This window comes from Nipponia nippon, unplaced genomic scaffold (assembly GCF_047370975.1).
Source record: "Nipponia nippon isolate SJK-2023a ecotype South Korea unplaced genomic scaffold, ASM4737097v1 scaffold_4, whole genome shotgun sequence".
NCBI classification, from domain to species: Eukaryota; Metazoa; Chordata; class Aves; order Pelecaniformes; family Threskiornithidae; genus Nipponia; species Nipponia nippon.
In genome coordinates, this window is record NW_028262358.1 from 84,717,491 (window position 1) to 84,789,579 (window position 72,089).

The following is a 72,089-nucleotide window of genomic DNA, read 5'->3' on the forward strand; positions in this document are numbered from 1 at the left end:
TGGCAGAATATTAACTGACACAGCAGTTTGACAAGGTTTTTGTTATCTTTCATTAACTGGTCTCTGTTTACACTTATCATCATTTTTGCATATTTATTGAGCTCATTTGAATAGGGCCAAGGTATTTTAATGCTGTTACTGCTGGTAGCAAAACAATAGAATTATGTAAAGGGACTGGAGCACCTCATATATGAGGAAAGGCTGAGAGAGCTGGGACTGTTTAGCCTGGAGAAGAGAAGGCTCAGGGGGATCTTGTTAATGTATAGAAACAGCTAAAGAGAAGGTGCAAAGAGGATGGAGCCATGCTCTTTTCATTGGCTCCTGGTGACAGGACAAGAAGCAAAGGGCACAAACTGAAACACAGGTTCCCTTTGAACATCAGAAAAAAACTGGTTTACTGTGAGGTTGATGGAGCACTGGCAATGGCTGCCCAGAGAGGCTGTAGAGCCTCAATACTTAGAGATATTACAAAAAGTCTAGACACGGTCCTGGGCAACTGGGTCAGATGGCCCTGCTTGAGCAGGAGGATTGGACCAGGTGATCTCCAGAGATCCCTTCCAACCTCAACCATTCTGTCTTTCTGTGAGTCTGTGAAGGAAAATATATAAGAGAACAAAGAAACAAAGGTATTTTTAGAATTTAAGGTTTTTTGTGCTATTGTTAAATGTTTGTGAACCTGATATGGAAGGTTTTGTGTCAAATGAGCAGTCAAGATCAAGGAGCATATTGACTTCTCATTTGACACAAAACCTTCCATGTCAGGTTCACAAACATTTATGCTTCAGAGCAATTTTGTGAATAATTTTAAATTACAGGTCTGTGTATGTAAAATACAATGAAATATCCACGTGGAAAAGGAATTAGCCTGCTCAACACAAATAAATTATGTGAGACCTCAAAAAAAGAAGAGTAGAAAATCAGTCTATGGAGTATTACATGCTTTTATTTCTCTAGGATCCACAGATCTCAAGGAATGAGCTCCAAAACTATATTCTATCATATGCTGTTTCATTAAATTTATTTTTTATATTACAGTTATAGGTATTGTTAGAATTCCCTAATAGCTCATTATGCAATGGTTATCATCTGTTTGTTTCTTCCTCTGCAGTAGTTTCCTCTTTTAGCAGAGTTTTAGGTGCTTGGATTGCTTTTCATTTTTTTAATTCCCCTCTCCCCCCATTTCACCTAGACACATCTAGGATATAATATCAGAAGAATATTGGTCAAAGAAACATACCTTGCATGTGCAACAAATGATGAGATCTGCAATGGCTCCTTGGTTATTTAGGAAGCTTGTTCTGCTATATAAAACCAACATATAGGAAAGTTTTGTTTGCCAAAGAGCTGCCCCCTTTGCCTTAGTTGCTGCATCAATAAAGCAGATTTGTACATCATGGCTTTTCTTTTTGTATTCCAGTCGGAGCTGTAGATATTTTAAATCCTGAACTGCAATGTGGGTTAGGGAGTTGAATAGAGAGCAAAGATATATCTGTCTCCTGTCACGCTGCTGAAAAGACAAGCTATAGTATTCTTTACTAGTGGCTGCCCAGCTCAGAGGTAGCAAAGGGGAGAATAAATAACAATTTCGTCTTTCGAGCCTGTTAGGATGGGACAGAGTTTCCAAGGAACCAGAGAGGTGAGCTGTTGTTATGTCGCAGATGGAATGAGGGAGACACAAAAATATACCTTATTGATATAAACCAGTGAGTTAACAAGGTTCAATGGTAAATGCAACAGTGGTTTAACAAGATTTGATTGCAAGGTACAGTTGATTTTTTTACTGCACAGAGGACAGTGTTAGACAAAACTGTCAGGGATACCCTCCGGTTGAGTCATGAGGTTCAGAAAGGACCCCCTTGCTTTCTAAATTCCTTCCTCAGAGAGGAGTTTAGGTGTGGTTGATCCAACCCTAGTCCCACACTTGGTCAACGGTTTATGTCTAGAGGATTATATATGTGCAATCAATCCTTTATATCACTGTCGAGAATACGATTTTTTACATGGCTTTGGTTTAGCAGCAATTTAGGATTTGTTAGTATTTTTGAAATAGATCACAAAATTAGGTTGTAAAATTCTATACAGCACTTAGCAACTTAGTTAAAGATTTGAGAATGGCAAGGGTCACCCGAAACTTACAGCAGGGTTGTACACACAGATGGCATTTAAATCAAATCACACACACACACACAGACCGACAAACAGTTCTGAATCAAATTGCACATACACACACAGAGGTTAATCTGTGATTAAAATTTCCCTTTTCGTGAGTTTCATGATTGCTTGCCTTTATGTGGCAGCATTCATCAACTGATGGTTGGTGAACCTTGTGAAATCAGGCCTTTGAGTCCTCGTGAAATCATCAATGGATGATCTTTCAGTCCTTGCGAAATCTACCCTGAGAGGCATCTCAGCTCAAGGGGAGATACTGGGTCACAAAGCCTGCTGCGGTCCCGGAGAGCTTGAAAGGTCTCACTTTTGGATTGCTATTTATAGGATCTCGAGATGATTGGCTTTGGTCAGTATTTTCCGTTCTGGCCACAATTTCTTCGGAGTCATTCTGGTATACAATTCAGGCAGCAGATGACCCAGGTGTGGCTAGAGAGTGCCTGATGCCCAAGTCACTGCACTTGTGACCAAGATAACAGTACAGTAGGGCTTATCCTGAGATCTCGGGCGGGCTGCACCACCACATTATCAGCAGCTACTGCTGCAGGTCTGGTGTTTAGACTTAACTCTTTTACAGAGATCTGAGCTTATGGTCTGATATAAGATAATATAGAAAATAGCATGTGAATAAACATTAAAAATAGAATAATGTGTATATGAGTAACCAAAAGCATATGTTATTGTAATTATAGGAAGTCAAGTAGGAAGACAGATCAAAGATAAGATTCAGAAAAAAGAAAGAAGCCAAGTTAGCCACAAGATGTTAGAAATCCAGATGAATTGCAAACAAGCTTTTACATTTCTAACGACACTCCACTGTGTTCTTCATGGTGTTGTGATCTTACTGTGCTTGGGATTGTCATGCTGGTGCATGTGTAGTTGTATGAACTGCAGCTGGGTCACGTGCCACCTACAACCTGCATGCAAATAAAATCTACAGCAAGCATTTAACTCTTCAGCAGTCTACGTTAAACAAACTGATCATCTGACTACCTCCATCCAGGTAAATGTCGTGAGAGCCTGCATCAGTATTACATTTGACATTGGTAGAAGGCTTGCTGACACTCAGAGTAAGAATCTACAGTTCAATGAATGCATCAGCACACAGATCTGCAATATCACTGATTCATACCATTACTAGCAGCACAGGGCACAGTGTATAATACTGCTATGTAAGCTGTGTATCAGTTCTGAAAACTGCAGAAGAGCCGAAGAAATCCTTGCTTCCTTCATGTCCATGGTCTAGTTACACTTTGTACTTAACCAAAAAAGCTTTTTATTTCTTGATGCATCTGAGCATCAAATACCTTCCTACACATTTTTTTTTAAATGGTTGAAAAAAAAGATCCAGAAAAGCATTCTAGCTTTTCATATATAGAGTAGCGAGTTCCAAAGTATAGCAAGACAGAGGTCGAATGCACTGTGACCAGTGTGAAGTGGTTACAGGTGGAACGCAATAACACTACTGACTGTCACGCTTTTGTTTTTTGGCTCTGACATTTTATGGCTGTGAAAAAGGAAGACAGATGGGAGAAAGCAAGCTCCCTCCCCCCTCAAAAAACCAAACCGTTTTTTAAGAGCTTTCTCCTGAGACCATGTAGTTACATGTTCTTTTAAAATTTCATTTGGTGAGGATTTTTGTACTCTTAATCAAGTGGCAGTGGTATGTAGTATGTCACCCACCTTTGACCTGCAGATCAAAGATATCATGAAGCCTGTCTTTAATATTTGCATTTACAACCTCCTGCTTTTTTGCATAGTCTGAATAGATCTACATTTAAAAAGACTCTAGATATGTGTGTTCCAAGCAGATCAGCCATAATCTAAATTTTTTAGGGAGCTTCAGAAACAACTTCTTAGAATGTGCAGAATCTGTTCTTTCCCTGTCTTTCACCTTGCCTTCTGCATATACGCAACTTTTTGTGCTCATCTTGGATACTTTTGGGCCTGTTAGGTTTGCCTGTGCAGAACTGGAAAACAGTTAAATTTAACCTGTCATTGAGTAAAATTTATCTGCTTCTTAATGCTTTTATCCTTTGGACCTATAACAATTAACAGTGCAGTATAAAACAAGTAGATCCATATATGTGTCTGAAATTAAGAGTAAAGCAAAGTTACTTTTACTCTAAATTGTATGTTCTTTCATTCTTGGGGGGTTTTAATAATTTTTGGTTGTTTTTTTTTTAAGTTTTCTTTGTCATAGTTATATCAGGTAGACACTAGGACTGCTGAGCTACCTTGAAAATACAGTTAAGCTTTCTGAAAAGGAAAATTACTATGTGATGTACCTGGTGTATTTATTATACGCTAGTCCAATGATTGATTATATTGTGGAGTGGGAATTGCTCTCAACCCTCTCCCCTTTGAGATTCTGCCACAAACTTATAATTAGAGCACCTGCATCCTCACACCGGCATTCAGCGATACCATCACTGTTTTTAATCTTCCTGTAATTTTGGGAACGTGCTGCATTCTCTCCAAGGTGCCAGAAGGACATGTTGCACCCATTAACCTTTCCACACAATGAGTGTTAGTTGCATCCAGCAGTCTGACAGAGGCCCAGTCAGCTACTGGATAGGACCAAGCAACAAAGTGGAAGTGTTTTTTACAGCATATGCTATCAGCTAACAACCTGAAAGTCATCTTCTGCATAGAGTGAAGTTAGAGCGAACAAATTAAAGCTCATGTAGTAAATAAATCATCACGATAATGTCTGCTTGTGTTTGCTAAAGGAATATGGGAAGCTGGGAGAGTAAAACATGAGGATTTTAAGGTCTGTCTCAGTGACAAACTATATGAAGTAGACAGATATAAGGAAAATATCTTGTAGTGGTGAATTTTTCATTAGAAGTCAATAGACTCCATGAAGCTGTCAAATGTTAACTAGCTTACCTTCTGCTCTTTGCAAAAAGGTTAATGGATACAGCACATTTGCTAGTGTGACACTGAAAAACAAAGCATGACAAATGGCATACTCTTGTATTTGTTTTGCACCCTTTTTTATTTTATTTTTTTTTTAGGCCTACTGTATGCAAAAGTAGCTAGAGTGTGAATAGATGTTAGGGATGCTTGAAAAGCCTTACCCAAGTGAAAAATAGGACATATAGCCATCATGAAGGCCCAGGAGACAGATTTTCCCAAGACTAGGTGTGGATGTAGTGCTGAAGGCTCTTGTCCACTGCCCATTCAGCCCTTCTGAAATTGTGCAGATCATGTTTCTCTTTTGCCTTGTTTATTTACACTGAGGTCTTGCAGGTCAGAGACTGTCTCCAGCAGTTTCATGCAGCAAGTAGCACAGTGAAGCTTTGATTTTTGTTGAGGCTTCTAGGCATAATACAAATAATTAATAATAATTGCATGAGTGTTGTGAGAAAAGCATGTGTGCATGATTAGCATATATTATTTTGATGTAGGTGAGGAGAGAACATGAAAGACTTGAGCAACCATCCTTTTCCTTAATCACATCAATTCCATGCAGTATGTTAATTCTTTACCTGAAGTGTTGGGCTCAAATTCTGCTACCACACACTTAACTCATTATGGGAACATTTTTCTAAACTTCTAACATAAAATTCAGGACAAGCTTTGTCAGAAATAAGTAGGACTAAGCTTTTAATTTGTGGCTTCCAAAATCTTTATCTTGTGGCACTCTTTATCGCTACCATAAATTGTTCCATGAATGTCACTGGACCTAGGACTTCTAAGTGAGTAAATTTAAGGACTGGATATGAGCTGGTGTCTTTTACCAGCTGCATAATCTCACTCAAGAATTGGATGAATTGTTCCTATAACACATACCCAATAAACAAGCAGCAAGATTGCAATCAGTCAAAGAAAAAAACCCCAAGTGTCCAAGGAAACTGAACCTGTTAATACAACTACTAAAAACCTCCAAAAAATTTTGTGAAAAATCACCAATGATTGGTGGGTGGGGTAACTTAGGCATTTCTCACTTGCCCAAGTCCCTGCAGAAGCACTATTTAATTACAGAACTTCTCTCTCATCTGTTGTCTGTTTGGGGAGTGACGCACTCCACTCAAACTAAAATCTTTGGGTTTTTTGTAAGAATACATTGGGAAAAAATTAATGACCTGTGATCTTCAGGAGATCAGACTAGATGGTCTTTTGTGGCCTGAAACTCTATCAAATTATGAATAAGGTCACGCATCTTTTGCACCTTTTAATCCTGCGATTTAAGATGTATATGATCAATACTTTCAGGCAGAAAACTCTCAGGTCAGACTCTCAAGTCATAAACAGAAAAATTCACACAAAAAAGTGAGACTCATAGCCATGCAAAATCTGTTTTGAGTTGGTTTTTTCGCCCCTTTTCAAAGCACAAGAACCTTCATCAGGCACTAGGTGGCTGTTTGCACAAACTTTAGAAATCTTTACAGTCAGGCTTGATTTTAAAAAAATAACCCCTGAGGCTATGAAAACTTCAAAAATGTCTTAGAGACAGTATCTAGCAATACAATGTTCTATTAATTTAGTTGTAAGTTTTCATAATATTTTTTAATAGAAGTTGTTTGTTAGAAAGATTTAGAAATTGTGGTTAATAGGAACCGGAATTTGATGAAATACTTTTACTAAGTACTGCTCTGTGTCCTCTTCAGGAAACTTAATTTACTAACATGCTAACAGTTTCTATCTTGATTTCTGGGGGAAAAAAAGGACATTTTATATGTTCAACTTGTGAAATATAGTGTAGGGTTTAAAGAAAAGCAATACCAAAAGAAACTCAATGCTTTCAAGAGTCTAAATGCAGCTATGAATCCACCTGCATCTGGGGAGGATTTTAATAAGCTTTGGCAATGCAATTGTACCTTGGAATTTCTTATTTTCTTAATTCAAGAAAGAGGAGTTTCTGAGAGTTTGCTATATTGCTGAATCCATTCCATGAAGAATCCAGTGATTATAGATAAAAACAATCAAACAAAACCAGCTGAGAACACCGGAAAAAAACAGTAAGACCATATACTTTTAATGGAATTTTCTGATAGTCTTCCTCTAGGAAGAAAATGGGGAGGAGATTCCTACGCTGGCAAGAAATAAAGCTAAAAGTGGAAACCCAAGAACTGCAGAGGAAGAGAAATTGTGATGGAAAGCCTGAAAGTGCTACACTGCTTGGCTATCCCTAGCAAAAACAGGATTGAATTACTAGTACAGGAATGACCGTTGTAATGGGTTAATATAATACTAGTATGGAACTGAATTCCAGAGAATCTTTAAAATCTACCAATTTCAGACTGTCATTGATACTTTTCACGTTAAAGAAATGTACTCCAACAAGCAACTTTCAACAAGCCTGCATGTGACTACACGCTAAACTTCAGAGTCCTGGACCAGCATGGAGCTCAGCCACCATGGGACAACTGCAATAGTAATTTTTTTTTTTGCTAAGATGACAGAAATGGAAAGCCTGAGCAACTGTCATAAAAGGCACGTGCAAAATAGAGGTTACAGATACTTATTTGTTTGTTTGTCTTTACCTAATGGCTTTAGACAGACTTAAGCAGTGTTTTTCACTTGCTAAACATAGCCAGCACAGGTTTTTCAGATCCCTTGGCATCTGTTTTATTTGCCTGCACCCAAAGCTTGCTAACATACTGCGAGAATCTACTTATAACTTTACATTTGTTAAGCAGTGTGCCCATAATGCTAGTTTATAATGTGGAAGTCGGAAATTATTCTGCAGTATAGTTACGCATCCTGGGATAAGAAATGAAGGGCATTGCAGCTTTTAGAGCAAAGATACCTGCCACCTTCTCCTACTCTCTAAATTAAAGAAGTTCCTATAGACATCTATTGTTTTAACACTTTAAATTCACCCATACAGAAACTTTTTGGCATTTCTGAGACTCTTCTTCCTTCTTGGTTCAGCCTTCTTCCTTTTGAGTGTCTTTTCTCTCCCCACTGTAGCCCTGTTTTCTGAGATATGCAGTTATATTTGCCTCTCTTTGCACCCTACATCCTTCCTACTTTAACCTGGACAATTCAATGACCGCCCAAGCGATACAAAAGACATTTAATAATCTCTTAGGACTTCAGTAAAAAATGTAGCAAATGATCTCTTTAAGTATCTGTACTCCAGGATTTCTTGTGTCTGCAGTGAGACTAACAGAGACTAGTTAACAGAGATTAGTTAGCAGAGATTGTTACTGAGGAAACAGTAAGCTGTCTTTTTCTCACGTGATGTAGTTTCTGTGCATTAGATGCTTGTGTGCTCTTGAACACTTCTCATTATAAGGGCAGCAAATAAAAGATCAGTGGAAAGAAATTTTTGCAGAAACAGGCATTATCCCAGGAGATAGTTTGAGGCGTAGAGTAATATAGAGATAAAATGGAAAGGCTGTGACCTTCATTCTTCATCTCCTTACAACTTGATAGCTTATTCTTCAATTAAATCCTTCTGGCTAAAAGGGTAACAATATCAACAACAGAAAGAACACTGAAAGAGATGATTATTTTTAAGGCAACCGATAGAACAGGTCTCAGAGTTAAATTTAGGACAACAGCTTTTTCCTTCAAAAGTAAAATTTTTTTTATTTGATTTACTCTCAAAAGCTTTCAACATGTACCGGCTCACGAAACCAGTTCATTAAGCAGTTAAAAGCATATTAGAAATAGTGTGACTTAAAGACTGGGACCACAAAGAGATACAACCTATAGCTATTGGCTATTCCTGTCTGTAGCTTGCTCCTGTCCTGTGTTTTTTAATACACATCAAATGTAGTTTCAGAAATGAATAGTTGAGTGCTTAAAATGAAGTAAATGTTACATTAGGAGAAAGACAAGAACAAAGAGGAAACATGGGAATCCACATAGAAAACTGTGCGTCTGTTTCAGATAATAGAGATTTCTTTGTGTCTAGTTTCCCTCAGTAACATTCTACAGTTGGGATATTTTATTATCTTTTTTTTTTTTGTTCCTCTCCTTCTAAGGCAAGACTCAACCTGAAAATTACACAGGAGAGATTTCACGTGAATACTCCCATCCTGAGCAATGTACACAGCCAAGACAAGCTGCAAGCCTGCCTTAGAGTAGAACATAATTTGACATGGACACAGCATGATAAAAACTCTTTTACTATTTTACTCCAAGAGCTTAAAACTGTCCATCATTTGAGTTAATTAGGTAAGGCTATTGGGATATTTGAGCATCATTCAAACCTATATCATTGTTCTACGTCTCTGCCCACTGAGTTTTTCACTTGTGCACTTTTGGCCTTATTCATAAAAGCAGTATTGACTTGAAATTGAAGAATGGCTTTTTACTGCTTTTATTGTTTTGTTTGGTTTGGTTTTGGTTTGATTTTTTTTTTATTTAAGTCAGGAACAAAAGCTTTTCTACCTTTATGCAACTGATGGATATAATCATCTTTGTTCTGTTTCTTGTTTTCTTTTTTCCATTGTGAAAAAGAGACCTATGTTTCCTTTCTGAAGTTAGAATTTCTAAGTTCATGTGTAAATAATTTAAAATATTTTAATTTTCATCTAGTTAAAATGCTCAAGACACTTTGTTAACAATGAAAAAATCTTGTTATTTTATCCGATTAGTAAAACAGCTAATTGTGATTGCATTTAAAACAGGAAAAACATAAAAGAATTTTTTGCTCCTGTTCAAATCACTCATGTTTTCACAAGAACCCTCTCTCCCCACCTAACATCATAATTATCTACTTGTTCATTTATAATAAAATAATAAGTGATAAAAAGTTTTATTTTAAAGTGCTAACCAAAGATTTTGCTTCTCTGCCCCCAAAGGGATTGTAGCCTTATGATCTCCATTTTAAATGGAATTTCTGCCCAGTCGCCATTTGCGTGCCATTTCCTATACATGTCTGCACTCCTACTTCTCCAGCGCTGATGGGCGCTCACATAATATAAAAATTAAAAATAAGAATGAGGAAATTAAGTTCTGCCAAAGCCTGCGTACATGGGAAATGGTGTTCCTCAAAGGTTTACACAGGGAAAAAATATGGACTGGTTTTCATGGAGACCATATCACTGCCTAATTTCAAATCCCTGCACTGGAATGTGGTGTCTTTTAAATAAAAGTCTCCAGATTTTTTCATGGGGAGAAACAAATATCTCTTTTCCCTTCCTCCTTCATGTCCCAGGAAACATCTGGCCCATTTTTTTTGTTGAAATGTTCTGAAGAATGCCCACCCTGAGGTACAGCTCACCAGGAAAACTATTACCCCAGCTCTTAAAGTTAATTGAAGTAATAGGTTATTGAAAACAGAATAGCCTAGAGGAGTACAAATTCCACAATGAGGAGAGCAACATGTCATTAATAATGGAATATCATCTGTATTTGAATCTCTTGAAAAAATCAGAAGAGTATTCTTCATTAAGAAGATTTTGGTACTTAGAAGAAAAGGAAGATTAGTACCACAAAAAGTTTTTTACTACATGTCTTAAAGTTGATTTCAGTCAATTTAATGTGCTTAAGACTTGATCTGCAATTAATGATACTCATGACACCAACTCCCTTTGATGAACTCTGTCCTTGCTGTTATGGTAGCATGGCCTTTCTCATCTGAAGAAGTAGACAAGGAAGTACAGAGTATGGAAGAAGCTTTGTCTTAATTATAAATGAACACTCCACTAGATTATTTCAAGTAAATCTTTCCTTTATTCTTCTCCATCTCTCTTCTTTCTTTTTAATTGATATTTTTATTTCTCACTATTGCCTGGAAACTTTGCTATCAGTATGAGTAGTTTCAGATAACTCTTTTTCTGTTGGCTGGTTAATATATTCATTTCTAACATGACTGTAGATCTAACAACAGTAGTTGTTCCTTTCTAACAAAAAAAAGAGAAAAAAAATCAGCTTTTTCCACCTAATTCAACACACCAAGTGGAAAACAATTTGTTCACATAATATAACTGATCTATTAAAAAACCAAATGTACTCAGATAAAACATATCCATTTTCCTGCCTGTAGACATTGATGTTTCATTGACATGGAAACTCTTGTTTACAACAGTCTGATGACATTGTTTACCGGTGTTGCATAATGTTATTGACAAGAATAGTGTTGTTCATATAAGCAGAATCACTGTGTGCAAAATAGTCTCATATTTACATGTACTTGCTCATGCAGTATAAGCCTACTTACTGCAGGCTACAGTATTTGATCCATAGCTATCAGCATTCAGCTGGCAATTTGGTTTAGAAAATATAGCTTGAAAATAGCTTCATTTCACATATATTACTTTCTGACTGCTGCTGTGATTGCTCAGCCAGAGTCCAGCTGTGGAAATGTTAAAACTATTCATCAGGCATGAATATTCATCAGAGTGGTACTCTTATTTTCCTACACATCACTGGGATGGCAGACACAACTGCTAGGTGAGAGGTGTGAATAAACCCTCCAACTCTCTTAAAAAGTAAAATCCCCCGTGCACACTCTCAGGCACATCAGGAAGCCCAGTGAGTTATGCCTGGGCATTGAAAGGTAATACCTTCTGCATGCTCCTAATGCAGCTGTTTTCAATGTGTTATTTGTCATATCAGTGGATCAGTCTGAAAGAAAATGGCAATCCCAAATAATTACAAAATCACAACTCAAGCTTCCCAACTCCTGAGCTCAGTTTAGAATTATGAAGGTTTTTTTAAAGGAATTATTTATACTTGCTTTTATAGACTCAAGTCTTTAGGGACTAAATGACAAATTAAAACACGCTGGTTTTAAATAGAGGGTGAGACTGACGAGTAATCACAGGATCTGGAGCTTCAAAAAAAGCCAATAAAACACAAAGACTTGTAAAAATGAAGCTAAAATGGTGAAACTGCTTTGCTATAAATGTTCATTGGGTTCAGCAAGAATGGGTTTTGGGTCCAATGACAAAGAAAAGCATATTACCTCAAAAGCCAATTGTGTAACCCTTACTAATTTCATGCCACATATTCTGTTGAGTTCAAAAGATGACATAGGATGAAAACTGTGTATCTTGCATCCTGAATAAAAAAATGCAGGGTGAGGCTTACTGCTTCCAGCAGTGCAGTTCCTGACTGCATCACGCATGACGTTCCTCAAGGCTGAGTCCTGACGCCAGACCCACAGACAGCATAAGCCAATACAAATGTATTGATTTTGGTGGAGCTACAGTATTTGACATCAACTAAAGATAAGGTTCCTTAACTTCCTATTGTCTCTAAAGCATCTGCCCAAGCTTCGCCCTGATACATATTCATATGATAATGGAGTTAATATAAAAATTATTAGACTACAATAGAAATATTTCAAAGGTTATCTGGCAATATTCAACAAGAATAAAATCCACTCTGGCAGAAGTGCTGTGCACAGCCTATATGTCATTCATGTCCTAGGTATTTCTTCTATAGAAGCTTTGTGTAAGACTTTTATTTAGGACAGAATTCAACTCCTATTGAATATTTGTCTGAGGAGAAAAACAAACAAGCAAGCAAGCAAGCAGACAAACAAACCAGGCCTAAAGCATTTTCCTAGTGTTACCTGGAATAAATGTAACAAAAAGTACTGCTTTAACAACAATATGCTTAATGTAGTTCTTTATCACTTACAGTTTTTGATTCAGATATGCAAATATGATACTGGAGGAAAAAATAATGTACCTCATTCTATTAACATGAATTTGCAAATGACACCAAGTTGGGCGGGAGTGTTGGTCTGCTGGAGTGTAGAAAGGCCCTACAGAGGGATCTGGACAGGCTGGATGGATCGGACAAGGCCAATTCTATGAGGTTCAACAAGGCTAAGTGCCGGGTCCTGCACTTCAGTCACAACAATCCCAGGCAATGCTACAGGCTTGGGGAAGAGTGGCTGGAAAGCTGCCTGGCAGAAAAGGACCTGGGGATGTTGGTTGACAGCTGCCTGAAAATAAGCCAGCAGTGTGCCCAGGTGGTCAAGAGGGCCAATAGCATCCTGGCTTGTATCAGGAATAGTGTGGCCAGCAGCACTAGGGAAGTGATCATCCCCTTATACTCGGCACTGGTGAGGCCGCACCTTGAGTACTGTATTCAGTTTTGGGCCCCTCACTACCAAAAAGACATTAAGGTGCTGGAGTGCATCCAAAGAAGGGCAATGAAGCTGGTGAAGGGTCTAGAGAACAAGAGGAGGAGCAGCTGAGGGAACCAAGGTTGTTTAGCCTGGAGAAAAGGAGGCTTAAGGGAGACCTTATCACTCTCTACAACTACCTGAAAGGAGGTTGTAGTGAGGTGGAGGTCAGTCTCTTCTCCCAAGTAACAAGTGACAGGACAAGAGGAAATAGCCTCAAGTTGTGCCAGGGCAGATTTAGGTTGGATATTAGGAAAAACTTCTTCACTGAAAGGGTTGTCAAGCATTGGAACAGGCTGCCCAGGGAGGTGGTTGAGTCTCCATCCCTGGAGGTATTTAAAGGATGTGTAGATGGGGTGCTTAGGGACATGGTTTAGTGGCGGACTTGGCAGTGTTAGGTTTACGGTCTTTTCCAACCTAAATGATTCTATGGTTCTATGATTAAAAATTCTATGGTTCTATGTTTAAAAATAAAATACCAGTTTCAGTCAAACAAACTTACTCTTTTTCAAAAGAATACCAAATAGAGGCCAAAAAGTACCATGCTTTGCTTGGTCTTTGCCTGACAGGATAGCTTTGCTTTTTCTGTAACTCCTCAGCTACCATTACAGATATTTCTTTTCTGGCATTATTGTACTTTTTTAAAACATCCCAGAAAGCTCAATGCCACTTCAAATAGTTCACGATATTATCCTCAATAATTAATATGTACTCTGTTAAATTTTACTGTCCTACTTAAAAAAGGAGAGTGCTACCCCTCCTGAAATTATCAGGGTAAAACTCCTACATGCGTCGACAAGAAATTTTTACTTTCTGCACATTAGTCAATGTGTTTGTCACTAATCTGTTTTCCATTTCCATGGCCCAGGAACTAGCAACCAGAACTACGAGAATAATCCTTTTTCAAACTATTATTTTATTCTAGCCAGTGTGGCAAACAAAAGAAGGGGAAAAATAGATCAATCTGTTCCTCAGTTTTCTTTCCTCACTTAAAATGATCGAAAAACCATATCTCTCTCAATTAACACAAAAAACTTGACTTGGGCATCTATTTAAAAGAAAAATCAAGAAGTATCATCTGACTACTTAAGTATTGTGACGTAATTTTTCACAGTCATTCCCAATGAAGCTGTATCATTCTGTATAAATGATTAAACTGCCATGGGAACCCAGAGGTCCATTTCTCAATTAAATTTACTAACCAATCATTGCCTGTCTTTTCTTCAATGACTATTTAAATATTTAGAGTTAGGTAGATACCACAGCAAGGATGGTTGGGGGAGGCCCCTGTTTCAGCATATCCAGAGAGGCACATCTGGCATGGACCTGCATTTCTTTTCATGAGAATGATGTGTTTCAGATGCCAGGAGGCTACAAGATAAGACGCAGGGTAACACTAGCTTTTAGCTTGAGCTTCCATCACCTAGCTGGTGCACAATGAAGAAGTAATTAAACCGTGATTTACCTCAGCTGTTTTGGACATGTGTATGTATGCATATATATGTAAGCACATGTGTATGTATGTAAATATAAACACACATGGTCAAGTCAAGTGGGATGAATTTCAGGTCATGTGGGATGAATCCCACCCGCATGCCCACAAGGTAGCTGTAGGCAAGGCTTGGAACATATGAGATCAAGGTGCCATTTAGGAAGATTGAGAGGATAGTCATCAGTATATTTAAGAGATGTCGCTTAGACAGCCACAGCTTATATTCCTCCTGGTAAATCTATTCCAGTCTGGAAGAAAAAAAGAAAACGGTGTAGGCTTCAACTTGAATCTGTCGCATCATAACAGATGATTTTAATTGCCAGAGTATAGTGACTTCCAAAATATTTTTTCTGTCAGTTCTTTTGTTCTACCATGTACCAAGTACCTGGTAATAAAAGAGTATGTTAGTGATCCTCTAGTTTGCTAGGGCACATTATGAAATTGGGACCCATGTACTCAGATGCTCTCAGCAGAGGAAGGACATGAACCTGACATAATTTTTTCTAACCTGTGAGCTATGGGCTAAGCTACACGCAGTACTATTGGTTTCTTGAGAACTGAGCCCTACCTTAAAGTGGTTCAAACAGATGAAGAATTTGGAGATGATTGAAACTGTATCTGGCTAATGTGGGTAAGAAGATATCAGATAACAATATATATCAAACAAGATAAAAACTGGACACTAAAATAATATCGCTGTAGTTTAGGAAGCACCGGTAAGATTTTTGAAACTATAGAAGCCCCATTTCCAAAAGAATTTTACTTACAGAGGAACATTAATCCTACTGAAAGCCAAAGGGACTTAGGCTAGATTGATTTCAGTGGGAGTTAGTCACTTTGAAAATCTCATTAGGGTACCTGTCTACATCTTTACACTCCCAACTTAAATGCTTTTAACATTTTGCTGCTAAGTCCCTTTTCAAAATGAAGGCTTAGGCTCTGAAACTACATAGACTTAGATTGTTAAAGATATTTATTATCTTCCAGTGATTTCAGTGGAAATGAGGTACCTAGACGGCTTTCAAAATTCTAACTACTATCAAAGATAAACTTGAAAAGTAGTGTTAGGTAACAAAAAGGATTTGAAACATCTGAGATTATATAGCATGTTTCCCTGACCATTATTTTTACCACTTTGCAATAAAAGCAGTATTCTGTTCAAAATTAAGCCATTCTGTCTTGTGTTTGTGTACCAAACAGACATACTGTGCTAATGCAGGAAGGACAGAAAGAAATGTTCTAATCAGGAGAAATGCACAGAGACTCAGAGTAGTGGGCTTTGCCATTTCATCTGACACGTATAATGGCTCAGAAGCACATTGCAAATCCAACAAGCAATGACTATAATGGCTCAGAATCAGCATGCAGTGCCACTGCATGACACGCTGAGCAGCTCAGAGCAATAGGCTGCACCATCGCATTCCAGGGGTTCACACAGATATAGACATTTCTCTCCAGTTTTATTTAGGGTAGAAGAACAAAAAAGAGGAGGGGAGGAAAGAAGAATGGATCAGGGTTCAATGTTCAAACATAATTCCAGGTCAGGGTGAACATTTTACATGTGACCTGATCACTCAAGAGCTGCATTAATTTATGGAGAGTTTGGGATTGCTTGTTTATGCTGTTTCTGGGAGGATTTATTTTTAATGTAGGATTTTAGCAAAATGCTTTGTGGTCTCCTCAGTTTCTTTTTGAAAATAATAGCTAGACTGAATGGAGCACTTTAGAAGATATTTCATTTCTTGGCTTTTAAAATCAATATTTTTCACACTGTCATGAATATTTTTTGTAGAACCCTTGGCAGCTATTTTTGTTCCTTGTAATTGTGGCTATAGGTGAAGATGGAGTACCTTTCTCTCATTATTAAGAGCTTAGTAGCCCCGAGCTAAAGGCTGCAATTCTTCATGTCACCACTGTGGTGGCAAATAAGATTTTCCATTTAGTTTCTAGTAACCTCATTTGTCAAGGAGACTGTATTTCAAGTTTATATAGATTTAAGGCAAACAAAACTGGGCAGTTAAATGCTTCTTTTGTCATAAATTGAATTAATCCATTAGCAAATAATTAAACTAATGGAACATTAACATTGCTGATATGCTGGCCTATTTCAGACTTTATGTAAAGAAGGTTTATGAAGTTCATATAAAAGCTAAATCATCTTTTCATTAATGACAGTTTCAGCATGCTGCCAGCACACTCTCATACACTAACATAAGTTTCATCCAAAATTATATATATTTATATCCCCTTTCTTTATACTTTATGTTTTTAATTGTGTGTGTATGCATGTGTTTGCATGCACGCAACAATCAGGAGTATGGATCATATGAAATCTGGCACAGATGCTTAAAAAAACTTTAACAGAAGAGTTCTGTTAAAAAGAGAGATCTGTTCTCAAGGTTTTCTCATGTTTGGTTTTGTTTGTTGTTTTTTTTTTTCTTTTTTCTCCCCACCCTGCCCCCACCCTTCATTTTCCCTATTTTTTCCCAGTGGTGGTTGAGATAGAAAAGGTCATGTTAGCAGATAAGAAATGCTAACTCCCTCTCAATCTTCATATGACATGCCTTCTGCACTTGGTGACTAAACTTCACCTCAATGGATAGTGCATGCTAAGGGGCTCTGGCTGAAGCTTCTAATCAATGCAAGTGTAGAAATCTGACTGAGGCACTTTTGTACACACTATCTTAGCCAATACCATTTTTCAGCTGTTTTAGATTATCCCAACTGAAACCCATAACTGCTGGTCTTAGCTGCAGGTTTGTGATTTGATGCAATTTAAAATTCAGTGAAAGCATGAAATTGCAAATGACTCGCAAAATGAAATTAACATAGCCTGCATATCATCCAGTCTACTCTGCTTTCTTCCCCCTTCTCTCACATCTATTTCTGTTCCTTTAGGGTTCTTGAGAAGCATTTGAAAATTTGGGGTAGGAAAGTACTTCTCACATCACGATGCAAACATTTAGGGATTCCCAGAAGCTACTGTGGGGATTAGGATTTCTGAACATCCAAAACTTTGATTAAGGCATGCTAGAAAGGGACATGAGATTACACAAATATCTTTATTCTACTATGCTCCTGCTGAGTGCAAACAGTGAAAAAAGCTCCAAATTTTTATAGTGGAGTTTATGGGTCTGAATAAAACTGAGTCATTTCCCACCATGGAAAAAGCTACAGTAAGAATCATTTCTTATGTCATGTCAGAGTGAGGAAGTCCATGACCTTTGATGTTCTTCTGAACACTTTCTGGCTGTGTTTTATAGACAAATTTTCAGCAATTTCAAATTTATTCTTCCTTTTCCCGATCAAATTACTTTCAGTCTTTCAAAATGCTCATTGATTCAAATTCAGGAGAAAAAGGAAACTTAATGAAACTTGTTAGATCATGTATATCTTGTTAATGCCTCATTGTCTTGATGAAAGCAAAAAAAGAAAATAAAACTCTAAGAGCTAATGTTTGCATTTTATGCACATTTTTAAAAAAATATCTATTGCTTAAGTTTTATATGATAGACTGATTATTTTTACACTTTCATTTTTGTTTTGTTCAGGAACTGAAATATTAATGACTAGACTTTTGAAAAACCACTTTGTGACTTACTTAGCATTTATAAAATTATTAGATTTATATATTATAGAAAGGTATTTGATTTTGGTCATTATTATTAAAAATAGTATTTTCTTGGCAAGAGTAGTCTGAAAAATGAGTCTTAGATGAAGAAAGTATTTTGTTTTCAGGGTTTGATTGAATTCTAATTCAAAAAATGTATCTATCCTTATGCTGTTTCTGTAAGTTTGTTTGATCTGACAGAGGTAACGTTTCTTTTCCCATTGTATAATAAATAAAATAACGAGAACAAATCAAATTTTTCACATCCCTTTAGCAATCCATTTTTTAAACATTTTTAAAACCTGAACAAGTTCCCTAGCTATTTTCTTGTAGCAAAAGTTGCTGCTATTTTATAGTAGCAGTAAAATATGCCTTTTACCACTATTCCATTTATAACTTTCTATCAGATTATTTACAAACTCAAATACTTTAAAGCCAAGGATAATCTCTTAAGGGCATCAAAAATCTTACCTAAACTCATTTTGTTATTACAAAAATGTATGGAGGAATGTGTTCCAATCACAACAAAATAAAATGAGCATTGATTTATCAATAGATGTTTCTTATTTATACGTATTATAGTTATTATTTTGATTCGATTACTAAGGTTACATTCCTACAAAGATATTCACAGTGGCCATCTGTACTTCATGTGAAATTCCACAGATTTAATTGGGTTTGTGTGTGCTGAAGAACTGTTATTACTATTTTTATCAATAGTAGAAATAGACTGACTGTGCTTTAGAAAGTACCTTTTTATAGACAAAAAGAACACGTACTCCATTTCCATAACTTTTAACCAAAGAAGGAATTAATCTGGTCATATTCATACTCCTTTTCTTTTCATGACTTAAAAATCTCCCTGAGAATCAAAAGTTTTCAGGCTTGTTCCCTGCTACCTGACCGAATACCAGATTTTTCCCATTGCTCACTGGGCACATCTTCCTTTCCTGAGCCCTGTGATGCCTAGGTACAGAGGAGACCATGCAGCTGATAGGGAGGCAGACCTCATCACCCCCAGGGCTTTGCACAGTAGAGTGCTGATACCTGGTACCTCTTATGCTGCCCACAAAACTTCATTCACTGCGTATAAGGAATGCATCATTTTTACTACTGGACATGGATAAAAGACTGTTTACCTGAAAGCATAAATATCAAAGAGGAAGCAAATTTACAGTAGATAAGATAACCAAATACGTTCCTAAGCTTGTATTTAGCTATAAGAATATTCTGTACCAGCTTTAGTGTCTTGGTTTGTTTCTACGTCTCTTTTCTTCAGATTAAAAACTTGACTCTCCTCTTATCATGATGCAGTTTCATTGTTGAAAAGGCTGGCTCCACATCTGACAATGCTACCAATGCTTTCTTGTCTCCAGGCATCACCCTGCTGCTCCATCAGTTTTGCTGGTGCAAGCATTTGTACAGCCATACTGTAAACAAGATCAGAAGTGCTGCCTAGCAGTCTTCATTGGCAGTCAAATGAGATATTTTCTGACAGAAATGCAGATCTTGCCTGCTGACAAGTAAGGAGAGGGATCCTTATACAATATATGTTTTTTGAAGCACATTCATTGTTTCAACAAAATCCTTCAGCACAGTCATATGCTTATAAATGTTCACATTCTTAGTAAAAAATTTAAGCATCGGCTAAGTATTGTCCCATTTATTTCAGTTGACATGACAGGTGATACACCTGAAATTAGATGAGTGTTGAAGTTCACTTAAATTATGTTTCATTTTCTGGAGTTTCCATATGATGCAACATCAACATGAAATATATATTTTGATTAGAGAATTTAACTGTGACTCTGAGTATTCCACTCTCTGAATCTGATCCAGAATACTAAACCACCGTTAGCTACAAATCTTTTGAACATTCAGCTGTTCACAAAAGACAGAGGAAAATTATATCGTTAAAGTCTTTTTTAAAATCATTTTGTCACCACAGTGTTCTGCATATTCTAATAGGCTAGTTTTTGTGAGCTATATTAGAGTTACAACAGCTCTGGGAGCTTTCTGATTAATTCTCAATGGTCAGTTCCATTAAGCAAAGATTGGTTTGCTTGACTGGAAATGAACCAACAAAGGGTTCAATGTGTTTTATACAGATTCTTGGTTAGAAATACGTTATTATTATAATGTGTCATTTGTATTTCCACTATTTTGAAAGAGTAGATCAGTTATCTAGTCTGCATATTGAATAATTCAAAGAAGTGTTCTCTATTAAATATTTAACCTATTCGAAATTATACAGTCCTGATATATATATCAGTTAAATACATACATTTATGGAAGCCCACTTTTATTAAACCAAATTAAATATTGAATCAAATTTAATAATTAAAGTAAATTACTTAGTGAATCAATTTAACACAACTTCAGTTTATGCCACCACACTTGAATAACAGAGGAATAAATATTGAATGGGTTAAAAGTAACCATACTTATCTGCTGCTAGAAATATTTCTTCTAAACTCAAGAATTAAGAGGTGTGAGCATGTGAATATGCACAGATATATACTTCTTTCTTCTGTTGATCTTCTTAAACTAGAAAAGAGAAAATGTCTGCCACTATATAGGCCACTACAGGCAAAAAAGACAGAAAAAAGAAAATGTAGTGTACATACACTTGGGTTTTAGAAACCTATCCATGAATCATCTAAACTTAATTTAGTACCAAAGGACTTGTTAGAGGTGTCCTTTTCCAAGCTCCTCTTCCCTTTCTTATTTCCAGCGTGAGCTATGCTCCGTTTTACATAAAGCAAAACAATATCGATGATATCCATCTATTATTTCTTTCGATTTGGTTAAAGGCAGCGGAGAAAATCTTACATATTTACTATCACAGATGCTAGGAGTCCATGTGCACCTGGACATTGTTTAGCAAAAATAGACTCATAAGCTGTGATGTGCTGAATGCTATTTCAGCTAGACCCAGAAAAAGTATTCATTTGAACTTAGTACCCAAAAGCCTAGTAGTTTTGTGTATGACACTACCTTCATAACAAACTATGTTGATGTATCACTCCATTGGTGAATGGAGTCAAATCCAGTTGGCAGCCAGTCACAAGTCGTGTTCCCCAGGGCTCAGCGTTGGGGCCGGTCCTGTTCAATATCTTCATTGATGATCTGGATGACGGGATTGAGTAACTTTGTGCTATTAGAAATGCCCTCACCATATCTACCAAAATTATTCATCTAAAACACCAAATGTATATGTGAATTTCAGAAATTTTCTCTAAAATGTAAACATTAAACAATTCCAGATCTTTCCATCTTTCCTTGTAAGTCACCCTGTTGAGACTGCTGGTCGTTCTCATAGTCTCTGGATCTTTTTCCAATACGCAAATGTCTTCTGTGAGCTGGTGAGGTTTCAACAACTCCAACAGATTCAGAACAAGCTACCTCACATATCTCATGGATTATACTTTTACTTAAGTGTCAGAGTTTACGTTCACCTTTTTCACCTCTGGTTCAGGTCTGGCTGTCTGCCCTCTCTTCCAGTTCTTCCCCATGCAGGATCATTTAGTTCATTACTCTTGCCTAGGTAGAAGAACTTGCACCTGCCTTCGGTGGAGCAAAACCTGTGTGTCACAGTCACTCTGAGTTTGAAAGCTGTTCCCCAATCTGCTTATAGCCAGACGGAACCTGGTGTTCTCTGTAGATGTCATTAGCAAGCTCTTGATTTCATTTTCCAGACTGTTAGTGGAACTACTGTATTATTCAGGACCTACTGGACCTAAACAGGTGCATTTGCTACATCCTTCTGTTCTAGGAGTCATTGATAAACACACCCTTAGTACAGGTTTCTGCTCCGTCTTCTGTTTCTGTTATCTAAACCATGTTTTCACAGTCAGCTTGTGAGATGTCTTGTAAAGCAGTGTCAAAAGCCTTACTGAAGTCAAAATATATAAATTTACTGCTTCTCCTCTATCTACAAGGCCTGTTACCCTCTCCTACAAGGAAAGTAGAGAGGCTTAACATGATTTATTCTTGAAAAGATTTTGTCGGCTGCTTGCTATGTTTTCATCTAGGCTCTTCTTTTTTTTTTAATTATTATTTGTTTTCCTGTTTACTAAAGAATTAAAATTAAGCTGCCTCAGTCTTTAAAAAAAGCCTTTCCTTTTCTCTGTTTTTAAGGTAAGACTGTGTTTCTCCTTTGCCTTTCTTCCAGAACCTTGTCCATTGCCCATGAACTCTCGGAGAGAATTTCATTCATACTAAAAAGTTTGAAAACTTGTTACTTTTCGCTTGCTCCCCACAACATTACTTGGTTTCAGATGTTGTTATAAGTGTGTAGAATTCTCCTCTCACCTTTTTTTTTTTCTTTCTTCTTTTTTCTCTTTGGTGTCAACAGTTTATTTATTCCCTGCAAATTAAGTTCTGGCTATAGTACTGTAAACAAAACTTGGGGCATACATCTGAGCCACTACTCGCTACATCAGACTTGCTCCCAGTTCCATGGGACAAGAAGAGTGGCAAAGCTAGGATGCATACTTTGAAAAGTACTCCTATACAGTCTACAGAGAAATATCTTAATGCTCCAGAAACGGAAAAAAAAAAAAATTCATAATTTTTCCTCTTCATAATAGGGAAGTATAATTTATTTAGCCAGGTAAAAACATTCTAGTAAATTTTTTCTCATGGTAGCATACTCAAACTTGAAATTTAGATAGGTGTATTTTTAGGGTCATGGATATGCTTTTTGCCACCCATCTGAAAATGCCCCCTATTTACAAAGTGATATCTTAACATTCTTATATGCTCAGTAGAGATTTCTTCAATTTTTGGTTTTCCATTGATCTTTTTCAAAGATTTCCTCTTCAGTGGAACATGCACAGCACTTTGAGGACCAGTCTGTGAATCCCCATAGGTGACTGTTCATGTTCTATTGCACCTCCTACAAATGGTGGTCTGACTTGATAATTCATTAATATCACAGAGATGTTAGGAAAGCCCCTTCTTATCCTAGTCTTCAAAGAGAAAGCAGGGTTTTTCTTGCAGTTTTGTTGAAAATTTGAGTTGAGGCTGGGTACCAAAACAATTTTTTAGCAATCCATTTTAATTCCTATACCTTTTCTATAGATATGTGTCTGTACAGTGGTTCCTTACTCTCTCTCCTGTTTAGTCATACCTAAAGAAAGAATCTTGCACATATTCCTCTTGGATAATATCACATTTTCAGAAGTTTCATATATCATATTGTAGGCATCTTTAGGATGAAAAGAACCACACCCAATAGAAATGGTTTTTTTTTCATTGTGTCTCTTCAGCAACAATAAAAGTCAAGAGGGCCAATGGCATCCTGGCTTGTATCAGGAATAGTGTGGCCAGCAGCACTAGGGAAGTGATAGCGCCCCTGTACTCGGCACTGGTGAGGCCGCACCTCGAGTACTGTGTTCAGTTTTTGGGCCCCTCACTACAAGAAGGACATCGAGGTGCTGGAGCATGTCCAAAGAAGGGCACCAAAGTTGGTGAAGGGTCTAGAGCACAAGTCTTATGAGGAGCGGCTGAGGGAGCTGGGGATGTTTAGTCTGGAGAAGAGGAGGCTGAGGGGAGACCTTATTGCTCTCTACAACTGCCTGAAAAGAGGTTGTAGTGAGGTAGGGGTCAGTCTCTTCTCCCTAGTAACAGGCAATAGGATGAGAGGAAATGGCCTCAAGCTGCGCCAGGGGAAGTTTAGGTTGGATATTAGGAAAAACTTCTTCACCGAAAGGGTGGTCAAGCATTGGAACAGTCTGCCCAGGGAAGTGGTTGAATCTCCATCCCTGCAGGTATTTAAAAGACGGGTAGACATGGTGCTTGAGGACATTGTTTAGTGGTGGACTTGGCAGTGCTAGGTTAACGGCTGGACTCGACGATCTTAAGGGTCTTTTCCAACCTTAATGATTCTATGATTCTATGAAACTAACTCCACCTTCTTTATGAAATAACTCTTTCTAGTCCTTTTTTAAATTGTAGTTTGACAAGGAATTGACCTTTTATTATTTACCTGTAGTGACAATTATGTGCATATGACAAGTCTCACTCACTTCACAGATATACAGGATCAGTCAAAACCAGAGGTGAACAGCCACACAGGATTGATCCAGATCACTAGTATTTGGACTTTGATAGGTAAAGACAAACTGGCTTGTTATAAGTCATTATTTAGCCACCCTTGTAAAATACCTCACTAACTAAATATATTCTGCATAAAAATGACAAGGAATAAACAGCATCACAGGGAAGAAAGATGGATAAAATTGAGCTAAAATTGAACTATCTGAGCAACAGGAGCATCAAAAAAAATAGCTTTTGTATAATACCTCTGGAACAAATAGGTAGGAGGGAACATAACGAAGGGAATAGAACTTTCTTGCTTCAATTAGCAACTGCTAAAACAAAGTAATATATGGAAATCAATGCAGAAAGAAAAAATTTGTTTTGACATCACTAAGTTTAATGATCAAACAGAATGAAATTCTCCAAAGGCAGGAAGTTCTTACAAATATTTTAATGATCCAGATTCTTGTGAAATCTATGCACAGGGAAGTTCTATGTGTAGTATATTTCCTGAAGCTGACATTTTGCACCTTTTCTGCAGCAAGAGAATCAGAGAAGTGCTTGAGAGAAGACCTATAGCTTAACAATTGACAATATTTCTTTAAAACGTGTGGTAATGCCACCTAAAGCTGTTTGGTCTAGCTTTGCAGTGAGAAAAGAAAGAAGACAATCAGCGATTTGGCAACTGTGACATTCTCTGATGCTTTCAGTCTGGTTATGTTTTTGGAATGCCAAAAGACAATTTTATTCATTAGGAGCGCACACTCTGAAAAACATTCCAGAAAACAAAATTGTTTCAATTATTAATTATAGTTTATCATAATTTAAGCATTTTCTTGCTAGTCCTTCTTGTACCCTCTGATCACTTTTGTTTCATTAGACAGATTATAAGTTTCTTACTTTAAGAAATTTAACTTAAGAAATGAGAAAATGCTTCCTTAGTCTCAGTGCGTGCCTTATCTGCATCTCAGCTGCACATCGGAGTGAAATGGGACCCTTCGACTCAGTGTTCGTCAAAAGAAAAATGGAGCAAGCAGCCCACTAGCAACTCCCTCTAAGGGATATTTACTCAGTGTAAGAGGGGCCAGGGGATAAACCAGCAGACTCTGGGAAGTGAAAAAACAACTGTGCACAGCAACTTTTTAAAAAGTATGTAATATGACTTCTTTCAACTTCTTCATTTTCTGAATGTAACGTATCAGAAGCATACATCTGCAGGCTTCAGCAAATATTTGCATTTAATATCTGAAGTCCATAAGTGAAACCAAATCAGCAGAATTCAATGGTGTGCTACCCTCAGTGCATCTTCATCTCTCTCTTCTCTTAAGCTGTACAAACCAGGAGGAAGAGAAAAACATCATAATTTTTTTTTTAAACAAATTTACAGTACAATAATGCCTGTACTGATATTTCTCACTTTGGATTTTGAAAACAAACCAACTTTCTCTGCATATTTTATTAGTGATACAACAGGACAAGAAAACCCACCATTTTTTGGACTGGCATACTGGTTTTTTCATACTTTCAAGCACTGACAATATAAATAACTGACTCGTTCACCTAAGTCACAGTCTAGTAAGATTTTGAACAGTTTTTGTATGGTGTGAGTGCCTCCATCTCATGTAACTCTGAGCTCTTGAAGAGTACAAGCTGATAAAGGGCAGGATATCTTTTTCTGCATGTAACTTGCAGGTATTCAAGAGCTTCACAGCTGCCTTTTAAAATAAGTCTTAAAATTAAATACTGTGTAGAAACAGCAGCATTTTGACAGATTCTTCAGATTTGAAAATTAGAACAAGTCCAAATGCTAGGAAGAACCATAAGATACAGCAGTAGCCCTTAAAATGCCAATTCCTCACATCCTTTCTCTCTGCATTCTGCCACAGCAACTTTGCTTTCAAACAGTACAAAATTTGACGTGCTGTTACATCATGTCACTTTTGCTCAGAGGTAAGATGATGCTAGGACTCTGACTCCTTTCAATTGCTTCCCTGCCTTGGGAACCTCTTCTCCTGCTCCAGAGTTAAGATGGCATAGAAAGAATGTTATGGAAGGATTCAGGCATCTCATCCTGCATAGCTTGATCTCAGCAGTTTACTGAGGAATGTAAGTAGATTCAGACTCTTTTTTCTTCCTCCATGTGGGGTCATATAGTGTGTGTTACACTTAAGTCCCTGTACAACTGAGAGAACAGAATATGCAGCTCAAATCAGAGGAACTAAAATGGGTAAAATACCAGAATCAGAACACTAAAGGGCATGTATGTATTTTATGTATATATTGTTTTAAACTGAGCGAATGTAGATAAATGTGTGCAGTCTTTTAGTGGAATGGCTGAGAAGAGTGGGGAATGAAAATACTGTAATATGTAATTATATTTCAATATATTATGTTTTCACAGTAGTAGAAACATAAAAATGTGGAAATAGTAAAAAAAAATAAATAAACAAAACAAAAAAACAACTCCCCTTCCAAACCTCTGAATTTCCCAGTATTGCCAAACTTTAGGAAAATTGTTTAGTCCAGCAGGAAGCTGGGATGTAAAAATATGTGTTAGTGGGATCCTGCAGACTTGCGCTAGCTGCTGAACTTACAGTAATACATCATTGTGAGTGCAGGTGCTAAGCTTCATTAGAGCAAGTCCTTTTTATTTCCTCTGTGACATTCACTCCTCTTGCCACTAAAGCCAGCACTTTCTCACTTCCCTTGTCTAGATGACTGTACAACTTGGGTGTTCAAGCCAAGTAGGGAATTACAGCACTTAATTTTGAAAAAGCAATTGGGAGGATGATTATCAAAGGTTGTCTGGGAAAGGAAACATTATGAAATAGATTTCTGCCAACTCCTAGGCTTGTTTGCAGGTGCACAGGGACGTGAATAGCTTCCTCATGCAGACCTCAATGCTGTTCTGAGCCATCACCAATTCCTTCTGTCTCCGACACTTCTTGAGTATGCGAGACATCCAAGAGGCTGGCTGGAAGGAAGGTAACAAGAATGACTCTTTTATCTTTGCATCTGCCACATTGCTGAGGAGAGAAGTATACTCCACTTAGCTGAAGAGAGATGAGATACTCTACCAATATACTCTCTTTATCTTTTGGATGCCTATGAGTACATGAATCACATTTGACTATTTTAATGCAGACAGCAATCAGATACTGGTGAATTTTACTTGGGCTGGTATTCATTTCTTCACTTCTCCAAGTTTAAGCCAAGTCTAGAAGTCAGATTTAGAGCCTGATTAAGGTACCTACCTACAGATTAAGACAACTGCTAACTGTAGTGCAAAGTGCCTTGGCTCACAATATAGTCGGTGGAGATAAAGCCAGGGCAGAAAGTAGACATGAAAGAGCAATTCAGCTCACCCTAAAGTGAAATTAAATACTTCCTTTATGATGAGACTTAGCTACCTAAACATAAGTTTCTAGTGCCACTTTAGATGCTTTCAGTTCCCCAAACCTACATAGATCCCAGCTGCCAACTGCCGCTTTTGAGTGTAAGCCCTTGTGTTACAATAGACATTCACTGGTCCTTGGGTCACATCCACTAGCCTGTGCAGACATACTACATAAAATTGTGCATCTGAAATCCTACTAGACGTTTATGTTTAGACAGTTCATGCCTGGTCAGCTGAATGACTCCCTAAGTTTCATACATAATAGGTGCTAAATCTCTGTTAAGTTATAATGGGAAATTTAGAGCCATGACCTTATGTCACGGTTTAACCCCAGCCAGCAATCAAGCACCACACAGCTGCTCAGTCACTCCCCCATGATGGGATGGAAGAGAGAATTGGAAGAGTAAAAGTGAAAAAACTCATGGGTTGAGATAAAGACAATTTAATAAGTAAAGCAAAAGCTACAGACTCAAGCAGAACAAAACAAGGAATTCATTCACTACTTCCCATCAACAGGCAGGTGTTCAGCCATCTCCAGGAAAGCAGGGCTCCATCACACATAACGGTTACTTGGGAAGACAAAAGTCATAACTCTGAAAGTCGCCCCTGTTCTTTCTTCTTCCCCCAGCTTTATATGCTGAGCATAGCATCATATGGTTTGGAATATGCCTTTGGACAGTTGGAGTCAGCTGTCTCAGCTGTGTCTCCTCCCAACTTCTTGTGCAGCCCCAGCCTACTCGCTGGTGGGGTGGGGTGAGAAGCAGAAAAGGCCTTGACTCTGTGTAAGCACTGCTCAGCAGTAACTAAAACATCCCTGTATTATCAGCACTGTTTTTAACACAAATCCAAAACATACTAGCTACTATGAAGAAAATTAACTCTATCCCAGCCAAAACCAGCACACCTTATTTTAGCTGAATACCGTAATGGTATTCAGTATCATTTGAGAAACCCTAGAACATCTAAAACACATGTAAAAGTCTGGAGATGTGACAAAGCCCCGTGGAAGATTTGCTCTTTTCAGGCCAGGTAGAAAGTCTCAAATGTCTAAATGGGCAGTAGATGCCTACGTGCAGACAACCAAATCAAGCTCTCGCTTGCATGTACACATCTGTATACTGACTCCTCAGTTCAGATGCTTTAGGGTGCAGTCCACTGTCTGGCTTCATTGAATAAAAAGACTTTCAGATTGAAGATCACATTATCTAACCTTGAAAGTTTAGTCCATGCCCTATGCACAGCCTATGCGCTAAAATCTGCATGAGTTTAAGTAGCATTTTGCCATTTATAACATCCAAATATCTCTCCATTACCAAGAAATTCTGTTGATCTGACTTCATTACCATTCATTCTTATTAGACAAAATCAGTTCCTTTGGAGAGGTCCCAGAAAGGAGGCACTTCTGATTGTGTACTTCCTGCCTCAACTAAAGAGTAGTGCTTAGTTTGTTGGTTTCCTTTGCTGTCCTACTGTGAGATCACAATGTAATCTTCAGTCAAGTGAAGAAAGAGGTTTAGAAAAATCATCACTGTCCTCATAAACAACTGCTGATTGTTCATCTTCCTGAAAATGTTACCTCTTTCACAGGCTTACTAGACAAATCTTCCCTAAATAACATTGTAAGGTTATCAACTTACTTAAGAAACTGAAACTTATTAAATTATATTTTTCCTGTAATTATCTTCCTTTTTGTTTTGAGCTTATGATAGGAAGGAGGAAATGTGTCTTTCAGAGTTCAAACTGCAAGTTATATTTGTGCTGCTACATACCTAGAGAGAGAATGCTTATTCTACTTATAGTTTCAAAAGTTTAAAACCTACAATATTTCAGTCGACAATTTAAATTTGATGTTCCAGCAAAGTGAAAGAAATGTTTGCAGTACTAAAAGCCCACAAACTTGGGTGTCATGCCTGTGACCCACAGAGGCACCATCATCAGATTTGGCTTCACTAAACTTTTTTGACATGTGTGGGAAAAGAAATGACATTATGACATATAATGCATATATTTCCAACCTGCATTAAGTTTATTATTTCATTAGCAGGTGATTTGAAGGGTTACTTCATAAAGCTAGTCAAATTACAGAGGAGAAAGTAATCCAAGAGTCTATTAAAAAGGCTGCTTCTCAGACAAGAAGCAAAGGAAGGTTGTGAAATATATCTAAGGGACAGACATCCCAAGCGGCTCCTGGGAAATACCTCCAAAGACAATCTACTCCCACTCTTTTTTTTTTTTTTTTTTTTTTTTTTTTGGGAAAAACAGCTCTTGGGGAGGGGAGTCTGTGAAGAGGGGGACAGATAAGAGTGATGTTTTGGGATGTCTGTGTTTTTCTCTAGCCAACACAGGATAAGAAGGTCTCATGTGCAAATGCATGTGCAGATTCCTGACTCCCTGGGAGATGTGCTGCCATGGCTGAGGGTCAGACAGGGCTCATGTTGCTGTGCCCTGCTACCAGCAAGCCCAGACAAGTGCTCTGCGTCCCCAGGAGCTGCTCTGTGGCAACGTCACCCACAATGCCTTCCCTTTGATGCTTTCTCCAGAATTAAAATGGAGGAGAAAACACCTCAATCAGTCTGGTCAAACTTAAATTAAAGATCCTTCCAAGGATCAGGCAGGCTCCCAGGTTCTCCTTGTTCTCTCCAGATAATAATTTGTTGTGTTACCATGATTTTCATTTTCCTGGTCTCTCAGAGAAATAATGAGATACTCTCATTGGAGACAGGTGTTAGCTAACTACTAATGTAATTTTCACAAGATGATTGGTTGCTGTTGCCTCTTCCTCTGCTGCACTGTTGTACATAGAGGGAAGGAGGAAAAGGATAGTTAAACCTACAGTTCTCAGTCTGGAGGAGAGGGGCCGTACCCTGATGCCCTCTCAAGAAAATAGTCTGAGAACAAACAGTCCTAGAAAATAAAGACACTGTCATCCAACCTCCATGCAATTCACAGAGAGGTCCCCAGGTTGCTACTGGAGTGATGAGGCCAGGTATAAGGGTCAAGCTTAGTCTCACCTTTAAACTGCTATAGTGATATGTCTTAGCCACACATTATCAGATTGGGCCTCTGACAAATGCAGGAGTAGCTTTTTTTAATGAAAAAGTCAGACAGAAACTGAGCTGCAAGTAACTACATTTAAAGCAATATATAATATAATAATATTTATATAATATTTAGTATTTAAAACGTTAGTCCAGGGAGCTGAAGACATGGACTACATTCCCTCCCCAGCTTCAGAAGTTCAGATGCACAGGTCTTTGTCATGGAAAACTGAAATGCACTTCACAGAGAATGATCTGGAAATTTCTACTTTATTTTAGTGTGAAATACTGAAGTTTCATCATACAGAATCTTAAATTACAAAAAGGAATAAAATGACTCTTCATGTAGAGGATAATGCAGAGACCTATATGTTCTGTGGGCAGCAAAGACTTTCTCACGCACCTCCGTTTGTAAATGTTACTTCATTAACGCCTTTGTCTCCAAGACAGACATTCATCTTGTTTAACTTTAGCCTTCTAAAAATTGTCCACTCTGTATAGTCAATCAGAAGGGCTGGCATTTCCAAAGAGTGATTAATCTGCTTAATGATTCTGTAGGTGCCTTTTTCTTCTTTTTGACTACATAGTTCAACACCTTGCTTAGGCTGACCATGCAGATATGGGATTCAGTGGCTTAAACAAAAGCGTGTAGTGCCACTTGTGACTCCTAAAGTGTTGCAGAAATTTGTACACAGCTGAAAGATATTACACAGGATGTAAGAGAGATTGCAGAGAGGGGGAGGTCAGGCGGGATACTCCACTTGATACTAGATGACCAGCTGGGGGCAACTTAGACCCATTTCTAATTTCTAGACAGCTAAAGATAGATGAGTCAAACCCCACACTAAAGATCTAAATCAGCTTCCCAACACTATACCAACAGGAAGCTAACTTTACCCAGCTATAGCAGAATCAGCAAGGCAACAGGTCTAAAGAAAAACTGTGTTGTCTTCCAAGAACAGTGTTTAATGAAGATTTACTTCAAAGATGTAAGTTCAAAGATGTCTTACTATTCCAGCTTCCCACATTGGTTTTGTAGCCTGACTTGCCCTTCAATGCTTTCCATTCATGGAGGAAGCAGGCAGGACTGTATTCTTAACTTAACATGCGGTATGTGCTGTCCAAATCTAATACCACAAGCACTGTAAACAACTGTGCAGAAATTCAGGTTAGTTAGACCCGTTGACTTTCTGGTTTTGGCTTACATAATGGTGTTTCTAACATTTCCAGATGTATACTTCATACGAGGAGTAGTGTTTATTCTGTGGTGATATTGTTTAGTTATCTAAAGTAAAAATCAATTTATTTTATTTTCTCAGAATGACTATGGCACCAGAAAAGCTTCTGCTACACAAAATCTGCTACTGAACCTCAACCGGCAATTTAGAGATAACTAAAACCAGCCAGAAATAATTCTACCAGTCTCAAATGTGATACTGAATATGGAACTGCTTTCCTTCAATGTGATCACTTCAGCCTCTTATCCATGCTACTATTCATACTCTGACCTTTAGCCATGTGCTTTACCTTTCCTTTTAATAGAGAATTGATGAATCCATCTACCTGTTGTTGGATTTGTTGCCCATCAATTCTGAGCAGTAAATTTCATTACCTACCCACTAAAAATTCAAATAATAAGATGTGTCACATATTTCTTTAAAACTAAGGCATATTTATTCTAGGTATCCTTTAAAAGCCCAATCAATAAAATTGCGGTACATAGCATATCTATAGTTTTCAATGTAGAAGGAAAACAGCCTCCCAAAGATATGTAGCATAATAAAAAGTACAAAGCAATAAACATATAAAAACTATAAAAAACAATAGTGAAGTATTAGGGTGATGATAAGTAACAGCTAACAGTAAGTAAAATAAAAAATGACCACGGTAATAGAAATCACATTTTTATAGGTTGAAGTTTTCTGAGATTAATGCATAGCCCTATCCTTCAGTCTTTCCTCATCTAAGGACTCATGAACTCCAGTTGGGAGTACACCTTAATCAAGACTAAACAATACTTCCCTAATATTTGAAAATTATCACAGAAAAATCCTATAGACATAACTGGTCTTCACAAGGCAAGAGGATGGGCATTCAAAGTCCTTATCAGAACTGTTTTTCTACAGTTCTCTGAATTCAGATATTAAAAAACCTAGGTTTTGCCAATTATCTGGAAATACAGTGATTTCCAATATTCTGATATGAATCTACTGTTAGGCAGGACTTTTTCTAAGGGAGAGTCAAGAGTCTGCACACATTCATTTCCCAATAGATAGTGGGTTTGCACAAGAGATACGATGAGCTGTGGCAACATAAAGATATCTTCAGTCTTATATAAAACTAGAAACTGGGAGTGTGTCGCAGTCTTTTGTCATGTATGCATTTCAGACATCCTCATCAGATTTATATGAGCTAGAAATGAGATACTAAAAACAAGGTTTTCTTTAGCTTTTCTTTTTTTTTTAAATTCTAAACTTCTTCAGTTTAAGTTGCCTCTTATAGATAGTGAATTTTGAGTATATATTTAAGAAAAAAGGTAACAAAATGTGAAATTGTATACCTCAAAATGACTTTTGATTGCAAATTTAAAGGATATGAATCTTCTGGTAATAACTTTGCCTGAATAATTTATCTGGTTTTCCAGTATTCACTTTCAATGGTAGAGATCACCAGTGAGACATTAAAGATTATTATGTGGACTACTTTGCCACGAGATGCTCCTGCAATAAAAGAAATTTAAGAGGAATAAGGCTGATTTAGAATCCAATTGAGGAGCTTTAGAAATGTGCCCGCTGGCAAGCATCATCAGGCCTCAGGTAATGCAGGCCCCCAAATGTATCAGGATCCCCTCTGTAAATACATTGTTAACATGTTCAGCATTCTTGTGAATTTACAATCAGTTAAGCCAAGCTGTAGAGCCTGTGCTTGTTCTCAGCAGTAGACTTAACAATGAATGCAATGCATTAGAAAAGGAAAAGAATAAATCCCCTTTCCCCTGGCTGGTGAAGCTGCACCGGGACACTGGGCACTAGTGTGGGCATGGCTGGAGGATCAAGAAGCAGAGCCATGCATAGAAATGAATGTTCTGTACCAAAATGTTCATTTTGCCTCGAGTATCAAGTTCAATGCCTGGCAGAAGTGGGGAGGGGAGCATTTAACTGGGCAAAACCCCACCTTTTAAGCTTGACATGCCTATGTTACGTGACTGAATTAGTTGCCCACAGCTTCAAATCTTTCCCTATACTTCAGATATTTGAGTCACCTTGGATCTGTCCTGTAGATACTTATGGTAACAACCGTAAAATCTCACACAGAAAGAAAAAACATCTTTACATTTCCCCCCATTATTCTTCATTCACATCTGCCATCCTCAGTCTCTTAGCCTTTAGGATATCACTATCCATCTCTGCACTTCTTGGGACCCCTTTTTGGGTGATGAACTAAGCTGCCTGACCAGACGGGTACAGTTTCATGCTTAAAATAAAGATTGTCCTGATGAGATGTAGTTTATCTCAGAGACAGAAAGAAACCATGGTTCATGACAATTGGAATCTCTTTAGGAAAGGTGAAAGTGTGTGGCTTTCAGCTCTTCCAATCCATGCCACTAGTTATTACTGCTGGGTTGGTTAAACAGGTCATAAAACAAATGTCCTTGTATGTGACAGGCACGCAAGGTGAAAGTCTTACAGGTTCATGCACTTACACTTGTTATGAACTTTTGTTTCTTGATCTTTGACAATTACACATAGGTTTAGTTATTTAAACAACAAGAGAAAACTGCAGGAAACATTTTCAATTTCTTTTTTTCTTTAATTGTCTCAAAAATCCTCATAATAGTTTTTTACATTTGAATGAAGTTTCTTAACAGACATGTGGTCATAACAGAGAAATCATTCTAGTCAGCAAAGCCCTAAGCTAAGCCCAAAATAATTTGATCATTTGTAAATCATTGTCACTTGAATGTTTTCTCAATATGGCTTAATTATAATTCAACACAATGTTAAGCTTCTGGGAAAAGACCTCCATTAAAAGGTACTTCCTGGGAAAAGCGGGAAATTGAGAGCTCTCAGCTAGCATTGCACTTTATTATTCATGTATAATTCTTCTGCATCACTGAACATCTGCTAATAAATTTGATTCAAGTTTCCATTATAGCTTTCACCCTCATCATTCAGTCTCTGCATGAGCTTTGTATCTGATGAGAATTGATGTTATTTACTTATTGCTGAGAATTCTTATCCTATTAACAGTTTAGCCCATGAAGTCATCAGGTAAATTAAAGATGTTTATAAAGAGCCTCCTTCCTCAATTTAAAAATAAAATAATAATCTTGATTTAGAAGAGAATTTCTGTAGATTCCCTGGAAGCTAACTGACAGATGGTCACCTTGGCAGTATGCTGCAGTAGTGCAACCAAACATTTATTAAGAGTTTCTGATGCAGAAGGTGATCAAGAGCATGAGAAGCTATTACTTTAAACTCCCAGTTTTGTCAATCTTCTTTTCCTTTGTGCCTCTACATTTATAGATAAGCTTAAATCCAGATCAAATATAAAAGTTTCTTTGAACAACTACAGATCTGTCATACTGATTTGGTCTATGATTTTCTTCCATGTGATATAGTTATTTTCCATGTGGTTAGACCATGGAATTGAGGGTTCAGGTTTCCTAAGTCCATTATGAGATCTCCCACTGAATCACTGTCTGGCCTTTAAGAAGTCACTAAGATCAAGCTTATCAGAAATGCTTACCAATGTTTCTATTTAAACCAAGCATTTATTTATGCCAAGCTTGAAACACCCACCGTGGGTGAAGCCTCTTAATATTCCTAGCCTTAATCTCTGTATGCATCTCTTCAACTGCCTTTATAAATGCAATAAGACTAACTTATTTTGTACAGTTATGTGACATAAGACTTTTGAATCTCCCAGAAACTCAGAAAGGTCTGAGTGTAAAATCAGACTTCCAGGATTATACATGATAAATGAGACTATTACAAAACCAGAAGTAGTGAACTAACAGCAAATGCTAAGTTTGTCCCCAAATATTCATGACACATCAGAACACATAGGAAAAGGCAGGCAGTGGCAACAGAGTTCTGCTTGCCCAAAAGTGCATCAGGAATGTTTAGGCAGGGGTACTATGGGGCTAGCTGAAGTGGTCATACACCAGCCAGCAGCTCACCCAGAAGGAAAATTCCCAGCCAAGAAGAGAGGGGATGTTTTCATTCCCTTTGCACCTTCTCTTTCCTTTCCCAAGGGAAACAAAATCGTGCAAGAATTGCAAACAGACCTTTCCTTTCATCCTGACCAATTTACTTTATGGATTCTGTAGCTTTCATTGTAGGATGCCATCCAACAACCTTGAATATGTTACATAAAATAATCATGTAACATTGTTGTGGATACAGTACTTACTGTGTCATGAAGCAGGAAAGGTTAATTACTGGCCTGCACCATTGTCACAAATTTTGTTATCTGAAGTACTGATGAAAAGGTAATGCATGAATTGCGGTATGATTTAGCATATTTCAGGTTTTATTAAGTTTCTATTTTCACTTTCAATTGCTTAGGCTTTCTTTTGCAAACCTCTTTTATTCTCTTTCTAGATTATTTTGCATAACTGACACTTTTGAAACAGGAAAGAAAAAAGTCAATTGCATTGGTGATGATTCTATCCCCTACTGTCCCTGAGGCAGGCCATTTAGGCATCCTGTCCAGTATACATCTCTACCTATGCAATTTTTTTTTTCTTAGTAGCATGTTGCAATAGTTATTATATTATATCATATCATATCACTTAAGATTACATTGCTACAGCAATATTATTAAGTTCATTTGATTGTATGGCTTGACCCTTAAACTGTTCTACTCTTCAACATTATTACTAGGAGAAAAGTTTTGCAATCATTTGAGATTTTATTCACTGCTGCTGATTTTCCATTTAATTCTATATCTGAGATCAAAGCACATTCTACCTAATAATAACTAGCCAGATCAGAAATTAAGATAGCAGAATCTATTCATTTACTTCTGAATATATTTGTACTTCACAGTGTCCACAGCAGCCCCACTGATCCTAGAGTCAGCTTTTTAGATTGTAGGCACCATATGACCTTCTGTGTAATATGAGTATTGTTGCAGATATGGCATAAGAGATCTGGATATAGTCTTTTTATGAAATTTCTTCATTTGTAGTTTAAACTAACTATTTTACTTTTTGTACTGTACTGTGCCTTTCTGGTACATAAGTACTTCACACTGGTTTGATAACCTGTAAATTACACATTAACTTAATTAACCAGCCCACATTCAATGCTGGCTCCATTAGTTTTTACAATTAGAGGGTGTCTACAGAGCTTACCCATCCAAAATTATTTTTTTCAAGATCTGGGGCAATACACAAGGTTTCATAGTTGGACTTCATCAAATGAAACTGCATCTAGAAGGACAGATATTTAGTGGGCTTGATTTCCTACTGTCTTACTCCTACAGGCAGTTACATTTATGCAAAGCACAAACATTACTAAATCAGAATGATAGCATTCTATACCCAGTCTTGACTTGGGTACATTTTTATCTATGCAAAGTAATGAGTATCCCGATTCTTTCTTCTTTCCTTGGTACTGTTAAAAGAATAAAGTGAGAAGACCAATTTTCTTAAAAGTGGCTTTATAACATCTTTAAACTGAGCAATGCACTCAGTTTATTGCAAAATGAAATTCTGCTTCATCATGTCAAAATGGAGGAAAGGCTGAGGGTTTACAAATTTCTTACACCCATATGAAAGATTTTCACATATTTACCATCAGAAGGCTTTCCTCCAAGATTTCTATGATGATGTTCACAGCCAGTTTCTGACCATTTTGCACTATTTCAGGGGCATAGGGCATTGAATTGCTGGAAACCGTGATATAATTTGTCCTGGCTAGTGCAAGGAATTAAACATTTTCTAGAATGACCCTTTTCTCAAATACAGACAGTGTTTTATTTAAATTTATCAAAAAGTGATGATGGAAGCCTTATGAGGGAACAGTCTCTTTTATTTACATATCTGGCATTTTGGAAATCAGTTACTTGTAACTACAAGCAATTATAATAAAAATGCAATTCAGGAAAGTTTCTAGCAGTAATGATAATGAAGCAATGAAACAGATTGTCTGGGGACATAGTGGATTCTCCGTTATTGGAGGTCTTTAAGAATAGGTTAGACAAACATCTGTCTGGAATATCATAGCACAGACATATCTTTAGCAGGGAAGTAAAATCATAACACAGCGCCTTTGCTTAAGGTCACAGCCTGGCCCAACACAATGGTCCTAAGCAAAACTAGAGATTGTAGTTCCACTGAACAAAATGGGACCAGCTGCATGGATTATCTACAGGTGGCTGACAATATCTCCATATGCAACAATTTTTCTCTGACATGTGGAATGGTTAAGCAATGACAGTAGCTCCATGGGTATGCTCTTTATGTAGTGTGCTGGGTTTTTTGCAACATACTGAAGTCATTGATCTGCACAGGGATCTAGGGAGGCATGGTACTGCCACTCTGAGGTAACAAAGAAAGATGGTTCTGCTCTTACTTCTTTGCCCCCTCTTTTGAAGAGCAGCCCAGCTTGCTGCCCTGTCAGTCAGACTGAATACTGCTTCCATGTTTTAGTCCTAAAAGTCATCACTTTTATAAAATATGCAAGAGCACATTTACAACAGCAGTATACCAGCAAAGTATTCATATGAATAATGAAACTGAAGCTACAGTTGTCAGAATCACGAGCAAAGTATGTGTTGTTTGCTATTACCTATGCCTTTTCTGTTCACCTCCTGGGGTACTCTCTAATTTGACAAATGACTGTGGGTTCCTGACTCTCTCCACTTCCAGGCTCACTCCAGAAGAGCCAGCTGGTGCAGAGCGATGCGGCAGGGGCAGAGGCACTGTCCCACAGCAGCATGAAAAGAAAAAGCATGTTTGGCTCTTTACTACACTCACACTGTAGGCAGACATAATAACACTGATGGCATTACTTAGTAGCAAAGAGAGGCTGTGCTTTCTGAAAGGCCGAGTGTGGTGCTAGTGTGCAGGAGGGGACATGTCCCTTTGCAGCTGCAGACCACAGCCATAAATTTTCTTCTGAGGGTAAGGTAAATATTTTGGTGTTTTGTTTTTTTTTTTTTTTTTTCCTGCTCAGTAGACGCCTAGAAAAGGCAACTCAGGGTGGGTAAATTAGGCTCTGGTTGGGGACGAATCTCTCTCTACTGCCAGCAGAAGGTGCCTAAGCGGAGCTCATTCTCATTAAGCTAGAAGTGCTGTGTCATTTCACAAAGAAAGAGTTTAAACTGTGTAATCATCACTGCTTCACATTTCTGCTCCTGCCCCACCACCCCTTTCCTCAGCCATCTTGTATTCATGTAGGCTCATGGGGTACCAGGTTAATAGGATGACACAAGTTAAAATTAACTTTTTCATTTAAAGTTGGGCAGTTTTAACTGATCATTATCTGCCCACCAAAGACCATAACAAATATTTGCTCCATTGTAAGTGGAAATGCCTGAAAGAAGCCACAGGCAGCAAGGGGGAGAAGGAACCAAAATACCTTTAAAATTTGTGAAGTAACATAATTTTCCTCCTTGAATCCCTTCCAAAACTTCCAGTTATTGTCCCTTATGCCCCATATATCTGCTTTCTGTATGCTTTTTAATCACTAATGAAATTGCCTTGGTCAAATGCCTGTAATTCAGATTCATTGCATCAGACCAAGAAGCTTAATTCTCGTCAACCAGTGAATCTCAGTTCCACTGAAATTTCACTGAAGTCATTGCAGCAGTAAAAATGATGTGAGAGCAGAATTAAGCTCTGTCCTAAACTAATGATTTATTTACTGTGTACAAACTTTAAGGCATTTATTATTTATGGATACTGACATGTAAAATATCCTCTTTCTGTTTATTTTGGGGGAAATTGGGATCATATTGTTATTTGCTTGTTCAAATATAGTCTGTGATTGCATTCAACAAACAATACCAGCGAGATCATTTAGAAGTTTTTTTCTTAAAGTTTATTTAACATGAAGAGGCTTATTCGCTTTGACCAGTGCTTTGCAAGCATTTTCCCTAATCCTATCTGATACCTTTGATTTAATTGAGAAAAGTCACTCTAAAAGAATGTCATTTTTCTTGCATGCTTTTGTAAAAAAAAAAAAAAAAGTAATATAATTAAGACTATGCAAAGCAAAGGAAAAACAACAACAACAAAAAAACCCCAAACACAAAAGCAAAACCAGCAGAAAAAGTCTTGAATGCCCAGGCAGAACAAAGACACATGCATTTCTACAATAAAAAATTGCTGCAGTCAACACATAAGTAGGTGACCTGTAGATGATCTAATTTTAAAAAATTACATTATGGTAGTTTGAGGCGGGGAGGTATAAAGGAAGGAGGGAAGGAAAGAAGGAAGGAGGTGTTCTAACTAGCAAAGGATTATTCATAACAAAAAAATTTTACACCATTTTTATCTCAATCATTTTTTTAAGATTTCTAGTTAAAAATGGGTCATGGGCTTAGTGGAACATCATTGAAGAGGATGTAAAACATCTGCTGAAATCTATTTCTGTATCATTAATGCTACAAATAAAAAAATTACCTTTACTTTTAAGTGTTTGCTGCAAATTATAGTATAAAACAGGAAAAAAATCTCAGAGGAATCAGTGGGCATCATTCCATTGCCTGTGGTGTCCACAGGCAATGGGTCAAGCCTCTAAACTTGAAGCCACTGGCAGCTCTCTCTTTGACTTTACTCATCAGCAAAGTTACGTTTTTTGAATCCTCAAAGTTAATACCAACAGTGATCGTTGCTGTGCTGTCACCTGTACAGGCCAGTAGCTCTTCTTGGAGGGAGAAGAAAGAACTCCTGCTTAGATTAGTTTAAAGACACGATGCAAAGGAATTGATATGAACAGCTTCAAGACACACAAGCCTTTATCTGCCTTTGTAAACTACAAGACATTTGAATGGCATTAGATAGTTAAATAGTGAGCCAGAACACAGACATACTGATTTTATTTTTGTGCAAATGCCTAAGAAAAGTCTTTTCCCATCAAAACAGTATCACAAGAAAAGATGCAGAGTAGTTTGTATGTCATCTTTATACAAGATTTTTCCTCCCATCTTCAATATGGTATGAAAAAGGAAATGTGACCATTCTATAAGCAGAGTAAAGATGCCAACGTGATTTCTCTCAGTTAGAAAACATCTTTTTGTTAAAAAAAGTGACTAAGGCCAAGAGTCTAGGCAGCTAAACCCCACTGAAATCCAGGGTACAGTTGTCGTCAAGGGACTACAGGAAAAGAACAACAGGAAACAAATTTTCTGACCTGAAGTAGGCCTTGAATGACAGAAGACAAGGAAGCTCCCTTAACCATGTTATTGTGTTTACTCTTTGTAATTAGCCTCCTTAGAACCATGTCAGATTATTGCTGTAAATGGTAATTATGCACAAGGATAGGTGGAAGGAATACTTTAACTGTGTTTGAAAGAAAAATCAGTGAACTTTTCAAATTCAAAACTTCACTTTCATTTCAAATGCATTTCTAAGAATATGTTATATTCACAAAACCTTTTTTTTATTAGTAAGACTCCAACAGTAAACATACTTTGTTGATCTGGGTAGAGCAAGACTTGAGGTCCCAGAGCGTGAAAATCTTTCCCACTCTCTATTTATTTTTTGTTATTATGACATCTTTTTCTCTGTAAAGGACAAAGTCCTTGCTATATCTGAGCAGGCCACAGAAGGGTTAAGAAAATGGCAGTATTTCTACAATGTACACACATTGTAGTCCTTGGCAGGCTTGACACCCTTTCATGCCCTAGGACATATTGTACAGCAGATATCCAGCAAAAGGGCAGACATATAACCCCAGAGAGAAATATACCCTTGCACATTTTGCTAAGTTGGTTGTTGACAGCAGCAATAGAGACCCAGAAGAAAAATGGTCACATCAAATGATCATTTTCAGAAACATTTTAGTGTGCAGTGATGACTAGTTCTCTGCCTGGATTCTGCTTGATTGCATATACAGGGTCAGCTAGTCACCATATGTTCTGCTAACAAACATTGTGCGATCACTCAGGCAGATTACAGAAGCAAAGAGAAACAGGAACTTTCAGAGAGGGAGAAGAATCATCAACAAATTCTCCTAAAGAAAAAAGAAAATATTTCCTTATTTTCTTGCACTTATTTATTTACTTCTATCCTGCTTTTAGCCATATGTCTTTCTCTTAAAAGAAATTCTTTCTCAAATTGCTTTTCTCAAATGCCAGTGAAATTTGGGGATTTTTCAACCATTAAAAGCTATTATTTCAATTAGTATTCTACTGTTAGCTACTTAGAAGGGCAGTTCTGAGAAGCCTTGACAGACAAGACAGAGAAACAGCTTCCCCATCTACAAACTGCATTGAATTATTTGTCTTTACACAATATTGTAAGCTTCAGTAAAGCACCAGATTTTGCTGTTACCTAGATTGCTGGGGACCACAGTGATTCAGCTGTTCTTCTGTCATGTGGTCCCAAGTTTGGTGGCCATGAAGCAACATTAATAATAGGATGAGTGCCACCATTTTTATTATTTCTCCTCTCTCTCATCCCAGCAAGACTATCCTATTGCAATGCAAAGTGAAGTTTGCTTCCAGTCATCTTGTTCTTATTACTAGTGAATAGCTTCTCACTACACAAGTGGCCCATTGGAATTACTTGACTACATACATCCAGTGTGAACAAAGGCGCCATGAACAGATATTTATTAGTCTTCATAACACTATATTAAGTCCTTTGTTTTTATTTAGGTGATAAGGATAGAATTTTCAGAAGCTGACCTATATCACTTAACTTGAAACTTCCACAACACAGACTCCTGCACATGAAGTACTGTCCCTGGGCTCCTTAAATAAAGGGAAATTGGTGTTTTAAGGCACAATATATCTGAAATATTTAGACAACTCCTTTAGGATGAAATGAACTGCACCTCAGAAACACCTTCTCTTCATTGGCTGGAAGAGAATTCTAAGGAGACTAACTTAGGTGCCAACCTTTGCTGTCTAGAGGACGTCATGTGGATCCCACCACTGATTTCTAAAAAGGTAGGTGCATAGTCTAAAATAGTGTCTCAACCCAACATCCACCTGTTTTATGACAGTCTGAGGGTGAAATGGTTTGCTTTCTGGAGATGCTAGGCTCTTTTTATTGATTTTTCAACTCAGTCTTCTAAGCAAAAGTTTATCTAGTATCTAGTTTATCTAGTATATAGAGTTTTCTAAGCCACTTTATAGTCTCAAAATAGGGACTCCCAAAGATGATTCAGCACGCCCTAAACATCTCAGTAGTTCAGAGAGGTAGGATAAGTCAATTTCTAGAGGTGACACTCTCTCTTCCTTCATTGGCCTTAGATGAGTAGCCAAAATGAACATGCTGAAACTAAATGCCAAATTTTAGATGACTGAAGATCAGTCACATAGGTGTACATGTTCCATAAAAATAAAACCACTCCTAATTTACTTAAGTACTATCGTAAAACCTTTGATGAGGAAGTTACTGTTTAGACCACCCCTTTTGTGGCCCTTGTGTTCCAATTTTACACTACCCTCAGATTTGATCGAGGCTCCTGGTATTTCCCTATAGGAAGAAACCAGAAGAATGTCATACCTTTTAGATTGTATGTGTTGTAGAACAAGGGCATGTACGTATGTGTATATATGCATATATATACAGTTTATATATGCATATATATGCAGTTTAAGCACTGCAAAGACCCTTTCTTTCCTGCCAGGACTCACACAGTTATGCTGTTATACTGATCATCATAATAATGGTGACAACATCAAAAACTTGTGCACACTATATCCTTCCCATGAAAATGTTCTCAGAGCAACGATTAGCCCACTCAAAGGCGTTATTAGAAACATGAAAACAGAGTCATCCATCATCCCAAGTGGTGCATGTTTGCCACTCATTCTAAATAGCTGTGCCTGGGAGTGGAGGTCAGACAGTTTCCCCTTTTGATTTCTGTTATCATCCTGTCATGCTGCTCCTTCTGATCAGACAGTGCATAACGAATTTCTATTGTCAGTATACTCCCTTTTTAATTTCAAGCTTTAATTTCCTAGTTCATCCATATTTCTTCAAAAATCTCACATAGGCTGCTTTGAAAACTTCTTTTCACAGAAAGACAGCTCTTTCCTCTTCTGTTCTTTCTGCATCTATTATTAAAAAATCTGTGTCCTAAATGTGTAGTTCATCATTGATGAACTCTGTCTCTCACGCTGCATTGTTTAAGCATATTATACTGATATTGCTTATGTATCTATGGAAACTTCTAATTTTGCTTAATTTACCTGTTTGGGGTTTTACATATGTATTCAAGCCTCACCTGAAAGCAGAACTGTTACTGGTATCATTACATTTCAGAGCACTTAGACCAAAAAAATGCACTAGTGCAGGTGCATGTTAGACATCGTCTGCATTAGCAAATAGCATGGCCCAGTATGTTATGCACTAAACTGTGGAATGAGATAGTTGGTCACAAAGACCCGACATCCATACCACACATGTTGCATGGCAGGGGGATTACTTCGGACTAGCTCTCATATGGCTAGTACGGGGTGAATGTCCCTTTGTGGCTGGAGTGTATTAACTTGATCCATACCTCCATCACATCTTCCAGTTTAGCTTCAGATGACAGAAAACCAGTTCATGCACTCTGAGGTCACTCCACAATAAATGGAACTGACTGGAGAACATCCTAATCTGAAATACCAGCAAAGAACATGTGCCTAGAGTGTCTTAAGATGATACTTTTTATTTTAGCATTTTTGTTCATTTTAATGGTGGAAGTAAAAGCTATTTTAAGGCTACTTCATGTGCTACTTCAGAATAACCACAGAAATGTCTGCAAAGGCACTACCAAGATGTTTCAAAATAATTTTTAATGTTGCATGATCAGGCAAATTGCTGCAAAAAAACCCCAGAGATTCCTGTAACAGGCAATTAAAGATTTTTTCAAAATTCAGCCTGCATAAAAATGATCTTTCTAGCCATTTGAATCTTGTTACATTTCATGCATCTAAGTATCTGAAAGAGGAACACTAAAAATCAAGACAATATCAGAGTATCATCAGAGGTATGAGCAATGGCTATTTTATTTTTTCAAGGTTTGTACCTATGTGAATTAACCTATAGAATTCTGAGCATATATTATAACATTTCAGGCCCTCATTCAGCAGCAATTTACATATATATTCCACTCTACACTTCTGAATATTCCCACAAGGCTACTTCAGATGATTCACGCCACAACTATTAAATACATGAGAATATATTTTTCACCCTTCATTTTCTAGTATGCTTTGTTCAAGTTAACTCAATAGATTGTTTTTTGGAAAATATACCATAATCAAAACAAAGGAAAGTCTTTCAATTGAAGCTGAATAAAGGGTTCCTAATGTAGCTAACATCCAGCATTCATCACAAAACAAATAAGTAACTGACTACACTAAAAAGTGGACTGCAATTGTAAGCTGTATGCAGAAAATCAGGGTACTTCAGGAAGTGTAAAGACAGAGAATAAGATACAACTCCTGATAACCTTCTCCACCACTTACAGAACCTCCACCACTGACAGAATAGTGAACTGGTAATTAAATAGGGTAAGCCTGGTAGAAGCTAAAATAAGAACCAGTGCAATATTTTTCATTTTATGATCAAAACAAACTAAATGTAAATAATAAAATGGGCCTAATTTCCAGAAAGTGTTTCAGAGAGCTTCTGTTTTAATTCTGTGTACTGCAACATCAGAGTGAATACTGAGAACCCTTTACTGAATAAAAAAGCCAAACATCAGCCTTACACCATTTCTTTCTATTTGCCTTCCCATCACATGGAGTTTATAAAATGTGCTGCTATAAAAGCGGATGATTCACAATAATCCTGTGACATGTTTCATCAGAACAATCATCAGTAATCATGTGTTGTGAATAATGCAGCCACAGATGGATTTGGTGCAAATCCACATGTACATTTCTACATGCTCGATCAGAAAGAGTCAATGCTTTGATGCTTTGTACTACAGTGTCTTGATTTTTTACAAACTAACCCTATTCAGGGCAATACTATTCAATGCATACATACCCCCATCAAAAGCATCAAAATGTTTTACATCAGGACAAGACTCAAAAATCCTCTTATGCCACAAAGCTATGTCACTTGCAGTCTTAAAAGGAATATCCGTTTACTACAGTAGCTGAGAGAGAGCTTGCCACACATTGACTGTTTTAATCAGGTCAGAGCATGGTAGTTTGCGTAAAAAAGGACATGTTTATGTATGTGCATGCATGTACATATATGTGTGTGCATATATACTTTATGTATACATATGGTTACATTTCAATTTGAGTGAGATTAGTACTGCACAAGAGTCGCTGAGAACAGAGAAAAGCAACATGTGTAACAGTTAGGAAACAAGTGTTTCAGAGATTTTTAAACATGGAATTGCTGGCTTTTCCCTCAGCCTCTTTTGTGGTATATACTGACAAGTCAAAATCCTTGAGGTAAAAAATATACCAAGAAGGAAAGCAAACCATGCAAACTAGAGCTCAATTACAGAGAAATTATTTCTAGGAGGAGAGTCATACTCCTCAAATGTCTGAACAATTGATTTAAGCAGTCAGCTAAGGTCAAATGGCTCCAATGCTTGAAAATATACTATAAGAAAACAATTAAGTGGTCCTTTAATGTCACAAATCAGTTCTTTGCTTTGAAACATAGCATTGTGGTGAGGTCCTAGATCAGAATGACATCCACAAGCCCATGACGTTGGTCTTTGACCTCTACAACAGTTAACAAGTATTTTTCAGATTCACAGAGAAGAAAAGAAATCAGCTACGCGTTTATCACCAATGTTTAGCTACCAATGGTTGCTGCCTAACACACATGTCCTTAGGCATGTGTGCCCTTAGGTACCTTCACTTCAATGAATAGAGGTTTAAAGAACCAACTTAATATTGTACTGCAAGTACTAAGTCATTTTACAGTCTATCGGGATTTACAGAACGGATAATATTTATTTGTCCAAAGTACGCCATCTGATAGCCATGCTTAACATAAGTATAGCTCACCTCCCAGTAAACTGAATTGATTTATAGATGTCTAAAAGTTGAATGCTGCAATACTGAACACTGTAATGCATAAGCTCCCTTACAGCACCTCTAGCAGAAGATCTACCTGGATGTCTATACCTTAACTATCTTTCAGCAAAACCAGCAGATTCCAGAAAAAAAGAAAAATCATCTTATTCAGTTGTCGTTTTTTACTATAACAACAAAGGCCTTTGGAGTCTGCACGGAAAAAATTACTTCCAGAGATGGCAAGGGTCAATCCTGAGTCCAAAGATGAGGTCAGAATTTTGGCTAACAAGGCTCAATAGACTAGGCAAACTCCAAGCTCCTAAGAGTCTGACCTAGAGTTAGGAACAGAACAGAGAAAGGCAGATGATTCAGAGTAAAGTAGGAATAGTCAGGGATTTGGGGACAATGGGTAAATATAGCAAGGGCTGCCAACATGTTATTGGGGGTTTTTATTGTTTTGAATACTATTAGGCTAGGCTTGGCTTGGCAGAGTCAACCCTACCAAGTTCAGGCAGGGTTTAGAGTTCAGCTGGAGTTTAGAGTTCAGGCCAGCAAAAGCCACTAACCTAATACTAGTACTGAAGTGCATGGTTTTCAGAGTTTGCTAACTAAATAAATTGAAAAGAGACACTAGCTTGAAGGAATTCCAGGAATTAGATTTAATGTCGCCTGTCGTGGTTTAACGCCAGCTGGCAACCAAGCACCATACAGCCGCTCACTCACTCCCCCACCCCTGGTGGGATCGGGGAGAAAATCGGAAGAGTAAAAGTGAAAAAATTAGTGGGTTGAGATAAAGACAGTTTAATAAGTAAAGCAAAAGCTGCACATGCAAGCAAAGCAAAGCAAGGAATTCATTCACTACTTCCCATCGGCAGGCAGGTGTTCAGCCATCTCCAGGAAAGCAGGGCTCCATCATGCGTAAAGGTTACTTTGGAAGACAAATGCCATCATGCCAAACATCCCCCCCTTCCTTCTTCCCCCAGCTTTATATGCTGAGTGTGATGTCATATGGTATGGAATATCCCTTTGGACAGTTGGGGTCAGCTGTGTCTCCTCCCAGCTTCTTGTGCAGCCCCAGCTTACTCGCTGGTCGAGTGGGGTGAGAAGCAGAAAAGGCCTTGACTCTGTGTAAGCACTGCTCAGCAGTAACTAAAACATCTCCGTATTATCAGCACTGTTTTTAACACAAATCCAAAACATAGCCCCATACTAGCTACTATGAAGAAAATTAACTCTATCCCAGTCAAAACCAACATATCATAGGAAAACAATTTAGAGATAGAGGACCTACTGGGATTACAGGCTAAATTTGAAACTAGGTTTATTTAAGTTGGAAAACACCTTTAAGATCATCGAGTCCACCCGTTACCTAACATTGCTAAGTCCACTGCTAAACCATGTGCCTAAGCGCCACAGAAAAGCTTTGTCTGATTGGGTCCTATGATCATAGTTTAGGGCTCAATCTAGAAGAGGACACTAGTTTATCAGTAGGTTTGTCCCCAGCTGGTATAGGAAAAAAAATTAGCTGGTAGAGACTGATAAGATAGGTCTGATGGCACTGCTCAGTTAAATTCAATACTCAGCATGATACTAGTCCAGGTTTTGAGCTCAGCTTTTCAGAGGCTTTGGATGAAATTTAGTTCCATAAGTGGGGTAGGCATCAGAAGAGCTAATGAGCTACCTGTGAGTCTAGGTCAAACATGACATGATGAGCCAGGGTTAGTGTGACCAATAGCAACAGCCTCTGCTTTGAGGACTGAGGCTAGCAGGAGTTTCTGTACTGTGTTTAAAGCCAGCTAGGGTGTGATTTGACCAAGACTGTCACATTTTTAATACTGCGGGAAATTTATACCAAAGTCTCTTATCTGTTAAAGATAAAATTTAATGATTGCAAGCCCTATAGACAGGTTTCTATCCGTATTAGTCATAGTTTAAATAAGAGCTTGGAGATTTCAGAAATTAGAAATGAAATATTAAAAATGCATGAAATCAAATCTTTCCTGTTCTTGTTACAGGGGTTATTAAAAAGATGAGGTTTAGACCTAACTTATTTTCTTATTATTGTCTGTTTTTCTGTATAGTTTCCCATGTTGGCTAGGCACGGACCAAAGATTTATCAAGGTATAATTCTTCCCCTCAGACACACACAAAAATAATAAATAAATAAAAAAATAAACCCCTAAACTGTCACATCCTAAAAGAAAAGAGAATGAGGAGGTCAGAAAGCAAATCACTTGCAGAGCTGTGAACAGAACGCATTTTCAAGGCTCCCAATTCAGTGTCATGGCCTTTACTTTCTGCTGTTCTTTTAGCAGTCCTGGAGGCAAAGGAAGAAAAATGACATAAAGCAATGTAGTTACTTTTTTAAACCCTTGGAAATCAGAATCATTTAATTTGTAAATTTTAATTATCTCCCACTTTTCCACATTTCTGTTCAGCACTCAACTGAAAAAAAACTTGATTAATTTTAGTACAACGGAACTTCCATGAGCTTTCAAAAACTTTTTTCATTGCATATAGCAGATCATTTAAATACTAGATGTATAATTCATCTGGCTAAGCTTATTACCATCTGCAAGGTATTAGCATACTTTGTACAATTCATTCCAAAGGCCCAATTAAAAAAATAAGGAGACTTGTTTGCATGGTACAAAGTCTGACAAGAAAACTATGATGATTATTGTTGGTTGTTCTTTGACATATTAACAGTTAATGAATATAGGTGGGTAATATTTTTCCAACATAGTATCTGGGGTTCAATTTCTAATAATTTTGCCAAACTTAAAGCCATTATGCTGAAATTTGCTGTGGCAGATCTTTGGTTCATGTCAGACAACAAATTTCCCCAAATGTGAGCAACTAAAGAATGACAATCTATCCCCCTATCACTACTATCACTTACTCCATCATCTCATATGTGATTAATAAATATATATTTTTTTAACTTTTCAGTGCATGCATTATATTTTATTTAAACATAGATAATACCATTCCATAGTCTTGCAAGGACATGTGAAAGTAGATTTGCAGTTGTCTGGAAAATCCTAAGATAGCATACTGATGATTACCTTAAAAACAAGCCCACATCTCTCCACAGACAGAATCTGAGCAAAGGCCACTGACTAATGCATGGTACTCTGAGCATCAGATAAGGAAGGAGTCCCATGGAAAAAAGTAGCTGTGATCACTTTAATTACAGTGATAGGAAATTAACAAATCTTAATTAAAGTTGCAGAGGCAACCAGCTTAATGTTGAAGTGTTTGCCTTTGCAAACTTAGTAGTACTCTTTTGCCATAAGCTTTTCTGAGTATATATTCCAGGACAATATGTTATTCCTCAAATATTTTACATATAAAATTTGCAATTTGGAAAAAAGTACCTCTCTGTGCATCGGTTCATAAATACTTTTTGTGCTATCTCAGCAGAGTCTCCATTTGATTGATTAATATTCTGCTCTGATGTTCTCACCTAGCTTCTACAATAAAGTGTAATCAAACTGGATGTTCCATTGAATTGAAGGTCTGTTATCCATATGCATACTTGGTCAGTGTATCCCAACTGAGAGAGTGGAAGAAAAGGGAGAAGGGTAAAATGGAGAAAGTTATTGACTTAATATCAGTCAAGTTATTTCATTTCACTTTCCTCCCATCTTCACTGTGCTCCAGGGACTCTGAATGAAATAATATATGGTCCTCACTTGCTTTTCATCTTTCTTCTCAGAGTAGCTTCTAATGACAGTAACAAGAGGAATGAATCATAATCAGGAAGCTGCAAGTTTAAGAAACATCCCTCAGATGAAAGCTTGCCTCTTCAGCTTCAGCAGTATTCAAATAAACTCTACGTATATTTGCAACCCAGGCTAGTTTCAAATTAAAATCCCAAATCCGCAGAAAACAGGGAAGAGGGAGGGAGAAGGAATGAACAGAATTTACATAAAGGACTCTTTGGAAGGATACAGGTGTTCATTCTGGCCGCCTTCTCAGTAGTGTATCTGAGGAAAGAATGAGGAACTACTATTTCAATAGAACAATCTAGAGCAGCCTTTTACATCCAGAAGTTCGATCATTCTTCACTAAATAGTGTTAATTTATTTAGTTCAAAAAGTTTATTCACTACATAATACCATGGTTAGCATATACCTAAACTAACTTATCTAAAACAACTTCTCTGCTATTCCAGGTCAAGTGAATCAGCCATAACTGATTTTTCCATTCATACACTGAGCAGTTCTAGCGACTCACTTCAGAAATGAATTAATCCCTATTTTAGTCTACAAAGACTAGGTAACCTGGATATTTCCCTTGAAACCAGTGGAATATTAAAAGTGGATGTGGTGGATGTATTCAACTGTAGAATTAAACTCTTTGAGGGATGCTTAAACATAGGTGTCTAGTCTCATTTGAGCCATCCTACAATATTCAAAATACATATGTGCACCTGGTGGATTTGTACAGGAATTAAGGGGCATCTGTGCTCTTCAAATGCAGCAGCTGCAAAGCCGGTGACTTAATCTAGATGGGGATGTGTGAGCAACTGAATCGTGAGCAGGAGCTTGAATATGAGTCATTTTGTTCATATGGAATATAGAAAGATGCCTTTGGAATACACCTGCAAATAAAATGTTAATTCCTTACCATAACAAGCATCAAGGTTATAAAATTTTCTCTTCCGATTGTGTAAAAATAGAAGCTTTTTTAAATTTTATTTTAAAGAAATGTGTCCTTTGAGAGTTCTTAGTCCATTTGTTAAGGTACTGACATAAATAATGGCAAGTGGGCATTCCACCTTTTCTGATTTAGAACAAAACTGTTTTCCTTAAATTACTCCAGATAAGATACAGTAAGGATCTGAAGTGGGCTCTCTGGTGCCTTAGTTGTTCTTGTCTTTGCTTACCCTGAAAATGCCATGGATCCAACTATTTCTTCATAAAATATCTTGGCTTTGGTAAAACAGCATATTCTGTCTAATACTTGACTTGACTTTTGTGCTTAGTTTTTAATATGCCAGTACTTTCCAGATCCGGTCAAAGAAATGTTTAAGAAGTCAATAGAAATTTACATTAAATTTCTTAAAGCTTCAAGAGTTAAAGAAGCTATTTCTTCCAAATATATGTCATTGTGGCTATATTTAATAATTAAAATTAAACAAGACTTAAAAATATAACAGTTATAATATACTTAGAAGATCTCTATTATCATCCCTGGACCTTCCATGACTCTTTCCAACTCTACGATTATGCTTTGCCTTGTTTTGTTTTAAATTGAATACAAATAACAACACACTTTCAACTTGAGTTTAGAGTTGCTTGTCTTGAGCTAACTTGTGTCACAAATGTAACATTATTTACATACAGTTTTTGATATTATTTATTGTTATCAATTTAAATATTCACATGAGATTCAATAAACTTTTGCTGAAAGATTAAATAATAAATACTTAAATCAAGTGTTAATTAAACATAGGTTTGATTTCTTAATGTGAATGGAAAGCAACACTGACCATTTAAAAGGGGTTTTTGGGGAGGAAGACTAACAGATTACAGATCTTCACATTGTGACTAACCAGAAAGAATTTGAATCCATCTATTTCTTTCCTTTATGCACAATTTAGAAGCTGTAGTTTGTTCATATCTGTCACAATAGCTCCTAGATAAACAAATTGGAGTGATTTAATTTTGCAGTTTAAACTCTGATTTGCCAGATTAGTTCAAATCAAAAGGAAATTTCTGAGGAAAACATATTTCTGACAGCCATATCATAGAAGAGGAGCTGATGAGAAGACATGAAAGAAGTATAAAAATTCTTCTTTCTTCCAGCTAAAACGAAAATTGAGGGGTGCAAGGAAGAGCTAGGCCCTTTCTCTAACAGCACAGGTCTCTCTTGAAAAGCAATTGCCTCAAGATGCGATAGTCCCTGCAAAAAGAAACAAAGGCTGTATATGGATGAAGAGTTCCAACGGATGGAGGGGAAACTAGTTCCTGTGAGTAGTATTTTTGCTGCTCTTTTCACTTGAACTGCACAAAATCAGTGAATTATCATTACAAAGCAGTGTTTTCATCTTGCACTGTGATAAAAAGGTGCAGAGATGCCTTGACAGGATGATAGGATGTTCCCTGCTGAGTTCTTCTGTCAAGGTTGACATTACTTCCTATCATTCTGCACTAGAAAGATTTCTTAAACAGACTAGGGACAACACTAGGAAATGTTGATGGGTCACGAATAATTTCAGAAAATATCTCCAAAATAGTATTTGAATAGACATAAATAAGGAACAGTTAGGGATGAATTTCAGTCTGGGGTCTCCCCATACTCCTTAGTGTCAGTTTCAGCAGCAGAAAGATGAGATTAAGCTGAATCATAATCACAATGTAGCAGTTCAGAATTTCCCAGTCATCAGATAATTCTGTCAAAGTGCAGAACAATGAACCTTCATAACTAATCCAAGCTCACTCTACCAACTGCCAGCTACAAACTTGCTGCATATGATCTTGTCACTAAAAGCTCAGCCTAACACTATTGCTTGTAACAGCCCCCTACAGCTTGGCACCCTGTGATGTAATACTGCTTCTGTTGCCCACAGAAAAGATGACTCCATCATATGCCTATTTGTGTATGTATGCTTTGATAAAACTGATAAATACTGGGCATTTACTCTTGTGCAGGGTTGAAGATGCCAAATGGAGCTGACAGGCTTGAAAGTAAGATATCAAAGTCCAACTGGAAGCAAATGACTTGTTCAGAGTCTTCAGGTATAAGACGATGCCCACATGGCAATTGCTTTGAGATGAATAAAAGCAGACATGAACATTGTTATAAGAATAAGCCAGTATTATTATTGTCTGACATAGAAATGTGCTTCTTTAGAAATAAAAAAAAGATAGAGTTTTAATGAGACAGTCAAGACCTGAAGTGCAATTTAGAAAAGCAATAGAAAGCAAAGAGACTGAAGGAAAAACAAGGAGAAGGAATGAAAAACAATATTTTAGTACGAAACAAAACTAAAAAGCGAGCAAAAAAATATTAAAAGTGTGGTTATTAGAAGGTCAGCAACTCTCATAATAAAAGCTAGATATAGAAATAGGGATAAAATTCAGGAATGGATAGTCTTTCAGGCAAGTAAATTTTTGTAGTATATAATATATTTAAAAACTATTGATAGATCTGGGGAGCTGACCAGCTAGGACACCACTTTATCATCCTGATAGAAATACTGCCTCTGGCTAACACAATATGGTGATAGGCACTCTGGATTATAAAGCAAGAAAGGGATAAAAATTAGACCAGAATTTCAAGAAATTCTGAACATGCTTCTAGTTAGATTCAAATGGGCAGTAGAGCTGTTCAGATTTCATCTTATAGCATTTCACAAAACTCTTGCCTTTCTCCAGTAGCTATTTTCCATATGGTCGTCTATCTTGTTGATACTGTTTCTCATTCCTGGTAGATTGGTCAACATTTTAAACATAAGAAGCAAAATGTATAAACATATAAAATAGTAATAGCACTAACATATAAAATAGAAAAAAAGTTATTTCATAATTAAGAAGACACTATCCATGGTTGTGACAGATAAAATAGCTCCTGTGGACACACAAATGCACTTATACCTGTTTTAGGGAAAGCGCATTATCAGAAAAACAGAACAGACATAAAGAAAATAAGATGGCTGTGTAAAGAGATATCTCTGTACTGCTGTGTTTTTAACCAACAAGTAAGATATTTGTAACAAAGAAGAGCACTTTGATCTTTTCAGATTATTGTTCCTCTTGCCAGAGACACTTTCTATCATAAGCAACATCTTTAGAGAGTTCTGATGTGATTTTTACCTCTGTATAGAGGGTTTTTTTTCCCCATCTGTAAAAAAAAACATTAAAAATAAAATAAAACACATCATTTCTGCAGCTGCACACTAAATAACAGGCTAAATGGCTTTAATTTAGGTGACAAATTGGTATAATAATGTAATGTCACCCTCAGAGACTGCTTCAACGAACAACTGACCCCTTGAAAAAAGAGAAGTTATAATCACTTTTTTTCTTTGGAAATCTCTCAAAACTTGCCTTGAACTTTATTCCTTTTTCTTCTTTGCTGTTAGCATCTCAGTAGGGTGACAATGAGCCCAATATCACATCCCTGACTACTAAGAGAGCTTTAACATTGTTTACATCAGTGAAAAAAAGGCTTAATGTGTGAATCTGCAGATGTTTCTGAACCTCAATTGTTTTGTAGTACGGCGATGGCAATCAGAAACAAATGGTTTATGGTGCTCTCCATTCCAACAACTGTTACCTGAATATGCATTTTTACCTCTGATACTCATTTTAATTGCATTGTTTTTTAATCAGTGAATGAGACATACATGAATTAAAAAACAATGCAATGACTGATCAGATGAACCTGGCTTAACTCAGAACACCTTCCCCAGCAGATTGGGACAACCATCTCTTTTGTGGCATCTTTAACAGGCTGTTCTTGCTCTTGGCTGCAGTGGCCAAGGCATAATGAGGATAAAGAATACCCTATAAAAATGGAAGCAAGATCCCAACTGAATTACAAGCTACTATGTCAAATGTTAATATTAGGGGCTGCTACTTTTAGAGGAGTGAAATTTAGGCATTAGCTGTGAATAAAGGCATGCATATTACTTTCTAAATTGGATATGATTTAATTACATTCTATCCCATTTTCAATTCTCTGTCATTAGTTTTAGGTAAAAGGCTTTGAATTTCTGCTCTTACACGGCAGCTCTCTGCCACCTAAATGATCATGATTTCAAGTAAGTATGGATGAGCACAAAAAGGGGAAAAGCTAAAAATAATTTGCCCAGCACCTCAGTACCCTCTGACATACCTATGAAGAAATTCTCTTTGGAGATGAACACTGACGATATTAGTATTCATTTTGAAAGGAACTCTGACATACCATTGATGTATCTCAATGCTTTGTCATGTCATTCCTTTCTAGACAGTGTTTTTATGATCTTGTTATGAAAAGGATGAGCCCATGAGGAAGAAGTTCCACCACCAGAGTTGACAGAGCAGTCAGGAAACCTTCAATCCCAGTGTGGGTGCCTCTGTCAGTCCCACTAATCCATAGGGACTCTGAGATGCTTTATGGTCCCCAACTTGTTCAGAAATTGTTCTTAGGCAGGGAATTTATGGAGATCTGCCTCATTTAGTATCTACACCTCTTGCAAAGAATTATGTGTCGTACTATTCTGATTAACTTTGGGCATCACACTTTTTTTTTTTTTTTTACACAGGAGAATGTGATCTGGCCCACGAAATTTAGAGCTTGCAAGAATAAATCCCAGTGTACCATCTTCTGTTATAAAATCTACTCACATAAACCAGTAGAGGCTGGTCCTCCACATTTTTTTTCCCTACTGGCTCTATTAATCAAAACATCATCCCAGGTCGGTAAAGGAGAAATGATGTTGTCACAAAGTCTCAGCTAGTTTTGCAAAAGGCAAATTTATAAGTGGTAAGTACATCTTACTTGCAGACTTTCTGAAGCCTTACTTGAGCACAAAATGTGTTACAGGTTTTTCTTTTTTTTTTTTTTCATTTTCATTTATGACTTCGAACTAAGAAAGAAAAATCTTCTAAGTAAATGGTAAGAAAAATGCTTAAAGAAACTTTTTTTTATTGACAAAAATATTTTTTTCTTCAATCTTTGTTAGGTGTCTTCCTTGTGAACAGTGTGTATATTTCTGCTTTCATAATATCACGTCTTTACTTTGGCTAAATCATTAGTTTTCAAGAAAAAAATAAGGATTAGTTTACCTTTAATGTCGGCATAGGGAAAAAAATTAAGCGCTGGGTAGAGATTACTACTTTTAATATGTTTTCCCTTTGGTGTCAATTATTTCAAATCCAGGTTTCAGTTATTTCTATGAAAGTGTGTTAGTCATTTAGACCGTGAATACCCTTAAAGAGATCAAAGACTACCAAGAGATTGATACATGCTGCAAAAATATATTCTTTTGCTTTCCCTTATTCTTCACAGACTCTTAAAGCAAAAGTCAGCACAGCCCACTCCTGGCATAAAAAGTGAACACTTTTGCCTCTTTAACTCTTTGGATTTTAGATTAAAGTAAAACCACTGCAATGTACGATAAACTGCCTACAGGTAAGAAGCCTGAGAACATAGGTATCAATCCTATTTTTAGACAAGAAATGTAAACCTAATAATATACTGAAATGATATTTGGCTCACCAGTGGGGATAAAAGAGGTTGTTTAAGCTCTGGGCTCTGCTGAGATCTAAGATTTGGTTCTGAGCCTTCAGAAAACCCAAGTCCTTCGAGATTCATTTCCTTATGACACAAATTCCTCCTGTCTCAGTGCAGAATAAGCACAGCAATGGTCAGAACTCCAGCAAGTTACCATTGTCATCAACATTAGCACCAGTAGTTTTCAGGCTGATACATTTTAATGGTGATGCTCAGCATCCTCCGTTTCTGAAGTCTATTAATTGTGTGTTTGAATGCTTAAAAATTAATAGTCACTTTTAAGGACTTGGTGGCATTTTGTATGCATCAGCTGCATGTAAGTAAAAGTTGTCTCTGTATCGAGGACTTTATAACCCAGTGTATAGATAAAACAGTTTAGGTACATAATATGCCAAATTATAATACATCTATAGGCTACAGAAATGTTTCTGAGAGAGAAGCAGAAGAGAAAGCTAGCAGGAAAGAAATGTGCTCATACAGGATTAAACAACTGAGAAGAGGTCGCTTGATGGAGGAGGAAAGAGAACAAATCCAGTAAGTCTCAAAATGTACTGCACAGAGAAAAGAAGCCACTAAGTGCTGCAAAAGTAAGAATGTGCAGAACTTAGGACACCTTTGAATCCTTGTAAATCCTGTTTTTTGAGGAAATTTTAAATAGGGCTTATGAACAGCAAAAATTACTGGCAAAAATGTTTCATTTAATAGCTAAAAATATATTTTATAGCTCAGTGGTAAGTTTTTCTTTTGTTTGAATCTATCACTGCAGTTGTCAAATGGAATAGCTGATACTTAACCTTACCACGAAACTGCATATTACTTCCAAAGGGGATAATGCAAAATATTCCATTTCCTTCTTTCACAAACATCTTTGATACATGTCATTTTTACTGCAGTTACTGCAAGATTCAAGAATCTGTGTAGCGAGAACATCCTTCCCTTCTGACATACTGGACCAGCTGCTGTGTATTGCTGCATCCAGTCTTGCAAAATCCTCTTAACACAGCATTTTGAGCAGCCTGCTCATCTACAGAATTGCTGTTCCACAAGAAATCCCAGCATTTTAAAACATTATTATGTGATTTAGGAGAGGAAACTTAACTATGAAATTTCCCAGGATCTCCAGTTATTCAAGGAAAAAGAAGAAATAGCCTTCTCATACTTCTTAGTCAGTAATGTGAAAACACAGATAGGCTCTGAGGTGACCTTTCTAAAGGACCATCCTTAATATGATGATTCTGTTGTGGAATCAGCATTTGTTTTTGAAACGCACTCATTTAAGAGTTTCAAGGTAAAAAATAGATGTGCCAGCAAGTTTGTTCTCAGGCTGAGACCTGATTTTCTTTCTAGATGCAGAAAAACAATTGTGTATCTGCACACAGCTGGTTGGCTGGGAAACTTAGCTAAGTTAACAAAGGATCAGTTTCAAACCCTTATTTAATCAATCTAGGCCAGCACAGCATCAAGCAGAACCTTAACCATCTACATTGCTAACCAGTGCTCAGCCCCCAGGGTGTCTCATTCTGCCAAATGATGTACTACTTTGGCTCTGGCATAATCTGAATTTGTCTTTTGACCAGCTTTGTCTAATCTTACTAGGACTTCTTTAAAAAACTAATTTAGAAAGTTTACTTGCTTATGAAGAAAAGTATAGCAGGAAAAAGCAGGTAGCTTTTTGCCGCACACAGCTTGCAAATTCAGAGTAAGTAATTTTATAAGAGCACATAAGAAACTCCTACTGTCTCAGCATGTCTGTGTTCAAGAACAACGGCTTCCTACTGGATCTACCATCTGGAGAGCAAAAAGATGAAGATAGTGTAAGAAAGATCTCATTCAAACTATACTAGAAGATGCTAGAGATTGGATTTGTTGTTCCCAGCTTTATTCATCTGGAAAAAAAAAGAAGTCTAAACAAATGCGCTATCTGGGCTCCTTCTATAATCAAGATATAAAGAAGATTCCAGAGAGTGATTCACCCTGTGTCTCACAAACACCTTGAGTTGGAAATGTTCGCCTTTTGGTGAGATGTGTGCAATCTTACACTAAGAGTGCATTTTCTGCATGCCACAAAAATCTTTAGGGAAGACTGTGACTGCTGAAGCATAATTGTCTCTTCACTCTTCTGAAAGTAATGAAGCTCAGCACCACTCCCGAAAAGAATACCAGTTAATACTATCAGTTTATCTTTATATACTGTCCAGGCACCAAGATGTGATTCTCCAGTGTGTGGAGATTCTCCAGTGAGAATCCAGTGATTCTCGCACAGATCTTCTAATGGGCATGCATTTGTAAATAGATTTGACTTTTCTTTTTAAATTGCTTCCTGAGTTGTCCATGTACATAATTAACCATAAAAATATATCCTGGGGAAAATAAATTAGTAATAAAGCCAGCTGAACATAAACGTATTTACATAATACAAAGGCATTCACTGCTGACTCCAACAGACATCTAGGGATCTTATGAAAGCTAAAGAGAACTCTTTACTGTTTCTACCCTGAGCCACAATGACAAATTCCAAAATGAAGGAGAGGGAAAATTCAGCTATTCAGATGGCTGGGGGAAGTGACTTTCCAAAGGATCACATGATTGTGTTTTTTTCCACTCAATGTGTCATTGGGTACAATTCATTTCATAATCATGCTGAACATCTTCTTTATGATGTCACAAGCATTAAGACCTTTTCCTTCCCACTAGGGAACTGAGGCAAGTGTTTCTATGTTGCTTTAACCATGCTTTTGAAACCCTCATTAAAATAGAGAAAAGGACATTCAATAACCATGAAGAGATATTGTGCCTTGAAGCACTGATTCATTAAGTAATCTTTATGTATAAATGTCATTAGTTTCCATCTCTTCCAGATGTTCCCCTTAGCCAACAGAACAAGTACAGTTATCAATTTCCTAACATCATTCTGAAACATTAATTCACCCTCTTTCCTCAGTATGCACATATAATTATAATACACATATAGTTCTATGATGGTTGAATTCAAAGGCTTAGAGTTGATGTAGGAACTCTAAATAGGTGTTTTCAGTAATTGCACAGCTTATGACAAGAGTGAAGAATATGTGACAAATTGGCCTATGTTATCTCTGCCTTCAGCATTTCCTGTGACTGGCTAAACCAGCTTCAAATAAACACTCTGGTGTCTAGTAAACTCCCTTTAAACTCTTATTTAAAAATAAAACCCAATCAAACACAGAAACTTTGAGGTATATTTACCATTTGGCCACTTGGTTTTACAGACACTAACAAGAAAGATGGGTTATTTCCTTTTATCATGTGCTTTTAGGCTCCAAATTAAATGGGTCACAGACCAAGTCCTTCCATAGATACATAATCCTGACAAAATGCCTTCTGTTGCTATGTTTTTAGCACACGTGTCTACTTGTCAGTCTCAGTCCCTGTTGCTATGTTATAATAGCTATCCTTTTTCAACTGGTTCATCATCTTTGCCATTGTCAGGGTCAATGGTGTATGTCTTCTAGGGAAGTACATGTATTGGGTCTGGCTCAAATGGAGTTAATGTTCTTCACAGCAGCCTATATGGTGCTGAGTTTTGGATTTGTGGCTAAAATAGTGTTGATAATACACCAGTGTTTTGGCTATCACAGAACAATGCTTGCACAGCAATCAAGGCTTTTTCCCACTCTGTGCACCAGCGAGTAGGCAAAGGTTGGCACGAAGCTGGGAGGGGACACAACTAGGACAGCTGACCTGAATTGGCCAAAGGGATATTCCCCATCAAATAACATCATGCTCAGTGATAAAAATGGGAAATGAGAGGAGGGTGTAGGGGGTGGGAGGCATGAAGGAAGTTCTTTTGCAAGGTAGTAGTTACTTGAAGGCTGGATGGACATCAGTCTGCTTTTGGGAGGTAGTGAGTAATTGCCTTTGCATCACGTGGTTTTTTGTGTTTCCTTTTTTCTTTCTTTCCTTCATTTATTAAACTGTCTTTATCTTTACCCATGAGTTTTCTTGCTTTTGCTCTTCCTATTCTACCCCCCATCCCTCCGCAAGGAGGGGGAGTGAGTGAGCAGCTGTGTGGATGCTTAGTTGCTGGCCAGTGTCAATGCACCACAATTAGTTATTCAAATTTAGAATGGTACAGCTGTTCAGAGATCTAGTTAACCAAGCTTTCCATGATGTAAAGCAAAAAGCTTTGTGCTGTGTGTGGCTTGCTGGCACACCAAAGTGCCAAAGTCTGTAAAGCACCCACTATTCGATCTGGCCCAATTCTTGTGCCTTCCTGGCTGTGCCAAAATTCTTCCAAGCTGAAAGCTGATGTCCAACAAGAATTAAAATAAACTTGACTTCCAGTGTCTGAGATTTATGTATAGGTAATTCAAGGGAGTATTTTCCCCAAAATAAATTTTAAGAACATGCAAAGCAGGTTCTAAGTGCCTTCCTCATCCAGATCAGTGGAAAACATCTGAAATCTTGCTTCTGTAACATTGCAGTCATTCAGATCCTGCTTCTGGTCTTATCTGGATGCTTTTTGCTGTCACCTTATAAAAAGACTCTCACTAGATGGTCAGAGTCTGAGAGCTTTCCAGAGGCTGCAATAGCAACAGGATTAGGCCATGATTAACTTGTGTACGATATGGACCAAACCTTGGATAAAGACTAAGAAATGAATCTGTGTTTGTTATATGTCTAACATACTGCAACTCAGACTTCTTATTGCCATGGACAGACTACTGATTCATATGTTTTTTTCCCAGTTAGCTAGAAGACTTCTGAATCACAAGTTAGTATGGACATGCAAATACATTAATACAGATAAGAAAATTACAGGTGTAAGCAGCTACATTATCATGTACCTAACAACTTCTGAGCACTCTGAGATAAGATATTTCATTAGTTATATATTTTTATTTTTTGTCCTGTATTGGATGTTCAAAGATATTTTCTCTATTTAAATCTGCACTTGAAAAATTAACTGAAAATGATCAGTTGGAAAGATTACCACCATAACCTGTTATTCCTTAGCCAAATGTAGACTCAGGTAAATTACTTGCCTCCTTGGATTTGTCTCTGTGCCTGACAGCTTGCTCATATATCCAGTTATGATTATGCATTGATTTTAATGATGAATGAACTATATAAATGCTAAGATAAGCATGGAAAACTTACTATTTCAACATTCTTCCTTATAATAGATTGCATATACATATCATACTTGCTGCAGCTGAAATTCTCATGATTAGGACAGGTTAATAATGCAAAATATGAGTCTAAACAACATGTCTTTTCTCTGAGTGCTGAAGAAGATGAGATCCTGAAAAGCATCACACAACAGAAGGCAGATGAAGTATTTGTATGAATCTTTGTTGTTAGAGTTTATGTAGCCTTCCCAATTTCTTAAAATGAACATGTCTATATCTTAACATTTGGAAGAATGCAGCTACCAAACCCACTCCTCAGCATGGCTACTACGACTAGCTTCTGACCACCACAATGGAACACACATAAAGAAAGGAAAATGACCAATTGGGTGGAATACCTTAAATAAACCCTATAGGTGTAGTAGATAGTGACTTTATTTTCTTTCCTTAAAAAAAATTTTTTGGTGTAATAGAATAAACTAAAGACAAGAAAATTTAAATTTTTCTGACTCTGTAGATGTTCCTCAGCGCTGTCATGTCACTCCTTTCTTGTTCCCATTCTCCATACTGCTTAAGCAGAGGTTATCAATTACAAGTAAGTTTGATCAAACTGAAGTTAATGAGCTTCCAACTGGCTCTCACGTAGTTGGGAAGTCTCACTAGAAGCACTGTTTTTTTTGCAGGCAACATGGCAAAAAAAGATAAAACTATCAAATTGATCTTCACTGATGACCTTTGACTTGCCTAACTGATTTAAAATACCTATTTTATATTAGTAATAGACTGCTAGTCTGGAAGAATTTAATGTTATATGATCTACATAACAGTTTGCCATCAATGACACCTGTGTCCCCCACATTGCTGGTCTGGCCGCTTGTGGCAGTGCATACCATTGCAATAGGCAGGCATAATTATTTTATACATAATTCATTCTTTCTGTGAATCAAGACCATGAACCTCATCTCTCATTTTCCAAAACACAGGGGACTTCAAAAAAAGTTTGTTTAGCAAGTAATATTAGCACTTTCCTTTTACCAGTCCCTGGAAGGGAACTTTGTCCAGTCACTTGTACCCACAAAACAAATACTAAAAAAATGTTAAAAGATCACTTCAGGTATCGTATTCAGTCAGCCCTTGGCATGTATAATAAACCTGTCAACAAAGGTGCTATGGTGGTGCTGTGTTTTTCCTTTTAACTAGCTGAAATGAACTCAAGAGTTGATTTCATGTACTCACCAAACCACCATGAGGTGCGAATAAAACCTGCCTTCTGAGCAGACAATATACCATGCCTGACAGAGGGATGAGTTTCCTATAGTGCTGCTTCCAACCACAGGGACCACCTAGTGCTTTAGTTGGCTTTAAAAAAAAAAAATCTAATCATCTCAGATTTACTCTTGCTGCCAATGAAAATAATAATGACAACACTGAGAGAATGACCATCTTACACATCTTCAGTATCTAACTACTGTTTTTTCTTTCTCTAGGTGTAGCAATGGTAAACTTTGCTTCCAAATCAGAAACCTATAAAGAAACAGCAGCCCTGAAAATTCTTTCTTGAGTCCCCAGGCTATACTATCTGATACCTAAAGCTGCTTGAAATTGTTTGCCAGAGATGAGAGCTGTGGTGGTGTTGATGATCCCTGCCTTCGAAAGCTTTTCAAGATAACAGTCTAGTTCAACTTTTTCTAAGTCTGCCTGTGAACTTTGGTATAATCTCTTTAAAGCTCCAGCTAAGCTCACCAAGCTTTGCTGGGTTTTCCTTCCCACAATGTTTTTTTCTTACATTTGAAAAGCTTCAACAGCCTATCAAGGAGGCTGTGAAGAGTCCTTTTTTCTTTAAATTCTCTGACAGAGAAGAGAGACAGAGAGCATCACAAACCATTAAAAAAAAAAACAAACAAAAAAAAAGCTTGAAAAATGTTTTGAATGTTTTCCCACTGCAAACTTCAGCTGTGCCACCTTGGCAGATTTTGCTCAGTTTTGTCAGGCATAGTTCCTAATGGGCTGACCCATGAGGGCATTAGTATTCCATTTAAACAAGTAAATTCAAACCTAGATCAGTGTTTTGAATTGTCTCTGACATCTAAGTCCAATATTACAGTTTTAACTCACCTTGACGTTTTAAGCAGTAAGCTGAAGTGAAAAAAAGATCATGTCTTCTCTGCACTGGTATAATTTTAAAGAATGTTTCTAGCCAGAAAAAAAGTCTAGCACTGCTATGCGGACAGTGGCCAATAACCTACTCCTATTTGGGACACTTGTGTATTATGCCAGGCAGTCCTGCAGATTATGCTTCAGACCCAGCATAGATGGCCCAAGAGAGACAAAAGCATGAAGTCTAATTTGAATGTATTCCGACACCATCAATATTATTTCTCTTTTACGAACTAAGGATAAAAATATCAATTCAATTTTAAAAGTGATAAGGTTCTTACTGACAACAGCAGAGGTTTGGGAGAAAGGTCTTACAGCTCGTATTAACTGCTGCGTAAGAAACTGGCCAGGCAAATTTGGAAATTTGCATTTTCTGTGCATTTGTCCAAGCCATAATGGCAATAAAAGTCTGATTTGTTCCAAAGATGAATTAATGTTTGGAAACTGAAAGACAGGTGATGTGTAAATGACACGGGTAAATTCAAGACACGGATTTCTGTGTAACTGGAATAGAATAAACAGGTCAGGTGGGAAAAGTGGTCAGGTATAGAATATGCCTTTGGCATAGAATGAAATTGAATTTTTGTATGTGTTTGCAATATGGGTACTGCGGTAGGTTTTTAAGTCTTTTTCACTTATATTTTTTAGTATCTTTACCAATTGATGAAAAATGTATGAATGCATTTGGACTTTCTCAGCTACAGTCCAGGTTTTACTCCATACTGTAGAATTGCCAGGAGCATCTCATGAATTCCATATGGAAAGCAGATTTTTAGTCATCAAAACATGACTGAAATGTTTAGGGTGCTTCAGTTATGAAACACCTTAAACATTTACTCTAGAAAAGCATTGCACCTGCTTTTAAAGAATTAACTAGAAGAAAATCTGAATCTTCTTTTAAGTTCCATCCTTTTAATTCCCCACAATTTTGTATTTTATATCATGTTGATGATACAGAAAGCTGTAAAGACAAAGACAATGAGAAGAAACATGTCTTACGAATCATAGAGTCACAGAATCATAGAATGATTTGGGTTGGAAGGGACCTTAAAGATTATCTGTTTCCAGCCCCCCTGCCATGGGCAGGGATACCTTCCACTAGATCAGGTTGCTCTAAGCCCCTGGCCTTGAACACTTCCAGGGAGGGGGTATCCACAACTTCTCTGGGCAACCTGTTCCAGTGCCTCACCACCCTCATAGTGTAGAATTTCTTCCTTACATCTAATCTAAATCTACCCTTTCTCAGTTTAAAGCCATTACCCCTTGTCCTATCACTATGCGCCCTTGCAAATTATAAAGAATCTTGTAATCATAAAGAACTCTTGAGCAAGATATACTCCACACACATATTGCTGGTAGTGCCCAATGATATGATAACCAGTCTTAATGCATTCAAATCTAACCCATTTGAAACTCTTTAATAGAACTATTCCATGGCAGATAATATTCATTTCATTGAGCCCAAATGATCTATGGAGGAATGGCAATTGCCTTATCCCTGACACTTTATTATCTCTGTATATGCTACTTATTGTTTACAAATCTTATAAATATAACCTTAGAGAGTGTTCAAATATTTATAGCTTGTTTAATTCTTAAAGAAATTATGCTTTAAATATACATTTTTTTTCTGCAGAGTCTAGCACTAACATGCCTCACACTCAACATTTTATTCCCAGGAGGGGCAAATGCCAAAAAAATAATACTGTTCTCTAGAAGAAGTATACAATATTGCAATGTATGCAACTCCCAAGGCTTAAGAAAAACTGAACAAACAAAAAAAGCCATTCTACACTGAATATATCTAATGCAATTCTAATAGCATTGAGATTTTTTCCAGAAAACATGGATCATAAAACTGTATTAAAATATTTAATTTGTGTTTTAGTAAAAGTTTTTTCATCCATATCATAATGATGCACATTCCTTACAGTTGTTTTTTCATATTAACCTCATGTATTTTTCAAAGTGTAATGAGAGCTTATGATGTTCATCAGTGTTCCACAGGAAAAGCAAATGTCTTTAAAAAAATCTTTTATATGACTTCAAAAAGGATAACAAAATAAAATTAGCCCTACTTTTCTAGGACCTTTGTGAAGATCAGAGCTGAGGTTTATGAAAGGAAAATTTTATATTTCCTACATGATATTTTTACAGGGTAATGTCAAGAAAATGGTTGATTCAATAAGGAATTTGAAGGATGTACCCAGTCAGAATAAAAAAAAAGGAAAATATTTCTGAGGATTTTAATATACAGTGGACTAACATTTTGGCTTTTCTTCTGTTTTTCTTTTCAGCCATTAACTGTTCATCCAGGCCAGGACCTGAAATAGTTTGAGGCAAAATGCTAGTTCATTGATGTGCTGATAGTCCACTGATTTGTGGATATAAGCTGTTAAATTTGACTTTTGAACATGAGAGGAAGACAACATGTATCTATTTTCTTCTGAGTTCCTGTGTGCAATCAAAAGGAATTGTAATTATAGCCATGCCAATAGAACTATAGTAACAAACCACTATGCTAGAGACATAGCTCACCTTGGAAACATAGTTCTTTCGTGGATTGAGCTAACATCAATTTATTGTGAAAAAAATCACACACACAAGAATAATATTTTGCTAATACAACCATACCTATTCAAGTGCCTTTACCAGTATGACTATATCAGCAAGTGGTAACAGGAAAAAGAATACTAAAAGTGACATATATTGGAAAATCTCTGCTATAGGCCAAGCTTTATGTCATACATTATAGCTTAGACCTTGCTACAAAAGTAAAATTTTTTTTAGTGAAGATAATTCGAGGTATCCAAAGAAGCTCACACTGTAACTTGAGAGATAACGCACACCTACAGAAACATGGCTGTGCTATTTCATTCATATGGGTTTCCTAATTATTATCAGGTCTCCTGGTAAAAAGTTATTTTTTACTTTTATTTTGCTGGCTTAATTTCATCTACCTTAAGATATTGTTTTAGTCATAAGAAAGGCAAATGTGATAAATGTTTCCATAACAAAAGAAATCTTTGCTTTTTATATATATAGAGAGAGAGAGTAGGACCTCAATAAATGTTAGTGAATGCTGTTTTACAACAGTATTTTTCTTTCTTTTTCATAAGGTAGCATATTCATTTCCTTATTAACATGATTTTTGTTTACTATTTTTTTAAAAGCAGACAAGAATGTTTAGATTAGAAATACTGACAGAAATAAAGACAAGTAAAGGGAAAGTGCAATGTGATTTATTGCTAATCTCTTAAAAAATAAATTGTTTTATTTAAGAAAACAAACAAACAAACAAAACAACTGGTTACATTTTAAATTATAAATATACTATATGATCTGGCCTGAAGGAGACTTTACAATCCCAGAAAAGAATATTTCAGACTCATTTGTTGATGAAGGAAGCCTGACATACAATCAATCTGAGACACATACATTTGTACATAGATGCATATATATGAAAATATTATTTTCCTTTCCTAAAATTCTGTTTCTCAGAGACTTCTAGGTGTGAGATTTTCTATGAAAGCTAAAGATGAACATTAAATTAATAAAGTGGAAATTCAAATCTGATTAACAGAATTATCTTCTTGTATAATACATTTAGAATTTGAAACAACTTGCTACAAGATCAGTAATCTAGCAAAATTCAGAAATAATTGTAATCTTATATAAACAATAAGAATATCTGCTCCTAATACATAATGTTAACAGAAAGTTGAGAAGAGAAAAGCCTGCATCAGTAATATAATTCAATCTGTCTCCCATCTTTAACCTTAAACTGAGACAAAATCATTATACTGTAAGGAATCTTCCCCACTGCATCCAAAATTGTATTAGTAAGAGTAGGAAGGCATTTAAAGAGAAAGCATTCAAGGAAAAGAACAAGATCCTACTATATAAGATTCATCTATAAAACATCACTGAAACAGACCACGAGATTCAGTCAGAGATTGTGGTTAAGAGCTGAGAAGTGCTGGGTGACTGAGGCAGTAATGTGATTATTGACAAAAGTGACTTTGATGCGAAAGGAGCCCTAAAAATGATACTGCATAAATTTTCAAAGTCTCAAGTCTGTCCATGTTCTTTGAAACATCATTTCCAAGCTCACAGTAGTGTTTGAATGCTTCCCATTCCATGCTTTAAGTTTTCATGTAGGGGTAAAAGCATATTCAGTATATTCAGTAACATCTGAAATTATATTGCTGGCAGAAAACACTTCAATAAAAGAAAAATGAACTATATGTCAAAACAGATTATTATGCTGTGGAAACTAAGAGAAAAGCTACAAGTTCTGACTGGGCCACATCTAGTGGTGCCTAACCACAAAATCAACACAGAAGTAGCAGGACCAAACATGCGAAAGAAAATAACTATCTGACCTTGTTCCAAGATGCATGATTGAAACACAAGGACAAACTAAATCCAGTAATGACCAATTACATGACCAGGAAAAAAAAAAAGAATAATGTTAGCCTTCTTTCTGGCAAATGTCATAAAACAGCCTAAACACGTTCAATTTTGGTGCTGCAGGAAGGGCTAATCTGTAATTAAAGCTTCACGCAAATTAGGACTGCCTATACAGAAGAATGTGGAGCTTGAAAGCCTTGACAAAATAATGCAAGGTCAAAGTAAGAGAGACTAGTGGTTCTATTAACACAACAAAAGAGCAAATATCAAAGCAATCTCTTGAACAATTGCAGCAACTAAGTTGCTGCATGTCAAAAATGAACAGCCATGCAGAGCAGAGAAAAAGAGACGAGGTTTATGCAGAAGAGAAAACCTAAAATTTCCCTATCACACTGCTGATCAGCAGTGTAGCTGATACATGCTCAGCAACTGAATGGAATTAATTCCTAAAAGAAATTTTCTATTAGTGCTGAATGCATGATGTAGAGGGAAAAAAAAATAAAACATAAAAAAAAAAGGACTTCAAAGGCAAATGCCATTCCACGGACCAAATCCATATCTGCCTGTGTATGATACTGACGAAAGCTAAATGGAAATGGGGTGATTTGATATGCCACTACTGGGATTAGTTCTGATGCTGTCCTGTAACATTAACTGGGTTGCAGCATGATCCAGGTTCCATGCAGTCTGCAGGGGTCTTTCCTTTCACTGAAACGGGAAATGAATTGCCTTCATAATAAGAAACGAAGGGTGGGGGGAAATGACAAACTAAATACTGGAGGGCATTCATTACCACTGCTTTCAGCCTAGCCCAGTGTACAGAGTAGCTGCATTGCCCCAATATTAACCTGAGATGGAAATTGTGACTTAGTGGGTCACAGACTCACTCTCCATCTCCCAGCTTCTCCAAAGAGGAGAACATGCCTCAGTCTGCACCCAAACTACTGTATCCCCCCTGACATATTTTATGTCAGAAAGTATGCTAAAGGTGGAAAGAGACTTTGGGTATTCCCCGCTCCTGGACTCCCTGGTCACCAGAGTGAAGAAACATGCCTCTGTGGAGCCTCCTCTCTGCTAAATACAGTTGGCTGTGGCATGCCATGCCAAAAGGGTATCAGCACACTTCCCTGCAGGCTGAATAAGCCATGGCTTGACCCTGAGTCTTAGTCTTTTCTCTGTATGCATGTGATAGAGAAATAGCTCTAAGAAAAATATGACAAAAGCAAATCAATAGTAATAAAAGCAGTGGCTACCTTCTTAATCAACACATGGCCCAGGTTCTTTTAAGAAAATAATGTCTCACAGTAGCTATACCTTTAATTCTTTTATGCCACTTTCCCACTGACTTCCCCAAAACATTCAATTGCCTAGTGAAAAAGAGAGGCTGCTGACTTTCCCATTTCCTATAACCATTGAGAGGCATTCATCTCACCTAAGCTTGGCCCCATACAGAATAGCCCTCTAGCTCAACGTAATCATGTAGAAACCCTTCTCAGAGAATATTGCCTGTATTGGACACTTATTTCAGGATGTGCTAAATCATCTTATTGAAAAACAAAATGTATATGTTGTTGGCATAAATCATTCTCCTTATGTTTTTGTGTCCTTCATGAAAATCCTACTTATAAGATGCTATCATGGCACGCTTTTTTTCCCCTGAAGCTTAGCATGTTTTGATTATAACGAAATCCATGTTAATGGACGACTCAAAGACTGGGTCTATACTTCAATCACAAACTTACACGTCTCAGCTATTTTTAAAATAACTGGTCTGGTATAGTAGCAGTTTAATCAAGACAGTATGGAGCTTAGTGCAGGCTAAGCATTTCTCCTCTGTACAGACAGTACTGTTGTTATTCTCACAGAAAAATAACATCTAGAAGCTGTCCTTTAAGGTATGTTATTGTAATTGGAACTCAGATCTTTTTAAGGACATAGTAAGAAGGATACAAAACAAAAAGTGTAAAAAGAAAAATGCTTGTAAAATTATGTATAAGCTCAGAATGTCACTAAACCTCATAAAATAAAAATGGCAAGATACCTTTCTTGGAAAGCTGTTAGGAATCCCCATTTATACCTAATATTTTGTACTGCCAATCTTAATGATAGTACAAGAACATACAGTTATAGAAGATAGGGACAAAAAAGATGTCTAGAGGTTTTCTAGCCCATTCCCCCAATTTTAACACCTATTAGTATTTTAGAATGGCAATGTTAAAGTCCTCAAGCAGCTTTCTAGTGGTCCTCGCTCTTCTCTGGAGGCAACGATGTTCAGCACAGGATCTGTTTTCTGTAGTCTAGAAGGAAAGGAAAAATAACAATTGTCAGATCCCATAAAAGCTGTGGGTTTCAAAACATCTCTCCAGTGTAAACACATGTGAAATAACATCTGAATGCTTTTAAAATGAGACAAAAATTCTTCAACATATTGAAGTTTTATAAAATACCCAAAATACTAATTCAGATTAAAAACTTTGTTAGCATCCAGAAAGTCAAGATTCACCTAGCATCACTCAGCCAAGCCATTGACCTATCTTTCATTTATTAAATAAAAATAAAGCTTTCACATTCACTGTATTTTACTAGTGTCTAGTGTGTCCATTTACTCAAAATAAAGCTATCTCCATAACTAAGCAAAGTGAAGAGCTCAAAAGTATATATTAATTGCTACTGGAGTTCAAAGAATTTTAATCAACTTTCTAAAGACAGGTTTTACTGTCTCTGGACCTGGTCTAAAGATTTAATGCTGGAAATATGATTTTGCTCTGAAGAGGCTTCTGATGTTCTTTTAAAGCAAATGGTCATTTCACAGAGATAGGCTTTAGACACTTGCTTCCCTGTAATTATTTTTTTTTCCTTTAATTTGAATAAAGTTTATTAAAAAAAGATTGGAATGAATGATCATACTTTCCATGGCCATTCATTTGCCTGCAGCACCACTTTTTAGAATATTCATAATGCAGAAAATGTGATTAGAATAATTTACTGTTCTTCATGAATAATAAATTATAGAATAATTTCTTATTCACACATCTCTTACAGAATAAGCTCGCTTGGATATATTGCTTGTCATGTTATTATGAAGCTATTATAACTTTTACGGGCTAAAAGTAACGATTCCCTAAGTTTGCTTCAGTACATTTGATCGCATTTAGTTTAGTACATGGCTATGTTTAGTGCGGGTTTAGTTTAGTACATGTTTAGTTAGTTTGGATC